Source organism: Carex rostrata, chromosome 4, assembly GCF_964058835.1.
Source record: "Carex rostrata chromosome 4, lpCarRost1.2, whole genome shotgun sequence".
Lineage (NCBI taxonomy): Eukaryota > Viridiplantae > Streptophyta > Magnoliopsida > Poales > Cyperaceae > Carex > Carex rostrata.
The window spans coordinates 4,614,549-4,673,281 of record NC_135921.1 but is presented as its reverse complement, the minus strand read 5'-3'; the positions used below and the strand labels follow the sequence as shown (position 1 = coordinate 4,673,281).

General features: G+C 31.8%; 1 protein-coding gene and 4 long non-coding RNA genes across 5 annotated transcripts; 4 read left to right on the top strand and 1 right to left on the bottom strand.

The window, feature by feature from the left end:
- The first annotated feature begins 18,502 nt into the window (after positions 1-18,502).
- Positions 18,503-21,483, top strand: LOC144552788 (putative protein phosphatase 2C 64). The gene is made up of 5 exons (XM_078300781.1): positions 18,503-19,018; positions 19,119-19,406; positions 19,501-19,621; positions 19,732-19,955; positions 20,848-21,483. Exons 1-5 carry the CDS (start codon positions 18,764-18,766, stop codon positions 21,286-21,288), a joined length of 1,329 nt encoding a protein of 442 aa, XP_078156907.1. The 5' UTR covers positions 18,503-18,763; the 3' UTR covers positions 21,289-21,483.
- Positions 21,484-26,150: 4,667 nt separating this feature from the next.
- LOC144552789 (uncharacterized) lies at positions 26,151-37,733 on the bottom strand. Its single transcript, XR_013511239.1, has 2 exons — positions 37,663-37,733; positions 26,151-26,654 (listed from the first exon to the last, which is right to left on the bottom strand). It is a non-coding gene; the product is annotated as an uncharacterized LOC144552789 (long non-coding RNA).
- On the top strand, positions 26,559-37,656 carry LOC144552790 (uncharacterized). Its single transcript, XR_013511240.1, has 2 exons — positions 26,559-26,598; positions 37,607-37,656. It is a non-coding gene; the product is annotated as an uncharacterized LOC144552790 (long non-coding RNA).
- Positions 33,893-36,452, top strand: LOC144553630 (uncharacterized). The gene is made up of 3 exons (XR_013511400.1): positions 33,893-34,071; positions 35,521-35,618; positions 35,917-36,452. It is a non-coding gene; the product is annotated as an uncharacterized LOC144553630 (long non-coding RNA).
- A 3,048-nt stretch (positions 37,734-40,781) lies between the features above and the next one.
- On the top strand, positions 40,782-43,029 carry LOC144552414 (uncharacterized). The gene is made up of 3 exons (XR_013511125.1): positions 40,782-40,871; positions 42,034-42,139; positions 42,521-43,029. It is a non-coding gene; the product is annotated as an uncharacterized LOC144552414 (long non-coding RNA).
- The last annotated feature ends 15,704 nt before the right edge of the window (positions 43,030-58,733 follow it).

The window sequence follows — 58,733 nt, the reverse complement described above, 5'->3', positions numbered from 1 at the left end:
TAAAAAGTTAATTATAGTTACACAATAGCTCCATTATAGCTTTTTCGGACTTTAAAAGCTATAAGGTTATCAGTCGTTTTTCTTTTATAAGTGTTCTAAATAGTTAATTGTAATTTTTTCGGACTTTAAAAGAGATGACGCGATAATCATTATTTAGAACCATGAAATAAATCATGTTTATAAATTATTGTATTTATTTTATATTTTATTTTGTTTACGATAATTTGTCTATTTCTTAAAGTAGTAGTGTTTGTTTTTTTTTGTTTTTTTTTTTTTTATAGTTGACGGTAATTGCCGACAACAAATATATTGATAAGAAGAATAATTACAAAAGTTTTTGAGTAACAAAAACTTCTCCCTCGCTAGTGAATATGTCTATACATGGAGTAACTTATTGTTATACCTAATTCCTTACTAATTGTAGTGTTCGCAATCTAGCTGTTGTCTAACCACCTCTCAATCTCCAGCGATGTGTCATTGATAAGATGACCCACTGTCTTTTGCTTATTGGAGAAGAATCTCCTGTTCCTCTCCCTCCTTAAAGTAGTAGTGTTGTATAATATAATTTTATTGTATGAATGTTAATTTAAAATATATTGTATCTTCATTGTATGAATATTATAACTTCTATTATATATGAACTTCATTTATGTAATAATTGTCCGCTTCAAAATAATACAAGTTTAACGGGTGACAAAACCCGACCAACCCGACCCGTATATATACATCCTATAGATTCATAATTTCCTTCTTTCTTTTTTTTTATTCTAGCATATATCAAATTTTATGTGCATCCAACTGATGTCTTCAAAAATATTGCTCAAATTAGAAAAAATAAAATGATAGATGTGTTCTTCATTTTTTTTTAAATATTGCTCAAACTTCTTTAAGTTTGGACAGTATTTTTTTTTTAAATATCAAGTAGATACATCATAAAAAGTTGGTTGTATGTTGGATCATTTAATTTAGCTAATGGCCTACAAGATTGTTTATAATGCGCGTTGTAAGACCATCTATGTGTGTTGACGTCAATAATTAATGCAATTAAAAAATATGGTCATTAATTAGTGCTATATATTTTGTTGAGTTTTGTGATTTTTCTACCTATCTAGAAAATAATATAAGGCTTGGGTGCTATAAATAGCATAAGGTCATCCATACTACGGTCTCAAAAATTTATTGTATAAATTTCAAACCTCGATTTAAGTAGCTCAGTAAATTAGTTATATAAAAAACTTGTATAATATCAATTTTTTATTTACTATTTTTTTATGATTTATGAAAGATTGTAAAAAATGAAAAATAATGTTTTAGGTCAGTTTTTGTCATCTTTCATAAATCATAAAAAATAGATAAAAAATTTCAAAAATAGTAAAAATTGATATCTACAAGTTCATTATATAACTAATTTACTTAGCTACTTAAATTGAAGTTTGAAATTTATTCAATAGATTTTTTAGACCATAGCACGGATGACCTTATTTATTCATAGCACCAGTATATATATAGTACATTGGTCTCAAAGGCACCTAGAAGGGAGCGAATAGGTCATTTTTTATTTTTTAAAATAAGTTATTTTTAACTAACATGTGTATGTGTTATTCTTGGCGGAAATAAGAATAACTATAAACTAATTAAACAAGTGTGTATAAAATAAATAGAAGAGTTAAGAGACAATTGACACGAGAGTTGTTTATGGAGTTCGGCACTAATGCCTACATCTCCGGGACTCGCGACCTTCGAGATGGCGTGCCTTTCTTTACCCAATGAGAAAGGAAGTACAAGGTGAAACCGGCGAGCCCTTACAAAGCTTATGAGAAATCACACGGCCCGAGCACGGAAATGGCTCACGAGCACTAAATGCTCAAAGTAGAACAAGGCGATCAACAAAGGCTTTAGTGTTTGTAGTAAATAAATATCTCTCACAAATCACTCGAATTCTTGCAATAAATTGAGTATGGTAGAGAAGATTTTCAGTTGTTGAATGAGTATTGAAGTTTCAAGATCAAGCAACCATGGTGGCTCTCTTTTTGAATTAAGAAGAAGAAGTTTGACGACCGGAGCACACACAAGAAATCTAATATTTGCTACTATATATATGGAGAGAAGCAAATCTAGATTTATAGACGTTACCATATCTGACATCTGCTTTCCACTGTCCATAGAGACTCATCCATTCATATTTTTAATAAAGTTAACAAATGAAAGTTGTATATCTTGATCTCCTTAAAATTTCAAGGTTTTATTCACTCAAATCAGAGTTTGGATGACCAAAGAGTGGCCAAAATACGGACAGTGTGCAAACTGCTAGATTTAATCCGTTATAACGGTAGGAACCGTTGTGCAACAGAAAAATTCATTTCCGAGTTCATATTTCTGTCAAAACTCCAAAGGCCAACCATTGTGGCACCTATCGCAACGGTTATGACCCATTACAACGGTTATCAGGCATTGTGGAACTTCAGCAATCTTCAAACTGGCGTATCTCGGAAAGCTTCTAAAGAGTAGATTTTGATTTTGAAGTATTAGCCTTCATTGGAATAATGGTGCAGTTAATTTTCTCAAAGACAAAGGAAAGAGTCTCAACAGTCTTGTTGCAATTCTAACTCTTATGAACCTAAACATATCTCAACTCAAGAAAATTGTTAAATTCAATATATATATGTTTTGCAAATATAGTCAAACAGACAAGTAGATTATGGTACAATCCAATAATATAAAATTTGATTTGTTAGAATATTTTCGTATAAAAATTATGTTGAACATGTTGGTCCCAAAGGCACCTAGAGGGGGGTGAATAGGTTTTTTCATATTTTTTGGTCTAAGTAATAGTATTCTAGCGTGTCTATAAGTTATTCTTGGCGGAAACTAGAATAACTTTATCCTAAACTAAATGTAAAGTAAATAGTAGAGTTTAGAGACACTTAACACGAGAATTGTTTACGGAGTTCGGCACTAACGCCTACGCCTCAGTGGCTCGCAACCTTCTAGATGGCACACCTTTCTTTATCCAATGAGAAAGAGTACAAGGTGGAATCGGTGAGCCATTACAATTCTTCTAGGAAGTCACACGGCCCTAACAAAACAATCTGATTCGCAAGGACTCAAGAATTGCTAGATGAGCACAAGGCACGAAGTAGTAAATGATTCGATGACGCGGGATCACTCTAGGAGTTGGTTGATTGATTGAATAAGCTTGAGATTGATTGTGTATATTGAAGTTGGAGTGCACAAGTAACAACGGCTTCCTCTAGATCTGTGAATACGAAATATTGAAGTTGGAGGCGGCTAGAGTGATACTCCAAACCTTGGTATAGCTTTTATTTATAAAGAGCTGATAAAAAGAAAGTAAGTGGTGCTAATTATTGCAACGGTACAAAGAACCGTTACAACAGTAGGTCAATCGGAGTGGTTTGGAGTATAACGGTGGTCACTGTTGATAACGGTAGATGACCGTGACAACGGTACCCATCACGGAAATCCTCTGAAAGGATTAGCGTTCGGTGACGCTAAAACCTATTTTATGTGTCATGGGATTTGTACAGGATTTATTTATTCTGTTATCACGGTCACTGGACCGTGACAACAGTAGGCCTCACTTAGGTCAATCTCAAACTTATTTTACTAATCTTACATATATGTTATCCTTAATCTTGAGTTAATGCTTTTGCTATCCAGTGTCTTGTGCTTCATGATTACATCCATGATGTTGTATTGCGGTGTATTAATTTCATCCTTGATGTGTAATTAATAATCCTTCACTTGTCATGAACCTGCACAGATACTCAAAAAAAAAAACTTTAAAATGCAATTATGTATGTTTTGCAAATCTAGTCAAACAAATAAGTTGAGAGCTCCCAAAAGCCAATAGAACGGTTTTAATTAATTTTTTAAACATTATAAATATAAATATAAGTTCATTGCACGGACTAATGTATAACATGCATTCGGTAATAGCTTCTTAAGTTATTTAATGAAAAAGTTTTAACAATTTAATGAGCCACTCCCACATATATAAAGGACAAGCACCGGAACACTATTTGTGAACTCTCGGTGCACCATGGGCCGGGCCTAATTAACTTTCTTTTAGAAATTACCTATCAAACAAAAGAGAAGAGAGGTCCATAGATAATATAAATAAAGGTAAATTAAATGGGGTACTAAATAATTAACTGGTGGGGTGTGAAAGTGGCGGTCAAATCAAGGTGGTGATATCAAGAAATGTATATGTGAAAGGGATAATTTGTTATGAGTCGCTACTCTATTCGTTGTTCATAGAAATCTTTTATTTTTAAAATAAAATTTTAATTAATTTTAATTTTGCCATGTGAGCCGTTTGCATCACCTGACAATAACGTTTAACCATTGACATGACATATACTGTGTTTTCATGAATGCACAAGTACTTATCTTAATGAAGTAGTAGCTCAGCTTTAATGTGGTTCATAGATTTATTATCTAATTAAAATAATAATAATAATAATAATAATAATAATAATAATAATAATATGAAATATCTTGTTTACATTAAATTAACCTCCACCTGAAACTCCTTTGTAAGAATTTTATAGAATTGTAATTTTGGTACAGATAATAATGAAATTTCGTCTCTATGGAGGAGAAACGTAAGTTTAATTTCTACAAAATCATTTAAAAAAGTTGGCACTTAGGCAACTTTGTCTCGCTACATGTATTAATTTGTAGTAAGATAACTATTTCAAAGCGTGTTCATTTTTATTGGACACAGGGACGAATTCAGGATTTTCATTTGATTGGAGGGTTAAAAAAATTATCGAATCGAGTTTAAATAGCTTATTGAATTTAAACTCATTAACTAATTTCTAATGCTTTAACTTATAATTATAATTACAAATCATAATTCAAGAAATTTATTTTGATTTTAACACTAAATTTAACCCAAATTACAAATCAAATATCCAGAAAGGAGGCAAAAAAAAATTTCAGAAAGAATCAAAATCAATTGTTGCCGATATATCACCACTAAAATTCAAAATCCAAGAAAGACGGCCGCCCCCTTGATTCTATACTGAATCCGCCCCTGAATGAACATCATATCAAATTTTATCTGATATCAAATCAGAACCGTTTTATATATATATATTGAGATTTGTACGTACGTAATGCGTATTGAACAGTTCTGATCAAATTTGATTTGATCCAATGCCCATCGCGCCGCCCTCTACTTCGTTCAGCTTTGGTGTAACTTTTCATAAATATATTTGGGGACCAAATTGGGCCTACAAATAAGCCCATAAGTAATGTGATATAAAAAGAGTATTACCCATTTATCAATCCATTGGGCCTCAGAAAATTATAACAAAAAGGGGGCCGTTGGCTCCTAGCATTCAAAATTAAAGGTTCAACAACCAGCTTTTTTATAAGCAGTGGACAACAATGAATGATGTTTTTGAATTTGCCTCTTTCCCTCTGTCACACACAGAGACAAGGCCTTTTTTACTGTTTGTAGTGCTACATGTTCGACTTTATGGAAACATAGAAAAATGAGATTATTTTCCAACAAGTCCAAATTAAAAGTGCCAAATCTCTGATATATCAATTATTTCTCTGGTTTTGTATTGGACAGGCAATTAAAAGACTAAGAAGAACATCAGAGACAACACCCAACATGGGTTACCAAGGAAGGAAACCATGGAGGCTATCCCTCTACGTGTCATCTGGCCGGGCGAAGAAGATAGTGAGACATACCAAGTTATCAACCAGATGATACAATACAACTACCCAGGAGAGCTCTTGATTACTCAGTCTAACCAACAGTAGAGTTTACTTAGTGTTGACATCAAAGTGTGGATAATGATTTGTGGCATTTGAGTAGTTCATGCCAAAAGTGGACATTTTTGTGCTGTTAGAGCTCCTAATGTTATAAGTAGTTGATCTATTTTGTGTTCATTGTAGACAGTTATCTAGGTCGTCTGTAATGATAGTGGAGTTATGTTTCTAGGAATATATATTGGATGGATGTGCAGTAGAGTGTGCAAAATATAGGCTCAGCTAGTCCTCTAGTTGGAACTAAACTCGTTTCGTTTTTCTTAAATGAAACTGGGTTTCGGCCTTTTTAACCAAAAATTCAAAATTAAATCTGGACAACAACGAAATCTTTTTTTTTTCTATTAAATTTTTTGAAGGTTTTGCCTTCTAAATTTGAATGCCAATAAGTGACTTTTATTCGGTTTCAAATCCGCGACTTCCTACACAAAATTAAGGCGTTACTCTTTGTTACTAGATCAAAAGTTAATTCTAGATAATTATAGAAGTTGTATTAGATTAATAGGCATTACATATTGAGTGATAAAAGTTCATGTCAGCGATTTTAAGATTTTGCTTCTAGATAATATATATTGATGCTTGAATGGTAAATGTGGAATGATAATAAGGGTCAAATTAAAAAAATTGAGATTGGAAGGTTGAATAAGTTATTACACTAGTGGAAAAATTAGAATTATGATTGATTATTTATGCACATTAGGATTAGAATTTAATCGATCCTGATCCGGACGATACTAATACAAAACTAATCTGGATCGGTTAAACAACCGATCCTAATTAGCACTATTAGGATCGGTTATTTGAAACAATCAGTCCTAATTCCCTTTTCTTTTCTTTTCTTTTTTTTGCAAAACGAACATTTTTTTTGGCAGAATTAGGATCGGTTGTTTTAAACAACCGATCCTAATTCCATTTTTTTTTTACGGAACCAACATTTTACATGTTATAACAAGAAATTTAAATCCAAAAAATTTAATATTACTCGAGTATCCAATAGCTTGTCTGTCAAAATATAACTCGAGTACAAAATTCATAAAAATGCTCAAAGAATAAAAGCAAAGAGAAACTGACCCGGGGGGAGGGATTGCTTGAGCTTGTCAGCATTCTCTGAGTCAAATACACAGAGAGTGTAGAGATACTTGGCACACCTCACCTTGAACTTCACATCCTTGCTTCTCTTGATCTTGACAGATCTGGCATCCTTCCTCCTCACTGTCAGAAGGAAATCCTTGATCTCATGGATCTGCTTCGGCTGTTCCAAAATCACAAACAATAATAATGTTAATTTCAAAAAAACCAATATGGAAATGAGAATCTGGATAAGACTCCGTGGATTTTTTATAGGTACTGTTAAATTTCTATTTATAGGTACTGTTGAACCATCGTAATCAATACATTGGTCTATAGAGTATTATTAGTAAGGTGGATTCGAGTATAAATTATAAGGTTGTGTAATAGAATGCTCTAATTGATTCCATTTCGTAGTATCTACTATATTTATATGTGAGTAAATTTATATGTGAGTAAGGTAAGTATTTTTTGGCTGTTGCTGATGACGAGTAAGGTATGTGTTTTTTGGTTGTTACTGATGACGAGTTGTCTCCATCTTTCTCTTTTTCTTTTTTTTTCTCCTCTCTGAGTTGTGACTGTTTTGGTCCGATTAATTCAGTTCTCAGTTCCGAATTGATTCAGTGCCATCTCGACTGAGTTATAATTGTTCTGGTTTGGTTTGATTCAATGCCCTCTTCTTCATCATCTCTGAGTGGTGATTGTCCTGATTCGATTTGATTCAGTGCCTCTCGACTGTGAATTCCTCTGGGCGTCTTCGAATTCGGAAAGAAGACGTTTCGTCCTCAAAGAAGAGCTCAACGCGGCATAGTCCACGAACTATGCACTCGATTAGGGGTGCAAATTGATCGGATATGGATCATCAAGTGCTAAAACTATATCTGTATCCGTATTTTTTTCTGGATACGGATACGGATCGGATACTGATACGAATCGAATATTTTTTGGATACAAATACAAATACAGATATAATTCGGATTCCTAATTCAAAATATATATGTTATGTCATTACAAAATATATACCTATAATTAACATTCACCGACTATATTTAATTAAATTCACTAATATAACTATAATTTTAATTGAAAAATACTAACACAAAAAAATGCTCTCTAAAAGTATAATGTCTTTGAAATTGTGTCATTGTCAAGTAGCACTTAACTATCATAACATTATAAAGTTTCAGAAATATTTTTAATATTTAGTCTAAAACCTCACTAAAAGACAAGATCACAAGACTGCAAATCAAAAAAATCTAACAAAAATAGTAGAAATTTAGTGAATCAAAAGCTAGAATCCAACAACAACAGTCCAAAATTCAATGGGACAAGAGTAGTAATCCAAAAATAATAATCAAAATCAAACTACCATATGTCTGTACCTTAGGTCTTTAGCAAGAGAAACTTGAGAAACATGAGAGAATAAGTACTGTTAAGAGAGGAAGTTGCCAAATTCAGTTAATCGAAGCAACAACTAAAGAATAATTCGTAGAAGTTTTAAGTTTTGCTCCACCACAATGAGAGAAGAAGTCGAACTATTGCAGAGAAATAGAATTTACAGAAGTCGAAAGATTTGATTTCGGAAAGGATTTTACCAGGTTAGTATACATCTGTTAAAATAAAAGTTACGGATACGATCCACTTCTGAAACTTAAAACCGTATTCGTATCTGTATTTGCGTAGGTAATATCCATATCCGAATATCTGTATATGCAAAAAATTGGATACGGATCCGGACAGATAATATCCGATTTGCTTGCACCCCTAATTAAACTCGATGAATTTACTGTTGTGTTTACATTCTTAGAGAAGAAAATCGAAAAGCCCACCACCTACTTGCTATTCGGGCACGAATAGACCAATTCACATTCTTTGCCTTCACGTATCTTTTATTTTCTGACATAGCAAATTAGATGATTGAACAGGTAGCTCAATGTATAGATTTTAATTCTTCTTAATTTAAACAAAAAAAATTATATAATAGCCACTTTGTAAAGAGAGAGACTTTGAATACTGTAACATTACTCAAAATATGAATATAAAATTAATAATTGGAAGTGCTATACAAAATGCCTCGAATAATTTTTACATAAAACATAGAGAATAGTTAGAGAAAAATAATAATAATAATTTACTGAATATATTGATAAGTTAGTTAAAATCAATTTACGGATAATGAGATAAAACTCATGATCAAATCAATATGAAATTTAAAATAAAATATTGAAAAATTTCCAAACCCTGATTATAAAAAATATATATACTGTAGGCACACTCATTTACAGAAATTAACTAATCTGAAATTTATTTAGCATGAATGATTCATTAGACCTAAGTAATAAAAAAAAAAATTTAACATGAATTATTAAAAGATAACACCAGTATCAATAAGAATGATGTTCATAAATGAGCTGCCTATGACAGGTGGGACCCAGGTGTTAGTACCTATTTTCAACTTTTATTTCTTTCTCTCTCTTTACGTGACAAAAAAAAAACAGTGTATTTCAATCACTTATTAAATCTTAAAATTGCTAAGTAAGATATTTATATAAAAAGAGAGGACAAAATTGTATTGGGTATTGAATCCGTTGCAACTGATTTTGAATTTTTTTTATAAACCATAAATAATTAAATCAAGTTGTGACTGTTCTGGTTCGATTAATTCAGTTCTCAGTTCCGAATTGATTCAGTGCCATCTCGACTGAGTTATAACTGTTCTGGTTCAGTTTAATTCAGTGCCCTCTTATTCGTCATCTCTGAGTTGTGACTGTTTTGATTCGGTTTGATTCAGTGTCTCTCGACTATGAATTCCTCTGGGCGGCTTCGAATTCGGAAAGAAGAAGACGTTTCGTCCTCAAGGAAGGACTCGATGTGGTGTAGTCCGCGAACTATGCAACTAGATTAGGGGTGCAAATTGATCGAGTACGGATCATCAAGTGCTAAAACTATATCTGTATCCGTATTTTTTTCTAGATACGGATACAAATCAGATATTAAACGGATACTAATACGAATTGAATATTTTTTGGATACGAATACAGATATAATTCGGATTCCTAATTCAAAATATATATGCTATGTCATTACAAAATATATAGCTATAATTAAAATTCACCGACCATATTTAATTAACTAAAATTCACTAATATAACTATAATTTTAATTGAAAAATACCAACACAAAAAATATGCTCTCTAAAAGTGTAATGTCTTTGAAATTGTATCATTGTCAAGTAACACTTAACTATCATAACATTATAAAGTTTCAGAAATATTTTTAATATTTAGTCTAAAACCTCACTAAAAGACAAGATCACAAGACCGCAAATCAAAAAAATCTAACAAAAATAGTAGAAATTTAGTGAATCAAAAGCTAGAATCCAACAACAACATTCCAAAATTCAATGGGACAAGAGTAGTAATCCAAAAATAATAATCAAAATCAAACTACCATATGTCTGTACCTTAGGTCTTTAGTGAGAGAAACATGAGAGAATAAGTATTTTTTTTTTTTTTTGAAAACTTGGTATTAGCTACAAGGTTTGTGAGGAGGAATCGAATTCTCTATCTTTAGGTATAACAACTCTAGGACATTTTTCTAGCCAATTGTACTATCTCCCCTTTCTCGAGAATAAGTACTGTTGAGAGAGGAAATCACCAAATTCAGTTAATCAAAGCAGCAACTCAAGAATAATTTGTAGAAGTTTTAAGTTTTGCTCCACCACAATGAGAGAAGAAGTCGAACTATTGCAGAGAAATAGAATTTACAGAGGTTGAAAGATCTGATTTCGGAAAGGATTTTACCAGGTTTTTTTTTTTTTTAGTATACATCCATTAAAATAAAAGTTACGAAATCCGTATCCACTTCTAAAAATTAAAACCGTATCCGTATCTGTATTTGCGTAGATAATATCCATATCCGAATATCCATATATGCAAAAAAAATTGGATATGGATCCGGACAGATAATATTCGATCTATTTGCACCCCTAATTAAACTCGATGCATTTACTGTTGTGTCTACATTCTCATAGAAGAAAATCGAAAGGCCCACCTACTTGCTATTCGGGCGAGAATAGACCAATTCGCCTTCTCTGACTTCATGTATCTTTTATTTTCTGACATAGCAAATTAGATGATTCTACAGGTAGCTCAATGTATAGATTTTAATGCTTCTTAATTTAAACAAAAGAAATCTATATAATAGTTACTTTGTAAATCATTGAATCAATACAATCGCCTTACTTTCAATAATAGAATGCTCGAAGCTTCTTTTAAAGAGAGAGACTTTGAATACTGTAACATTACTCAAAATAAGAATATAAAATTAATAATTGGAAGTGCTATATAAAATGCCTTGAATATTTTTTTCATAAAACATAGGGAATAGTTAGAGAAAAAATAATAATAATAATTTCCTGAATATATTGATAAGTTAGTTAAAATCAATTTACGGATAATGAGATAAAACTCGTGATCATATCAATATGAAATTTAAAATAAAATATTGAAAATTTTCCAAACCATGATTATAAAAAATATATATACTGTAGACACACTCATTTACAGAAATTAACTAATCTGAAATTTATTTAGCATGAATGATTCATTAGACCTAAGTAATCAAAAAAATAATTTTAAACATGAATTATTAAAAGATAACACCAGTATCAATAAGAATGATGTTCATAAATGAGCTGCCTATGACAGGTGGGACCCAGGTGTTAGTACCTATTTTCAACTTTTATTTCTTTCTCTCTCTTTACCTGACAAAAAAAACAGTGTATTTCAATCACTTATTTAAGTCTTAAAATTGCTTATTTGCAAAATCATGTCCTTTCATTAATGAAATGAGAAGCTACAAAAAAAAAAATTAAGGATTAAGGAACGTGTTATTATTTGTACCGATTCTGTAACAATTAATTAATTCATAATCATTTTTTTCTATCTGATAAAAATAAAACAATTAATTTCGATTTTTCCACTGAAATCAAGCTGAGTTTGGGTGAACTGCACGCCTGGAAAGTTAGACATATTCTACAAACATTGAATAATTTATTTGACTTTTCCAAAAAGCCTTTGAATTAAAAAAAATAATTATTATTGCTAACAATAAAAAGTATTAATAAATAAGGAGGGCATGCATGTCTCAATTCTGCCTCCAAAGCCAGCACAGCGTACATCAAAAATCAATTAATTATTACAGCCTCTATTTCGTCTTGTAGCCTTTCTCTCTCTCTGTCTCTCTAAAAATCAATTAATATTAATATAGCCTGTATTCTCGCTAGGTGCAAGGCCTAATGCTATCTTTGACTGAAATTTCAACGAGGTTTTTTCAATTAATTTTGGTGAAATTAAATATAACAAAATACAGATTTATTCAACTAATCCAAGAAAACAATTTAATACTCTATAGAGTGTAGAGTCAGAGGGACAACAGATTTGTGGGGTCCGGATCCCCTAAAGTAACTCAATTTTTGAGTTTTGGATCGGGACCGTCCAATTCAGATCCGTCGCTCGAGATTACTTAGCGATTCAAATTTATCTTCTGAAATGTGTACACTCTACTTTGAATAGATTATCGTGGATTCAATACTCTATAAAGTAGAGTCCGAATCCCCTGAAGTAACTCAATTTTTGGGTTTTGAATCGGGACCGTTCGATTCAAATTTGTCGCTCAAGATTACTCCGTAATTCGAATTCATTTCTCGGAATGTGTGCACTCCACTTCGGATAGATTATCTCATATTATCTCAGATTCAAATTGGACGGTTCCAAATTTTTTTTTTGACGGTTCCAATTTAAAACTAAAAGATTAAATTAATTCAAATTTGTGACGGATTGTACATGACACTTGAATTAAACAAAAGGCGAATTATTTGACAAACATGTCCGTACAAACCAACAAAAGGTCAATACAATACAAATTAAGGTGAAGGGGTCAATAACATATTTTATGACATATATAGCCAACCTCCAACTTAGAATATTTTTACAGATACGTATTTGTCGGTGTAAGAAACATATAATACTTAAAAATATCTTATCAAAATAAACGTTGAATACTTAAAATATTGACGCCAAACTCGGTCTCAAATTTCAGCTCCGCTAGTTACAGATTTTGAAATAATTTAGTGGGATTAGAAATAATTTTATAAAAAGAGAGATATAGAAACAATTTAGTGGTCTCAAACAATTTTACTTGACGACAGCACATCCCAAACTCTATTCCGTGTGTACAGGTTTTGTTTAGTTTAATGAGATATTGAACAATTTAGGAAGAGAATTAAGACAACAAGAAAGAAGATAAAAAAGATTCATATATTATCAAAAGCATCAAAAAGAAGATGGTAGGTCATCTCTTTTTATAACACATCTATCACATAATAAATAATATAAAAAAAAAACAACTAAAAGTCCAACTTAAAAAATAACAATACATAATGACTATCTCTTGGAAACTCTAACATAATTAAAATGATATTGAAAATATATATAGTCAAACCTCTAAAATAGTAATATAATTAAGTTTCATAGAAAACACAATATAATTTAATTATGCAATTAATCAACATAGAAAATGATGCATTAGTGGGACTTGTGCACAGCTATTCAAGAAGATTAAAGAACAATCAATCTGTTTTGAGTCCGAGTCCGAGTTCAAGTTTGAATCCAAGCTGGAATTCTGATTTTCGTCAAATATCTTATCGAAACATCAGATCAAATTTAATTTTGATGTTTGATCTTTGATCCATATTAAAATTTGTGTATTCAAATTGTATATATAAGACAATTTTTAATATAAATTGTCCGTACAAATATTAATTCAGATCAAACAGTTTAAATTGAACATCATATCGAAATTTATCTCATGCCCATTAAACACTCAATCCCTAAATTTTAGAATAAACATTAAAATGCACCTCACATAATTATAATTAGGTGGTTCAAACATTAACACACACCATAGCCATATTATTTAAATCGGGTACAAAGAGTTCATTTTCTCCATAAATCTCCAAAATATATATTATTTAAATACATAAGAATATTCAAACCGTCTGATCAAAAGCAAAGTATTTTTTTTAGATCACATTTATTTTTATATTGGCATTCAATGGTCAAATACTATCAAATTATGACTAAAAATTGCCTGTACAATTGTACCTTAAAATCATGCTTAAAAATTCTGAATGAAAAATTTGTAGGCTGTACAAACAATCCAAATAATATGAATTATATTTTTATTTAATTAGCATAAAAAATAGTGATGTATGCCAGAAAATGATTTTAATTATCTAACTTGATGCTTTTAGTATCAATATATCTGTTGCCGGCAATTCGCTGCTGACCATCAAAAAAACTCGATGCGCGTATATTATTGTGACTAAGATTCTCCATTAATAAGGGTGAGGCTATGGTATTATGTATAGTGCATATTAATCTGTACTACACATTAATTTTTAGTTTTTAAAATTCAAGCAGTTGATCTGAACTGTTCAATATGATTTTCATATGAAAATATGTGTGCATGTTAAATTTTCTTACTATTTTTTTTTTATATAATTACCTATTCATATAAATCTCTAGGAATAATGACTTGGTGAATTTATGAGCTATCCTTTAATCCTTAATATTTGAATGTTCGCATGAGGCAAGAGGCAAGATAGTAAGATAAATTTAGGAAATATTTTATACCGGAAGAAAAAAAAAATTTGACTAGAGAGGGCATGAAGTTAATTGCTTTGTACTTCTTTGACCAAAGGAAAATGATGTAGAGAACATGTGGGGTATCATCATCACAAATTAAAGGTGGAGACTAAGTACACTTTATATTTAATTAATTAGGCAAAAAGAAATTAAGAGTTCTAAATATATCTGGCTCTTTGTACACATCAATCGGTCTATATCATGGTTGGTGCACCGCTTTAGCAATTATGGTCTTTCAATTGAATTAGAGACCCCTATTTGTCAAACTTTTTTTTTTTTTTTTTTGCTAGTAATAGGATTCAGAAATTAAAAATTTTAGAATTAAGAGGATAGCACAATAAAAAGGAATTGTTAGCATTATATTTTGGTTAAAAAAAATTAGAATTGAGAAGATGGCACAATAAAACCATTTTGTTTTAGCATTATATTTTGGTTAAAAAGGGGGTAAAAATTACATTCATTACTAGCATTCTAGATGTATTAATATATTTTTTTCAAGATTTTTTATACTTTATGTTTATTTATTCCCTATGTTGCTAATAACAAAAATTCCAAAACTTATATTTGTACTTATTTGTAAAATATTTTTGCTTAAACAACTATTTTTATTATTTTTGAAGTAAAAGATGTGAATATTTTGCATACTCTGTATAATATTGGTAAATTCATATATAAACAACTTGCAAATTAAATATAAATATTACTATAAGCAAATAAAAGATAAGCAACATGAGATGGTAGATAATATCTTTAAAATAATCTCAAGCAATATTTATTTAGTATATTTCTGATTTAGGCCTTGCATTTCATATTCCTAAAAAAAAATTGAGTAAAAATCAGAGATCAAGTTATCAAATTATTTAATATTTACAGGAAAAATATTTGTCTGAATGTTAAATTTGCTAACTTTTAACACAGAGAACATTGTATTTAATTACCACTGTATGAAAGCTGATTATCTCCTATAAAAGTTATTAGCCAATAAAAATCTCCAATTCTTCTCGTTGAACATGATCCTTGCCGTATGAAGAAAATGTTAATGATTCGTTCACAACTTTAGAATCTAATCTAGTCTCATATTTCCTCGCAGAAAGATATGTATGATTACTCTTTTCCAAGCCCTTTTCTATTTCCAAGGGTTACCCGTGATCTCCTGCACCGCCAAATTTATAGTAATCCGTGTACACATCTTACAATGAAGAATGTTTGATTCATTGATTGATGGTATTATGTAGGATAAAGATTATATTAGACATATATAAATACATAGATCAATATATATATATATATATATATATATATGAACTCTTATATATGACAATATACGGAAATAAGTATGGAAATATGTCAATTTAATTATTCTACAAAAACTAATGTAGGAATTCAGCTGTCATATATTTTTCAAAATTTACAAATGTAAAATATTTTATTAATAAAAAGGTATTTGGTTTTATTTTTTTTATATAGCTCTTATGATGAATTGTTTCATCTATTTAATTGATTGAATTGAATATATAAATTAATTGATCATTATTTTTTCAGACATATGTCATAAAAATTGAACAATATTTTTTGTAAGAGATGCCATAGCGATGACTATCTATATTAGATTAATAATTATTAATTGATTAATTCAAATTACAATGATGTAATTTTAAATTGTGACTCTTTTATGTTGATTCCTAGTGTTTCAAACTCGCTACATATTTCGCTGTATTGCTAGAGCCATAGAGCCTTGATCATGATATAAAGGAGCATGCCAAAGTTTCTCGTTTACAAAGTATACATCATTTGTTTATATTTCTTTTTCCCTTTATAAGCGAATTACTATTTTTCTACTTAAAAAAGAAAAATGAAAGTGAACCTCTTTTGAAATTATATTATATAATTATATCAACTTTGAATTGCTTTTCTGATAACGACCCATTTTACAATTCCACCCCAAAAGATTAATCTAATTTTATCCATGAGGTCATGTTATTTTTGTGGGGTTTGATTGGGGAATTTATATCACCTGAGATAACATAAATATAAATATTTTTGTTTAGATCTGAACCGTCAGATCAGCATCTGCACAAATATTAATTCGAATGTTTAAAATTTTCACATGTAGACACATCACTCGTAAGGTAGGCGGATTTCAACGGTTCGAATTCATCATTTGAAACCGATTTAATGAATTTTGAAGTTAAGTTCACCAAACACTTTGGTGAGCTTAAAAATACCCTAGTTCTACTCTAAAGTATGATATGAAATACATAAACCTTATCCTACAACGCATTCAACCATCACTCTCACATGAGATGAATATATTATATATCTTCTTACCAATTTTATGAAATCCAAAGTAATGTTTGGAGGTAATTTTTATCTATAATTAATATGCGAATTCAAATGAGACATAAATTTAAAGCCACCAACCTTTAAAAAAAAAGAAATGAGACCATATCTCTTTTTATCAATCCGAGAATGTTTTTAAATATTATAAAGCCCATGTATGTAGAACTTTGTTTCATATCTTTCTTGTGTATCTGATTGCTAATTTATAAATAAATAAAAAATAAATAAAGCAAGGTCTTCCCACGATCCTCATATGACAACACAAGATGCATTCTTGTCACCGCATTTATTTAACCTCCTATTATCTCCATTTCCATACAAGCCAATTTTAATTGGAGGAGGGATCCAATTACACTCCTTTTTTTAGAATTACATCCTATATTTTTAAAGTTCAAACAGTCAATTCAAACTGTTTAACATGATGGATATATTAAAATGTGCTTGCAGATCAAATTTTATATATATTTTTTTAATTTATTTTACTATTTATTAAGATGGATACAAAAATTCAATGGTCTGAATATAGATATTTTGTTAAATACTTAATAAATAGTAAAAAAAATTGAAAAAAATATATAATTTGATTTGCAAGCACATTTTAATATATCCATCATGTTGAACTGTTTGGATCGACTATTTGAATTTTGAAAACTTTGTAAGTAGAGAGTGTAATTCAGTGTCACCAAAAACGATGTAATTGGATCTCTCCTCTTATAATTGTTCTTCATTTATTTAAGATCCTTGACAAAACAAGTTTCATAAGCACATCCCTCAACTAAACATTTTATTTTTTAATATTTAAGTTGTACTCCATCCGTTTCAACAGAAAGTAAAATAATAATATAAGTTACAATTAAAAAATTTAAAACCATGGAACGTAAATTAAAAAAAAAAATGTTGTCTTTGGTGGAAAAATGTGTAACTAACTTGAATGCTCTACAAAGAATTTTGCTAAATATATATATTGTCTATTTCTATACATTTTCAAACCAGAAGAGCTGGCTTGAGAAATTAATTTTTCTGAACAATATTTTTTTTAACTAAATTTGAATAATTACACTAACGAACTATATTTTAACAATATTTAATCTTTTTAGCGTGGAATGGATAATTGAAAACAAACTGTTCTATGGATAAAAATATTAACAACACTATTTTGACTTTACATAGTGTATAAGTTATATATGTTTTTGTTTTAATTTTATTATTCGTGTGTTGTATAAAACCAAAACAGCGGGAATTCGTATCCTCTGCATTAACTCAAAAAGGAATCTTTTGAGTTAATACAAATGGACCGTCGGATCAGATTTAAGATTCGTGCGAATTAAATCCGCACTAATATTGAAGATCTCCTATGTTTTAGGCGGAGGCCGGATGGGCTCCGTTTACAATTTGACGGCTGATATCTATTAACTCAAAAAAAGATGCTCTTTTGAGTTTAATGCAGCCGATGCGGACTCAAACAGCGGAGGCAATAACATATTTTGACTTTACAAAGAACTGGACGTCTCTTGAGTGAAAATAACTGGAGAGGAATAAGGAATGCATTAAATAAACGAAGAGCAAAACTGATGAACTGTGCACACAAATAGTTGGGTTGTCGGATTTGTGCTGCGTCTGTTACGCTATCGTCTTCTTCTTTCTATATCCTCTCTCTCCTTTTCTTTCTCTTTCTCTCTCTTTCCTTTTCTCAACTCGTCTCTTTCCTCTCTGTCTTTCAAGCTACTTGGATCTCCACTTCATAATAAAAAGCTTGCAGACCTCCACGAAGCCACCGATTTCAACTTGGGAGTTGCAACTTGAGGGATTTTCTTGTGGCAGATGCGACATTGCGCGCGTAAATGGGAAACTGCCTCACCTCCTCTTCCGCTTGTGGTTGCATTAATAAACCATTTGACCGAGAGAGGAAAGCGGATGTTGTAACAAAAGGGAACGCGTTGGATACTCTTCTTCCTTCGAAGCGGATCCCGAAAGAGGACAATCTACATCTCTTCCCGGGTCGGATCTTCTCAAATGATGGTCGCAACCGCTTTGCCTCGATCTTCACCCAACAAGGTCGAAAAGGCATCAACCAAGACGCTATGCTTCTTTGGGATGTAATGTTTGCTTCTTCTTCTTTTTTATTGTTGTTACATTTAGTGGTGTTTTGTTTTATTTAGCTTGATTCGGTTTGATTTGAAATATTTGAAATTGTAGGAATTTGGGGTAGAAGAGGAGAGAGGGGTGCTGTGTGGAGTGTTCGATGGACATGGTCCATACGGCCATCTGGTGGCACGGAGAGTGAGGGATGTGTTACCACTGAAGCTTTTAGAAGCTCTTCCAAAGGGAAAAGGTAATAAGGGGGACAAATGTGTTGACATGGCAGTGGCTGATTGGAGGAGGGCGTTTATGAAAGCATACCGAGGGATGGATAAAGATCTCCGGTCCCATCCTTCCGTCGACTGCTTCTGTAGTGGCAGCACTGCTGTTACTCTTCTTAAAATTGTAATTGAAATCATTCCCTGCTTCAATTTGTTTTCCATTTCAGCCTAATTAATTGATAATTTAGTAATTAATTGTAAAATAAATCCAATTGTAGGGATCAAGCCTCCTCGTGGGAAATATAGGAGATTCCCGAGCTGTATTAGGAACCAAAGATGAGAACACCGGAGAAGTCATGGCTATTCAAATCACTGTCGATCTCAAACCTGATCTACCAAGTATGTTTATACATATATACTATATGTGCATGCACTTTCTTTTGTTTTTTAATTATGTTTCTAACACAAAATCAAAGTGTAATAATTAGAGTATTAATGTTTATTAACAGATGAGGCTGAGAGGATAAAGAGTTGCAAAGGGAGGGTGTTTGCACTGCAGGACGAGCCCGAGGTGCCACGTGTGTGGCTTCCATTTGACGATGCACCAGGTCTAGCTATGGCACGGGCTTTTGGTGATTTTTGTCTCAAGGAATATGGTGTAATCTCTGTGCCCGATTTCTTCCATTGGCCACTCTCGAGCCGTGATCAGTTTGTCGTTCTCGCATCTGACGGGGTTTTGTTTCTTTCTCTATTTCTTCTTTTCTTTCTTGCTTCCATCATTTTCCTTTTCACTTTGTCAACAAGGGTTTCTTTCCATGTTTGACCATTTGAGTGGATTATAAGTTAATTTGAATGAACTATCATAGGTCCCTAATTTCTTAGGTTCATTGGGCATGTGGTATTGGTGTGTGGTAGGTAATTTCTGGTGACTAATATTGTTAGTATATAGTAAATATTTGACTGTAGACTATTCACTTATTCAATATTCCTAAAGGAAAAAAGAAACAAAAAAAAAATATACACAGGAAAAGAAAAAACTTTTATGTGTTTCTTATGTTCAGTTGCTTAGTTCCTGCATGGCATTTTACACAAGCTCATATTTCATTCATATGATATTTTTACGCAAGTTAATTATGTATTGCTACTTATCTTTAATAGTGTCAACCCAATTTAAAACTTTCCCCAACATATGTATTATTCAACTCAATTGGGTAAGTGGCCTGAATGTGCATTATTTTTAAGGAGGTGGAGACAGTGTGATGGATTTAATTTCATACAGTGACACATTATGTCCTTTTCCATACTTTTGTATTTGCATGACTTTCTGGAAGTGTATTCTAAAACCCATTATTCAATTTTTATGATGGTCAATCAACTTAAAGTACGTTTGAAGCGGAGCTTTGCATATAATGAAACACACTATATTCATTTACTTTGGTACTGTCTAGGAAATAGGAATATACCATTTCTGCATGAGGCTAAATACACTGTTTGCGGCTTTTCTTTTTCTTTTCTTGTTTCCATTTTGTTTTTTACACCATAACAATAGAAGCATTTCATTTCACCAACAAAAGAAAAAAATTGCGGACACTTTCTCTGAGCTAGTCTAAAACCAATTACCGCAGGTTTGGGATGTACTGAGCAACAAAGAAGTAGTCGACATAGTCTCCTCATGTGAGAGCCGTTACACTGCCGCACGGTCCCTTATTGAAGCAGCCGAGCGTGAATGGAAGTCGAAATACCCCACTTCAAAAATGGACGACTGTGCTGTCGTCTGTCTCTATCTTGATGGAAAAGCAGATACCATAAGCGATTTCTCGGAGACAAATTCGTCGTCTCCTGCTGACAATAGTCAGAGTGTGGATAGTTCCACTGACACCACTGAAGTGCAAAATGCCGAGCCGGCCTTGACGCGTAATTTCACAGTTCGATCCTACGTGGCTCCTGTGACAGATAGTGGAGGTGATACCGATCCAAACAAGGACTGGACGGGACTGGATGGGGTGACGCGTGTCAATTCGCTAGTCCAGCTCCCTAGATTTTCTGGGGACAGAGCAATTGCTTAAACCTGTTGCATTTTTTTCAAAATTTTTATCTGTATGTTTGTGTTTTATTTTCATCTTTTCTTGTTATGTTAGTTTTAACTAATAACTAGGTACTGGAAAATCAGGTGACCTGTAAATGTATTTACACCTATAATTATCTGTTGAACTTGTGTTCATCCTCTATTCTTGGAATTCCATGACTGTGATTTGAAATTACTGTTGGTTTTTTATTAGAGGCCTGTGCTAATCAAATTTAAACCTAAATATGAACCTCAAATGTCGATAGCGAAACAATGAACCAAATATATTTGTCGTTAATTGGTTGTGAATGATACAGCATCATTCTAGTACAGTATATTTGCATTGGTTTTTGGTGTCAGTTCTTGCATGTTATCAATTTTTTAAATACTTAAAAAAAAGTTTGTGTAGATGGCCATTGTAATTATCAATATTTTTGTGTACAGCACAATATTTTTGTTTTCCTTCCAAAATTAGCTTTTACTTGTGTTATGTTATTTAATTAAGCTTCCTGAAGCAGACAAAACAGTAGCAATTAGGTTGCTTTTAAATAAACATAGAATTGTATCAAACATTCATACTAAAGAAAATTGCTTTTACAATACTTTCAAATGTCAAATGTCGATAGACAGAAACAATGAACAAAAGATATTTGTTGTTAATTGCTTGTGAATGAAAATGTATATAGCTTCTATCATTCTAGTACCAGTATATTTGCATTGGTTTTTGTTGTGTATTGACTGTATTCTACCATGCATGTTATCAATTTTATAAATACTTGAAAGTTTGTGTGGATGGTCATTTTAATTTGATATTAACTCCAAATACCTTATTAAGTACCGCGCAATATTTTTGTTTTCCTTCCAGAATAAGCTTTTACTGGTAATCTGTTATTTAATTAAGCTTCCCAAAGCAGAAACAGTAGCAATTAGCTTTTAAATTAAAATAGAATTGCACTATACTAAAGAAAATGCTTGGAATACAAATAGAACTGCAATTTTGTAGAGAAAATAAGATGGTATAAAAATCAGGCCAATTTAAACCTAACTCAGTTTCATCTCAAAAGAAATGTTTCAACGATTTAAACCAAATTAAGATGCTATTGACCGAATGTTATTTAAGCTTTTAAGCTTAAAAACAAACGACTTGGCTAGTTGGCACTTTCCATCTCACAACAGTGTCAACAATTATAGAACTAACAACGATTCCAGTGTTGCTTTCACAAATAGCTTTAAATCAGAATACATACACGGTAATTTATTAACGCTCCTATGGAAACAAAGTTAATCATAGGTTGGCTTGAACAGAACTAACCGAAATTTTGCAGTTCGATACGTCGTGATTTTAAGCACATGTCAGAACAAAATACTATAAATAAATAAGAAAAATTATTCAAATCCAGCAAGAAATTTTGCTTTCCACTGTGTCCCTTGACCTCAAATTAGAAAAAAAATTATTGTCATGAAATGATCATAATTTAGAAAATTTCTCTGGTCCCAGAGAATTTTTCCAAAAGCAAAAATTTAATAGAGTTGTACAAGTTCTTTCTTCATTCAACGATCAATACATCAGGTTAGTATGATTGATTGTATTATCAAATGCTGATAAAGTGAAAAGGACTTCTCATTTTTTTTGGTTAATTGACTTATCAATATCTTTAATCTACAATGTAAAGATTAAGAGGTATGTGTGATAAGCTCCAACTTGACAAAGATATTTAATAGTATTTTTCTTTCTTTCATTTTCTTTTGGCAATTACATTACTTGCGTATTGAGAAAGACATATGCATGCATCTATTTTTATTTTTTTGTAATTAAATGGGAATGAATATTGAGAGTTAGATTGCGTCATGAAAGAGAAGCATTTTTCCACATAACATTGTTTTTCTGTTTTTTTTTTTCCTTTTCTGATAATTTGACCTTTTTCTTTATATTTCTGGTAATTTAAAAAAATTAGGCAATAGGTTTTGACATGTTGGCTTTTACAATATATTTATAAATCCAGGATTTTGCAAATGTTATTTAAATTTTAAATGATTTATAATATTAAATACTTCTTTCTCTTGACTGGATACAACAAATGAATGGAAGAACTGACAGTCAAAACGGTTGATTGCAGCTTGAAAAATCAAGTTGAGGTGAACAGAAAAGTAGAAAAAAAAAAAAAGACACAAAATATGAAGAACAAATTGAAATGTTGCAAAGGAGGAGGAGCTGTTGAGACCAAGGGAAAACAATACAAATCTCCGGCACGGACACACAATTCCGCATCGCGCCCACCACTCCTTCGTACCGATAGTTTGAAAGCCAAAACACCGCATCTGCCATCCTCGCCATCTTCAAAACGGAACATCAGATACACTGCAAATAGAGAACTACTGAAAAGAGCACTGCACCCTCCGGGACGAAGGCGGGGAGCACCGAGCATACGGCATTGGAATTTCAAACCAATGCCGAGCCGGTTGTGCAATATGTCGCTCGGATTAGGAGCGAGTTGATCAGTCGACATTTCATTACTGGTACAATTTTGTGCTTCTTCTTCTTTTCTTTTCTTTTTTTTTAAAAGGAATTCTTAAAATGCATGTATGATTGTATTTGCATGTTAAGAACCGGGACATTATTCTTTCTGTTCTAAAAGTGAGGAATTAACTTGTACTCCTCTACCTATGAATGGAATTGGAAAATATTCTAAAATTTTAGTTTGTTCATTTTTCATGCTTTCTTTTTGTCTTCCTTTCTTATTTAATAGATTCAGAATGAAACTAAAAATAATTAAAAGGGTTGAAACGTAAAAAATATATAATATATAGTCACTCAAATTTTAATCACTAAACTACAAGCACAAATTTAACATTTTATAGAGTTCTGAAGTGTATAAAATTAAAAAAAGAATTCAATTCAATTTAAATATACATTATTTAAAATTTTAAAATAACACAGTGGCTAAGCAACCTACGACTTCACTGTAAATATGTCCACAAATGATCACAGGAAGAACGGAAAACGAAAAATATGTTGGAATTTGTTCAGAGAAGCAAATATTACTAAAATGTAGAACAAAGAAACATGCATGCAAAGAGAACATGACATTGGAAAGTGAGTTGAAAATAACGGTTCAAGTATGAAAGGAGGTTTTGTTGTTCCTCCAGTGATGTTGGGTCTGCCATAAATAAATTTAAATTGGGGTTTATTTTGAAATTAATCCTCTTTAAGGATGTTTAAGCAAAAGTGATGCAGCTGGGCTTATTTTGCAAAACTACATGCCCAAAGCTATACATCAATACATGGGGTAAAGATATTGACAGAACAGTTTTTGCTTCATACAATTACAGCGCACAGATAATAGAACCAAAACACCACTGCACATGACATGTGCGTTGCATGAAGCAATAACTGCTATGTTAATATTTAAATTTCAAACAGGCAAACATGCTAAACTACAACCCAAAATATCATGATTTGGTTTTTTCTCGGCGAGGTGATGTTTGCTTTGGTCAAAGATCAAAATTATGGGCCATGTATCATGGATTCATGGGCCCACAATTGAATGCGAGGGTCTCATCTGTGAATTCGTATTCTCTGAGATAACTCAAACTTTACGGGACATTATGGAGAATCCCAACCGTTTAAATACGTTCTACACGAATCCCAAAGCACACATAATACTGACCCCTACATCACCCCCGAATAGGCACCGGACACGTCGGTCACGCAAAAGTTGAGATATCTCAGAGGATATGCACTCCTGATCTGTGGGGCCTAGACAGAAGAAAATTTCCATGATTGTGCATGCGTGTGCTGTAGGGTTCAGATCCTCTGTGGCATTCATGGTTTCGTTTCTGCTGCTGTGGCATTCAGGGCTTCACGGATTTTGTCACAGGAGATCTGAAAAGGTGATTGTGTCATCTGTCATGACTCGAAAACATCCTGGAAAATATAAATAAAATAAAAAACCGAGAGAAATCTTGAAAAATTGTAAAATAAAATGTTATATGATTGTTTCTGGAACCAACTAGTGCCAAGTATACACAAGTTGGAGTGTTGGACAACAATTTTAGAAGTCATTATTTTGGTCCAAAAATTTCAAAAAAAAAAAAAACTCATATAAAAATGCCTTGCTACTAATATTCATTCTAGAATATTATATTTTTTTGTTCCAGTAATATTTATGGTTGCTACTAGAGAAATTATTAAAATCCAGGGTGGGTTCAGCTGCCGTGACTAGTAAAAGTAGAAATGAAGTGCACGGAATGCAATGAATACAATAAGCTAATTTATTTATTTATTTTTAATTTTCGCCAAATTATTTCCGAGTAAGGGACAGCTGGCAGTCGGCGACTCGGCGTGGTCTAAACGGTCACAAATCACATTTTAAATTTCAACTTTCAAACCTCTTTCCTTTCCTTTCCAACTGCTGACTCATACAACGCCACCGCGGACAATCTTACAGTTTCCTCTCCATTTCAACTTAATGGATACTTATAAGTCTCAGTGTTTTGGACGCCTCCTTTTTCATGTAAATGGAGAGGATAACGCACCTGCTTCACTCGGTAATTGCTAGTGTTTGGCGGAGATAAATCTGCTGTGATTCTGTAGGAATAGCAGCAACCTGCGGTTCCAAATTTGTCCGTTCAATTGTCTTTGAGATTTGTGCATGAAAAATCACCTGCTTTGAGATTCAAATATAAAAAAATTTAAAGGTTAGATTTGGAATCGCAAGTTCCTGCTATTCCCACTGAATCACAGCAAATTTATTTCCGTGTTTGGCAGAGAAACCTTACCCCAAATCAAAAGGCACTAGAAATAGTCAACAATTCAAACCATCCTCTTCTAAGAAATTCAGATTTCGAAAATTAGACTCCACCTCACCTCCAAATCGCACTTCATTCTCTTCTCTCCTCTTTCCTCTCTCGCAAGAAATTAGCTATCAAGCGAAGCCATGTCGCTTGTAATGAGCGCTGATCAGCTCCAGTTCGAGGCGATCTCGCGACAGGAACCGTGTAACAAGGTGAAAGGGGTGCCGCCGATCCCACCATCAGCGAGACAGAGAGATATGGCCAGGAGGAGGGTTCCCTACAATAAGGAGTTGTTGCGGAGAGCACTGTGTCCTCCAGTTCGCCGGAGAGGTCCGCCAGGACTCAGGCGATGGACCTTCAGACCAATGCCGAGCCGCCTCCGTAACATGTCTCTTGATTAGTTCAGAATTCCTTCTAGTTTGATTTTTTCTGTTAAGGTACTCGGTGAGTTGTGTATATTTTTAGGATTTAGGAAGCATATTATAGCGATATCAGTAGAGAAATCGATTGATTTTGGGTTAAGAGTTTGTATTGAATCAATCCTTAATCACAGTCTGAGTTGATTAATCAGGCCTTTTACATTCATTGTGTCAATTTACTGGTAACAAGCTCTGACTGGTTTCCAAGAAAATTTATGATCTTCAATTTCTATATATCATTTTAAAATTTAATGAAGGTTCTACAAAATAATTTTGAATTTCTTGCGTAACAATATTCAAGAAATTAGTACGAAAATTACAAAATTCCTTCCATGCTTAAAATCGCCCCCAATTGGCCGCTCAAATTGCTCGTAAATTCGTTGGAAAATGAATTGATAACCACTTTATTGGAAGGGCAACTTTTTTCACTCGGCATATAAAGGTCCACGTGTTCAATTAATTTGACTAAATAAACATCAAATTTTATCGAAAATTGATGTTAATTTCATCTAATGCTCTTTATGCCCAACATTTCGAATTTTTTATTTGTAACACTTTAAAATAATTAAATTCTTGAAATAGTTTGTATTTTGAAAAAAATAAATCAAAACTTAGCATAAACGCAGACTAGATGGGTGAAATGTAGACTTGGTAAAACGCTAACTATGTTTGAATTTAATCTTTGCGTAGACCTAATCTTCGTTTAGAGTAGTATAAAGTCATTTGTTTTATTGTTTTAAAAACTGAATAAACTTCAAATTTTGATTTAAGTAGTTCATTAAATTGGTTATATAATGAACTTGTAGAATATTAATTTTTATGATTTATGAAAGATGACAAAAAATGACTTAAAAATGAAAGAAAATTATCAATATTTTATGTCATTTTTTGTCGTCCTTTATAAGTCATAAAAAATAGTAGAAAAAAGTTTTAAGAATAGCAAAAAATGGTATTCTACAAATTATATAACCAATTTACTAAACTACTCAAGTCAAAGTTTAAAATTTATATAATAGATTTTTTAGACTGTAACACGAATAACCTTATTTTATCCATAGCATCCAAGCCTTACTCCCGCGTTTATATTATATTTTGAGTTTTCAGTTACTTCTAAAATTAATTATTTTTAAAATACTACAAATAAAAAACTCGGTCCAACAGCTGGCGCTAAGACATTTTGCAATATATAAGTTTTCCATGTTATTTAGACTCATATTATGAGTTGAGTTAGTATAAACTTTCAGTTCATTTAAAAAAAATCGTATATATAACTTAAAAAATTATGGAAAACCTTTTAAAAGTGAGTAAAGTTGATATGAAGTTATCACTTATGAACACGAATTATGTGAGATTAATTTCAAAAACTTCCCTAAAAGCTCTAACTAATTTAGAGAGTTGGCCTTAATTTGACAAGTCAAATATTTATGTTCATTGTTTTGTACAAATGAAAAGTAGCATGCCTAGCTGTTTGCAAGTTTTGATAGTATTTGTTCATACAAGGTGTCTCAATATGATATTTTTTTTAAAATTTTTTTTGATCTAGACTATAAGTTATTCTCACAAAAAGGTTTGAAAAAAAAGATTTTAAAATTTACTAACAATAAAAATCTCAAAAATATTTTTACGATAAATTATAACAACATTTATTGCTTTATGCTCAATAATACATACTTCTATTCTACCTGTTCGGTAGGGAGCGTTCCCATGAATTTATTTTAGAAAAACGAGTTTTATATTTTTAGGGCATGTTCGGCTGCCAGACGGGAACGAAAATGGACTTGGATTTGAGTTCAATTTGAATGGCCGAAACACTGTTTGCGTGGGGAAAAAAAAATTCACTCTGAGTGAATTTTTTTTTCTTTTACGAACACAGTAGCAGCTGAACATGCCCTTCTAGTATTTCTACCCATGAACTATTTGGATCCCAATTTTTATTACCATTTTCATGTTGAATTATATTCCCATTCTCTAACAAACAGCTCGTGAGGGAAAAAAAAAGAAACAACAACAACAATTTTGTGAAGACCCAAAATTTTAGCTGCAATCAATTTTTTTTCTCGGTGTGCGGTGTCTCAAAGAAACAGCTTAAGATCAAACTGGAAATTAAGTTTGGAAGAGCTTCTCTTTAGCACGTAAAAAAATAAAATATATATTTTATCATTTGACATGCTGTGATTAAACTAATTTAAGATAATTAAAACAATAATTGAAACACAAGACTAAACATAACTTTAAATAAAATTTTAACAAAACAATAATTGATCAAAATACAAAAATAAAATTAACTAAACAAAATATAATATATTATATTAGTATGAATCACTGCTCAGTATTAACATATTTGACATAGATTGATTTTAGTATTATATCTTCCACAAAATAATTAATTGTAAAAAGCAAAAAAAAACCAACTTTCTAACAAGTTTTCTGTACTTGTGCCACACACCGATATTCTAATTTTTTCAAGAATTTAAAAACTAGAAAATTCACAAATTGATATTCTATAAATGAAAAATTCACATATCAATTTTAAAAATCTTATTCAAATCTTATTCAAAACTCATATTCAAACCTTAGAAACCAACTAAGGTTTGAATATGAGTTTTTGCCTATTCCTTCAAATAGAATTTCAAAATAATTGTCGTAATCTTGACTAGGCATAACACTATATTTAACAAGAAGCTAATATCATAAACTCGTGGTTTGGTATAGGCGGTGGTTGCCGAAATTTTTAAATATACCATTTTATAAAAAATGTTAAACCAAAACACCAGTTCTGGCTGTTTTTTACAAAAATCGCATGGCCGCTTGCCCTGGAAGCGGCCACATGGAGCTTGGCCGCTTTGGAGGGAAGCGGGCACCTATTATGGGCCGCTTTGGGGGCCAGCGGCCACTGTTCATTTTTTTTTTTTTTTTTTTTAACAGAATTTTATTTTTATTGTTTGTATTAAAATATTAGAAATGTTGAACATATTTCTTTGAAAATAGATGAAATACAATATAATTTGATTTATTAGAAAGACTGCAACAAATAACCGGATCAATATTTTTCAGGCCGGATTTTTCGCGGCTGTAAGAAAAATTAATATATTTCTTTATGTGTTATTGGAAAATAATAAAAATACTTAGATTTTGAGTTATTGATCCCGGTTCAAAAGTCACTTCTAGGTAATCCAGAAAATATTGTGATCTTTCTAATACATTTAATTTATAAAAAGTTATATCTATTTTTAAAAATATTATGATCCTTCTAGTGCATTATGATCCTTAATAGAAAAACCGAAACTAGTTCATTTCGAACTAGAAGGATCATAATATTAATCGAACCAATTAATAGAAAAACCGAAATAGATTAAAAATTGAACCAAACTAGTTCATTTCAAAAAAAAAAAAAAAAAAAAAAAAAAAACTGAAACAATTAGTTCAAAGTTTTCTAATTCGGTTAAAAGATGAATAGACTAGAAACCAATTAAGCAACCACCAGTGAGTGCAAATTGGCACGCTCGTATAAAGTTGATGCAAACCTGTCTATTTCTGTTTTTGTCATCAAAGGTTCCGAACTTCCAAGTGTTACACATTAAGAGGAAAGTAAATACACTTTAGATGGCTCAATTGCATGGGCGTGCAAACCTTTTTTTGCATATGTTATGATGCGTCACAATTTAGATGGTCCAATTTATCATAATTATGATGTGTCACAACCTGATTTGTCCATACTAAATTACTTTCATATTAAAAATAATTCTAAAAATAGATACAACTTTTTAAAAATTAAATGTACTAGAAGGATCATAATATTTTCTGGATTACCTAGAAGTGAATTTTGAACCGGGATCAATAACTCAGAATCTAAGTATTTTTATTATTTTCCAATAACACATAAAGAAATATATTAATTTTTCTTACAACCGCGAAAAATCCGGCCTGAAAAATATTGATCCGCGTTATTTGTTGCAGTCTTTCTAATAAATCAAATTATATTGTATTTCATCTATTTTCAAAGAAATATGTTCAACATTTCTAATATTTTAATACAAACAATAAAAATAAAATTCTGTTAAAACAAAAAAAAAAAAAAAAAAAAAAAAATGAACAGTGGCCGCTGGCCCCCAAAGCGGCCCATAATAGGTGCCCGCTTCCCTCCAAAGCGGCCAAGCTCCATGTGGCCGCTTCCAGGGCAAGCGGCTATGCGATTTTTGTAAAAAACAGCCAGAACTGGTGTTTTGGTTTAACATTTTTTATAAAATGGTAATTTTAAAAATTTCGGCGGTGGTTGATCACAAAAATATTTTGCAATTTGCATTTACTTTTAGTTCGATTAAAAAAAAAACTCATTATTTTAATAGAGGATTCAAATGTCTTTATTTTTTGTGTCTCTGTCATATTTTTATTTTTAAGAACTTTAATAAATTGAATTGTAAAACTTAAAAGTCAAAATAAAACCGTTAGATATGATCTATATCATTTTATCTATGCACATGTAAAAAATTGAGACATTTCAACTTTGTTGTGATTGTCATCAAGGCTTGTAAAAACGTACCAATGTGGATAATTTCTAGACGTTGATTTTTTAAATAATTGATTCACATAAAAATAAAATATAAATGTGATATTTTTTTATGAGCACATAGAAAAAATAACATAAATCACATTTAAAGTTTTATTTTGACGTTTATGATTTTAATTTTAATTTCTTAATGTTTTTAAAAATAAAAATATAGTGGACATAAAAAAATAAAAGCATTTGAAACCTCCTCATTTTAATATAATATATTCAAGTTGTTAACATTATGGACTGATAAAATTGCACTTCAGACCACAACTGAAATAAAATTGAAAGGATTTGCATTACATTAAACCTATACCATATTTTCAAAGTCTTATAAATCATACAGCAATTTATTCTTATTGTGCATATACAATAATACAATACCAAAATTGAAGATATTAATCATTCAAATGTTTTGACGAAAAGAAATACCAAAAATGCTCTGACAATCTAAGCCCAAAATTTTAGATGAAATTTCTCAAAATAAAACCGTTAGATATAATCTATATCATTTTATTTATGCACATGTAAAAAATTGTGACATTTCAATTTTATTGTGATTATCATCAAGGCTTGTAAAAACGTACTAATGTGAATAATTTATATACGTTGATTTTTTAAATAATTGATTCACATAAAAATAAAATATAAATGTGATATTTTTTTATGAGCACATAGAAAAAATAACATAAATCACATTTAAAGTTTTATTTTGACGTTTATGATTTTAATTTTAATTTATTAATGTTTTTAAAAATAAAAATATAGTGGACACAAAAAAATAAAAGCATTTGAAACCTCCTCATTTTAATATAATATATTCAAGTTGTTAACATTATGGACTGATAAAATTGCACTTCAGACCACAACTGAAATAAAATTGAAAGGATTTGCATTACATTAAACCTATACCATATTTTCAAAGTCTTATAGATCATACAGCAATTTATTCTTATTGTGCATATACAATAATACAAGAGTGAGTCTATGGTACTATGCATATCACGGGTTGTTATCGTGCTACGGCTCTATATTTGAGTTTTTAAATCCTAACGGTCGATCCGAACCGTTCATCTTGTTCTCCATATTAATATGTGTTTGGCGACCAAATTTTACATTTTTTGAAATTTTTTTACTATTTTTTTAGATATTTAGAAAATCACTTGATCTGAAAATTCTGAACCATCCAAAAACAGTGATTTTTAATAAATCTAAAAAAATAGTATTTTTTTTTCAAAAAATGTAAAATTTGGTCTCCAAACACATATTAATATGGAGAACAAGATGAACAGTTCGGATCGACCATTAGGATTTGAAAACTCAAATATAGAACCGTAGTACAGTGCCAAATCGGTACCATAGACTCACTCATAATACAATAATTTTGAAGATATTAATCATTCAAATGTTTTGACGAAAAGAAATACCAAAAATGCTCTGACAATCTAAGCCCAAAATTTTAGATGAAATTTCTCAAAATCGCGTCTGCGGGCTACAATTAACATTTCTTTTAGGAAATTTGGGCCGAATAAGTTATCCTTATAATATTTTTGTTATTCGGAATAGCTAAAACAACTGCTATTCTCTATTCCTTGTAAATGTAACTACTATTCAGAAAGTGTGAAGAGAGAAAAAAAAATGCTTTCTTTTCATATTACCGCCAATACAATCCCAAAATGATAAAATTGACATCTTATGTTGTTATACCCAAAGGTCGAGAGTTCGATTCTCCCTCACGAACCTTGATAGCTACTACCAAGTTTTCAAAAAAAGACATCTTATGTTATCTCCACGTAGTGACAATTCGTTTGAGACCCCATTTGCCTATCTTTTTTTCTTAATTAGCACATTATTAATACTATTCTTTATCGGTCACAACTATTCACTATTACAAATGTATAATCCAAACAACATTTTTACTAATCAGAATACCATCAATTTCACACTAATCTAAAAATCACTATTTTTTCTTTATTCTCATTCACTATTATCAAATTTCACTATTCTAACTATTCTAGCTCTCATCCAAACCTACCCACAGAGAATAGTAAGAGGAAAGATAGACAATGTCTCAAAAAAAAAAAAAAAATCAATCTATAATGGAAATATCATAATCTCATTTGATTGAGTTTAGACCATTAAATATAAAATATTTAGACTAATTTAGAATGAAAAATTTAATGTTAAGTTGGTCTAAATTAAATTATTTCCACTTTTTTATATAATTTAACTTACTTCGTTTGTAAAATTCATTGCCAATAATTTTCTTATTATTATTTTCTCTCTTCTGCAAAAATTTAATTATCTTAATTTTAAAATTGACATCAAATAAAACAATTTACATCCGCCTAACTTATATCTATGTAACTTAAAACTCCACCTAACATCTCACAAAACACCAAAAAAAAAAGAATAGGAGTAGGTCTCATAGGCATTGAACCTACTTTTAGATCCAATTAACTATAACACCGTACGATTAACATAAAAATCTGTGTGCATGAAAATTGATATAGACATGCACGGATTTTAATACGGAACACACGAATCTTGATACAATTGAATGGTCACTACACCCATCGAGCCAAAGTAGGTCCGATGGACATCAGACCTACTCCAAACACAGAGACAGATATCCGAGTGGGTCCAGATCCCCTCAACTTTTCAGTTTTGGATCAGAACCGTTCGATTCGAATCCGTCGTTCGAGATTGTCTCGGGATTCGGATTCGCTGCTCGGAATGTGTGCGTCCCACTTCAGATCTCGAGCGATGGATTCGAATCGAACGGTCTCGATCCAAAACCCAAAAATTGGGTTACTTCACTGGATCCGGACGCCCTGTAAAAGGGGGCTACAGAAACTTCATTTGAAGAGATCGAGAGAGAAATAATCGACGAGATCGAGAGAAACAGGAAAACATTGAGTGCGTGTAGGAGAGAAGAAGAGGCAGGGGAGGATCGAAGGTTGTGCACGGACAAACGAGGCGGAGACCCAGCGAAGTGCTTATCTGATCTACCGTCTCTGAGGTAATTCGATTGCTCTTCCCGGTTTTTGAATTTGAGTATCTCGAGTGATAATTGATAAGTCATATTAAAATCGATGCGTTTATCACTTGTAATGTTTTGAATACTGGATCAATCACTTGTTGTGCTTTTCAAAATTAATTGACGCGGAGCAAGGTTATTATTGATGCAATAATTATGTTTGAGTCGGTTATTAGGCATGAAAATTTGTTGATCCTCGATGAATCCAAATGGAATCGTGTTATGTTGATCTATATCTTTATTCAATTGAGCAAGAAACCCGTTAAGTTTATCTAAACTTGAGATGATTTTAAGAAACAATCCTGAGGTGCCTTGTAGAAATAAGTAAATAGGATACAAGCAAGGGCGACTGTAAGCTGTTTGTAGGGACTAGCGTAATTGTCATAATAGCAACAGCAAAAAAGGGAAAATGAAAATAAAATAAAATATAAGCTTTAATTATTTGTTGGGTTGTTAAAATTTTATATGAAGTTGTGGTAACCTCGGCAATTGACCTCTCAAGTGTCACATAGAACTTCTACTATAAATGGCCTTCAGAGTAAAAATGTGAAAACTTATATAAAAGATTCGAAACAATTACTAGAATGGACTATATAAATCATTAATTAAACTAGGATATGGAACCGGTAACAGTTTTGATACCTTGCTAAGGAAGTTATGTTCTATTGGATATCTCGCAAATATATTATGCGAAAACTTAGACATCTTATTGAATATTTTTTTTAGCATTTAGATAAGCATACAAGGTTTAGTCCTTATTTATGGCCCTCAAACAAAATATCGCATCTGTTGTTTGCGAGAGTTCGTATTACTAGAGTGAACATTTCTTAGGATGTTGGTTCGGTCATTTTGAATTCATAGAGTGTTTTAATTGACAGTCGTAGACCACAGACAAACATGAATTTTTGGAATGATAACTTTTAAAAGAATCATGTTTCTATACAAGGAAAAACATACTCCTTTTGGTGCTATATATTGTTTCTTGATCTAAACAGTAAACATACTCAAGAATGTTGATGAATGTATGCTGTTACACATATAGAATATAGATGAAAATAAACTTTTATTATCTAACATTTCTAGTGCAGTTCTTGTATTATTTTTTTGTATAAATTTCCTGCATAAGGTCAACCTGTTTTTTATGCTTAGAAGGTGTAAAGCCGTTGCTTTTATTGGCTGAATCCATGTTGTGACTTGTGACCGACCCCATAGTTTTCTATATACCAGCTTTGAAAATCCTTGATTGGATCCAAATAATATGACCAAAATTATAGTTTGATGATATTAGTCTCCAAAATTAGCTTATCCATTAACGTCTAGTTGGCAATTTTTTTTTTTTTTTGGCATATAAATTTTATTGTTTCAGTCCTTGTCAAAATTGTTCTTAATATGTTTATAATTTTTTTTGTTTTTTTAACTTTTGTAATGTAGATACTCATGAGTCTGTGTCATTATTCATGAAGAATACAAGTGGGTTCAAATTCGGCATGAGTGGTTTAGGAAAGGAGGCCTTCTGGTATCGAGAGCCGGTATGTGATTAATTTAATTGTTATTTCAATCATTAAATATACTTTTAGACAAAACATACTTTAATTGCTGAATGCTATTTGTTAGAACATGATTATCATACTTTTCTGTTTTATCACTTCAATTTTCTTTCAATATTTGTGAGTGGGGACTAAAATCTAGGGGGTGTTATATTCTGTAAAAAAATTAATAATATAGGATTAACTGATGCCTAAATTCTAAATTAAATATCTCCGCCTTATGCCTCTACCTAATTATATGGTACTATATTATAACATCCATATCACATGTTCTCTGCAGGAATAAAAAGGTCAGAGAGCCAAATGTTGCTGAAACTGAGCCTAATCGAGGTGTAGAAGTGGCGGCAGACCAGACCAAAATCGAGTCTGATTCATCTGTTCAAGTGACTGAATCTTTCAAGGAAGATGGCCCTACTAAGAGGCGGGGAAAGGTGACCGTGTTTAGAAGCACCGCAAAGCAACAACAATGCCATGCCGCACTTGATTAATGGGTCTGAAACGGGTGCTAACCCAATCCAGCATGACTCAGGTCTCTCTAAAAAGCCAAAGAAGGTCATTCGGAGGAAACCAAAACCCTCTGTCAAGGAAGCAAAGAAAGAAATTGAACTCCCATTTGTTTCAACTACCACAAGTGAAGTGAAGTTAGGCAACAAGAGAAAAGAAATAGATACTAAGCCTCAGCTTGTCAAATAATAACTACTTTGTTGTAATAATTCTTTTGTAATTATGAATAAACAGTGCTAGGTTGATAAGATTAGAGTTGTTGTCATAGGGAATGAATAAATTATATTAATGTTATTATTCTAAGCTAGATTATTGTTTTCCTTTTCTATATATGATAATTTAGTTCAATGATTTAAAATGATAAACTATGTTACTTAACATAGTTTCATGAAGAAAGATACTATATTTAAAACAACATTCCTAATTTGTCAAGGCCATTACAAAAAAAAAAAAAAAAATGGATAACTGAAACAAATCAGCAAGTAATTAAAGTAAAAGTTCAACCTTATTGACCATCTAATGTGTCAGAAATAATCATATCCACACTACAATATTCATAATGAACAAATCCAAGTCAGGTAGCAATTTATTATATCAATTATTATTCACTAAAAAGAGTGTATATTATCATACATGTATTTGATGAGATGCATGGAGCAATTGATAATTTGCTTGGTTTCTGTTTTAATTGTTAGATTCCTCGCTCGCTAGTCTCTTATTTTGCTTCAATTCTTTAGCTCTAATCTTAGTTTTCTTTAGCTTTGGTTTTAATTAGTTTGACAGAAATTAATATGCATCTCATATTTCACTTAATTTGATTTATGTGGGTGTTCGTTTTGCTGACATGGCTATTTCTAGAATATTTGTTGAGTTAACACTTGAGAGTTTACAGTTATTAGCTATATATTCCCTTAAATTAGATGGCACTAGAAATAGTCATCAATTCAAACCCTCCTCTTATCTCCTCTTCTAAACTCAACAAGTATTAGACTCCACCTCACCTCCAAATTGCACTCCATTCTCTTCTCTTCTCTTCACTTCTGAACTCTTTCTTCTCTCTCAAGAAGCAAGCAAATTAGCAATCAAGCGAAGCCATGTCGCTTTAATGAGCACCGATCAGCTCCAGTGCGAGGCGATCTCGCAACAGGAACCATGTAACAAGGTGAAAGGGGTGCCGCCGATCCCACCATCAGCGAGACAGAGAGATATGGCCAGGAGGAGGATCCCCTCCTATAACGAGTTGTTGCGGAGAGCACTGTGCCCTCCAGTTCGCCGGAAGGGACCACTGGGACTCAGGCGATGGACCTTCAGACCAATGCCGAGCCGCCTCCGTAACATGTCTCTTGATTAGTTCAGAATTCCTTTTAGTTTGATTTTTGCTTTTGGGGTACTTGCTGAGTTGTGTATACTGTTAGGATTTAGGAAGCAGTTATCATAATCATATGATATTATAACGATATCACTAGGAGAAAAGTTTGTATTGAATCAATCCTTAATCAAAATCTGAGCTGATTAATCAGGCCTTATGCATTCATTTATTCATTACTTTCAACAATTGAATCTCTCCTTTTCAATTTCTATATGTCATTTTAATTAGGGGTGTCAATGACACCTGTGTACCTGTTTACCTTACCGTATCGTATTCGATAAGATGAATATGGATAAGATTTTTTCTTCATTAACTTATTGGATATCGGTATGGGTAATGATTTTTTTCGTTAGATAAATGGATATGAGTACGGGTAAATGTTATTTCGTATCCGTTAAATAACGGGAAATTATATAAAATAAATTATATCATAAGAAGAATATTATGCTAAATATTTTTTTTATTTGAATGTTTTATTATTTAGTTAATGAATTGAATTTGTTAGAATAAATATCTGTGAATTTGTTTTTTTTTTGCTTAATAAAAAACGATTACTTAGAATTAATTGCATATTTATATTTTAATTTTATATTAGTAATGTGACTGCATATGTTTGACATGGTAAGTTTTGATGTTTTATTTGTAAAAATAATAAAACTATTATATATATTTGTATTATTCGTTATTCGTCCACTACCGTTTTGTTACCCGCTAATCTTAACGGGTATGAATAGAGTAGAGCAAGACAAATTTTTAACGGATATGTGTAAAATCAATTCTTAGTAAGTTGAAAATGATTCCAACCTACCTGTATCATACCTATTGACATCCCTAATTTTAATAATTCATGAAGGTACTACAAATTAAATAACTTTCGAATTTCTCATGTATCAATATTCAAGGAATTAACATCATCTAATGCACAACACAGCTGTCTCTAAATAAATTCATATACAAAAATAAATGACATATGTTGTAGCACTTGACCTTAAAAAATGACGTTTAATTAGCAATGTATTAATTATTAATTTAATTTTCCCATGTGTATTGAGACTCGTATTATATATGACTTAATTATGAGTTAGTAACTAAAACTTCAGTTCTTTAGAATTTAGTAGATTTAACTTAAAATTATCGAAAAAGGTTTAAAAGTGAGTTAAGTCGATATGAACTTGTGATTATCAAATTTGTGAGTCTAATTTCAAAAACTTCCATAAAAGCTCAGATCATGAATTGAGAGAGTTGGTCTTAATTAATTTGACAAGTCAAATTTTTTTGTTCATTGTTTTGTACAAATCAAAAGTGGCATGCCTAACTGTCTACAAGTTTTGATAGTAGTTGTTAAAGGTTTAAATATCGTTTATCATGTTATAGCGGAACGTTTAAAAAAATGATTCTATGTCTTTATTGCGCTGCTATAGAGCACTATAGCGTCATAACTTTTATGGTCCGAAAACGCTATAATAGTGCTACAACGTACTATTTAGAACCATGATATTTGTTAATAAAGGGTGTCTCAATTTGAATTTTTTTTTTAAAAATGATCTATTCTCACAAAAAGGTTTGAAAAAAGATTTCAAAAAATGATATCTCTTAGAATTTACAGTACTGCAAAAATAAAATTCTTCTCAAAAATTATTTTACGGTACCATAAATTTATAGCATCATTTCTTGCTCGATGATCAATAATACTTCTTTTCGAAAAAAATAAAATAAAAAAAACACTTACTGCGTAATTTAGTTGATGCAATGCTTTTTCAAACGATAAACGATGCATTTTGCATAATTAGTGCACAAATTATTGTACATGATATTGACCAGTTTTGATTATTTTATGTCATGAAACAATCGTGCGAATTGATAAAACATATAAAAAAAATATACATTCAGCGTGCTTTTCATGAATTTATCACTTGTAACAAAAATAAACTGAACTTCTTTTATAAACAATATTTGAACAATACATGTCAGTTTAGGTGATTTAACGACTCGAAATAATATTCGGTGAACATAAATAATATTTGAACTTCTTTTTAATTGATGTTTGTTGCAGAATTAGTGAACATAATAATATTCGGTGAATATTGGTCTGTTTTAATGATTTTATGATATGAAATGAGACATGACTCTATTTAAAACATCAAATGCATTCCACGTACTAAGATTAAATTCTAGCACTTTATGTATACACAAAAATTGATATATCATTTGAATTAGCAAGAATTGAGTTCACCTGATATTATTAGACAATATTTCCATAGCATTTATTATTTTTGGTGGTTTTACCTCAATTTTTGCATTTATCATTTGAATTAAAATTCGGCATGGGTGGTTTAGGAAAGGAGGCCTTCTGGTATTGATCGATTTAATTGTTATTTCAATGCATTAAATATACTTTTTATAATTTAGACAAAACATATTTTAACTGCTGAATGTTATTTGTTAGAACATTGATTCTCATACTTTCCTGTTTTAACATGTCAATCATCTTCTAAGTAACAAGGGCGGAACTAGAAAATTGAGATAGAAGGGGCTAGATGCATATTCATTATATTATTTTTCTTTATGAGGGTAGCTACTAGTATTAATTTTTATAAAATTTTAAAATTTTAGAGGACCATAAATGAAAATTTTCAATTGATAGGTATGGCTTAGTCCCCATTCAATTACACTATGTTCCGCCACAGCTAAGTAACCGTGATGAAGTTGCAAGAGGCTTGATGATCAATTCAGTACCAGAGCCGTCTGAAATGCATTAAGATTAGGGTGAAAAATTTAAGATTTGTTATGATCAATCGTGCACAAATTTTGATGTAGATCAGACAGCTCCTATCGGACATGGACCAGATTTCGTTTGTTGCCCATCGAACTGCGCTCCATTCTGATGCTTGTGGAACTCCCGATGCAACTGCACAGAGAATATTACTTTTGTCACTAGATCAAATGTTGGTTCTTATATTTCAAAAAGTTAACAAGTGTTTTAATCAATTACATGGCTGCCAATACAAAAATAATTTGTTGCAAGTTTTGCAATGACCCTTCAATTTTCAGCACCAAATTGAACAGGAGCTGGACCGTTTTCCATGCGATTTTATAAATTAACGTGGCAATACGAGAAGTGAAAGATCAGAATTTGGGCTCAAATTCGCTGGCCCAATAAATAGCAGCCCAACAAATGAAGTCCATAATCTAAAGGATTAAAAAGAAGAAAGATGAAACCCTAAAAAAAAGGATAAATACCAAAGGAGGCGTCCTTTAAATCTGAACCCACCGATCAGATAGAGATAGCGAGAGAGAAAGAGAGGGGAAGCGACAGAGGGCGTATAGGAGAAGTAGAAGAAGGGGCAGAGGGAGAATCTGAGGTAATTGGAATTCTTTTCTTGTTTCTCTACGGATCTGATCGATGATCTTTGGAATTTCTGTATAAATGATTGTGTGTGGGTTTGTTGTGAGAATCTGTGTAATAAAGTGAAGACTGGTGACAATTTTAAGTAGGTGAGAATCTGAGTGGTATATGAATTGATTTGGTACTAGATATCAGATAGTTCTGGCATCTATGCTGGGTTAATTCCTTTGCTTTGGTACAAAGTACCAGTTGGTGCTTGATGCTTGTGTTTTAACTCTTTTTATTACCCCCAGTTGGACAAAGAGAACCCTTGTTTTTTAATACCAGGGTTTTTAGATTTTTGAGTGTAGTTATAAATTAAAAAGTTGGAGGCTAGTTGTTTAAAAAAAAAGATAAATATTAATGATTCTAATTTTAGTAGATTTGTTAATGATGCAATATTATGTATTTCTAGATGGAGCTATTTTTAATTGTTATATCTTGCAAATATTTTCTATGAATGTTTCAACATCTTAGGCAGTGTATTAATTATGGCGAGAAAATAATTAAAAGTTTTAGTCTGGATGATTGCATACTCAAATATAACACCACTTTATTGTTTGTGAGAGTTTGCAGGATTAGCGCACACTGTTCTTAGAATAAATTGATTTGGTCATTTGTTTCCCATGGAGTTTGTTAATGATGATCATGATTACCTCACCCAAACATAAATTTAATACTGACAACTAAAAAAAAATTTATATACAAGAAAAGAGAATGACTCACTTTTTTGGTGCCATATTTTCATTCATATTTTATAAAATACTTGGGACAATTTATGAACATAAACATGTTGTGATTCTTTTGTAGCAATTGCTGAGCACATAATGTTACCAATTTTTGTAGTAGTTTTTACTCTATGATGCACAGTTTGGTTGAAGTATTGCCAACAAAGTTATTTTCTCTCGTTACATCTCACAAATATACATTACAAAAATTTCAACTTTCATCATTTCAGATATTTTATTTAGTATTAAATTAAGCATAAAATGTTTGGTCTTGATTAATTGTCCTCAAACATAATGTCACTTCTGTTGTTTGTAAGAGTAATCGAATTGGACTCCATTATTGTGTCCTCCTATTATGCTCAGGCTTTCCAATTTCTGTATGTTCTAACTAAGAATCTGTACTGGGAATAGCTGATGCGGTAAGGTGTTATGTTTGGCGTTTTGAAGACACATAATTGCAAGCAATGAGACTCCGGCATCCGATCAATACGTTTTCTGAATGATAGAAATACAGCAGGTACTTGAAATTATATCTGTTCTTTCATAAATTATTCATAGAGCAGATGAATTGTATTATATGGGTTTAGTAAGAATATGTTTAGATACTGTTGCATGTCATGTAACGTAATGATTAACTTTTTAGTTATATATAATTATTGTTTTGCACTGTTGTCAATTTAAATGTTGTACGATTGTGAGTGTTATCATGAAAAGTTTATATGATCGAGCCCCAATGTGTGTTTGTCCCCATACCAATTGATTTTGATTTCAACATGATGATAGATAAACTAACAATATACTAGTTTTGGAAACACTATCTAGATGTATAAAGTCTTCCTCTATTTGGCATAATTTTAATGACATTGACATTAAGATGTTCCAATTTGATTATTTGCAGGTCAAGAAGATGGCAGATAGAATTGGTGCCTTGTTAGTTGAATGCAATGTACTAGTGAATTCTTTTGCTGGTATGAGCCCTTCAGCTATCCACAACCAAAATAATCTTTGAGCATCGATTTCATGGTTTTCAGGAAAAACTGCAAAGTACATGAAACATGACTTGAGAGCAAGAGGCGATTCATTGTAGCTGGTGACAACGATCACAATACATTCTCTCCTAACAGTAATAGAATCTGTCATTTACTCCAAAGAATGTACTGAGATTATTGCCACCAGCTACAATGACTTGTTATTTGCTCTCATGTCATGTTCATGTATTTGGCAGTTTTTCTTGATAACCATGAAATTGATTCTCAAAGATTATTTTGGTTGGGTTATTGGGGGCTCGTACCATAACTACTTTGATGTAATAATACTTTTGAATGAGAAAAACCGATGCTAGGTTGATGAGATTAGAAAGGCTATCTGAGGGAATGAATAAAATATATATACTAATTTTATTATTTAAAGCTAGATTATTGTTTTCCTTTTCTATATGATAATTTAGTTCGATATCGAGGACAAATTGATAAACTATGTTACTAATATAGTTTTATCAAGAAAATTAATATATTTAAAAGATCAAATGGAATTTACCAAAGTCCCAAGAACAAATTGATAAACTATGTCACTAACATGGAATTTTATCATACATGGTAAATATTTATTGTCTCTAATGCACACACAAGATAATTAAAGCACAAGTGTGGAACGCAAAATATATGAACTGTGTTAAGAATCATACCTTCTATTTTATTGTTTTAAACTCAGGATATTTTCACTGAACCAATACAGAACCATTCAACTACCCCAATTATTTAGACAGGTCATGGATGGTTAAACCCCACCCCTAAAAGAGAGGAAGAGAGAGACAAAGAAAATAGTTAAAAGAAGAGGGGTTAGCAAATTTATTAATTTCTTGAAAACATCCCTAAAAATATTTATTAATTTAAAATATTAATTTCTTGAGGTTGTTTTAAAATTATTTATTCGTAATTACTTATTTTGTTTTAAATAGTTTTAATTAGTTTTCAAATTTTAGTTACCTATAAATTTGTTTTTAATTAATTATTTTTAGAAATCTGGCTTATCACACAAATATTAATTGCTTTTCAGTGTTTTCAAATGCCGTAGTATAACCTTTTTTTTCGATTGTCCTGAAAAAAATGAAACTAAATCTGCCATGGTTTAAATTGCTTGGACTATTTGCATATGAAAATGGTTTAAGTTGTATGTTTGCCAGCGAAATATGTATTTTCCAAAAAAACAAAAAAATTCTATCGTCGTGGTACATGTATACGCTTTATTTTTAAATTATACATAGTCGCCTTATATATGCATAATGAAATATGTATTTGCTAAATAGATAAATTAGAAAATTGTACTTTTACAATTACTGGTGTTCACATTCTTGAAAACAAACAAAAAGAAAAATGAAAATATTGTTACATAAAATCACACTTTCCTTTTTCAGATACTAGTTCAGTTAAGAAAATATATTACTGCAACATTTCAAAATAGAAAATACCCTGGTAAATTGGAATAATTGATAAACAAATTTTATAAAAATTAGCATGCTTGAACATAGTAAGAAGAAACCTATATATAATTAAATATTAGACATAGCCACTAGCTGCAAAATTACAAAAGAGAATTTATAAAGCCCATTAATTTATTACATCGCTGGTAGGGCTGTAAACGAATCAAACCGAATCGAACTGGTTTGATTTGTTTCGAATTGAATTAATTACGAACTACGAACTTTTCAAATCAAAGTCAATCGAATAACAAACTATAATTTTTTTTGGCAGCCTTAGTTATACCGATAGTTTATGCATTAGTTTTCTTATTGCGGAATAAAATTTACACGATTTTCTTTTACCTTTCACAAATTCACACTAATAGATTATGAGCTAGTTCGATATTTTTTTACCTTTTATGCTACTGGATTGATTAAAATCACAACATAGACCTAGTCAAATGAAACATATTTTATTATTATTTGTTACGCTGTTGAGACATTTTCATGTTATAAGTTATCATTATATTAAGAATTTTTAGAACTAAAATAAAAGAAAAATCGAGCATAAGTTCATTCCCATTGTGCATATACAATAACTGAATTAAAGAAATTAACTAAATATATACCTTGGTCCACCGAAACGCGAAAAATTCCTGTCGTAACCTATACCCCAATTTTCAGTCGCTCACGCGGCCGTGAATGAAAATATTCCAATTTGGGCTCAAATTAGCGGGCCCATTCGAAAAGGGCCCTAATTTAATCCACAGCGGGAAGAAAACGAAAGAAAAAACCTTCAAATCCGAGATGGAATTAAATAGAAATAATTCTGCTATTAAAATCCGAGCTGACGTTGAGATCGAGAAAGAGAGAGAACAGAGAGCAGGCGCGTGAAGGAGGACGACGACGAGGTAGAGATCCGTTGCTTTGTACGGACAAAGGAGGCAGAGATCCATCGGCGTGCATACTTACTCTACCGTCGCTGAGGTAATTGAAATTTTCTATTCCTTTCTCTTCTCGCTTCGTTATCCGTGCATGCCTTTTCAATATCCCTGCGGATCAAGCGCACGGCCATGTAGCGAATCAAACGCCGGAATTTTTAAATATAACATACTCCAAAAAAAAAATAAGTTTTCCGAAAAATTTGAATTTTGAAACCCGTATCTGAGACCGCATCTTTAGGGGATGCGGACCATGGACCATTAATAGGGGCTGCATCCCCCGTTTTTTTCCGTTTCCTTCTCCTGCTGCGGCAGTTCAATTCAAACCAAAAAGCGAAAAAAAAGGGGCCGCATTTAGAGTATGTGGACTCCATTTATGATCTGCATCTCCTAGATTCAGTTCCCAGATTCAGTTCCCAGAAAAAGAGGTCTGCATATAGGGTTTTCGAAATTTCGGAATTTTGTGGTTGTTTGGTTTATTTTTTTTTTATTATGGTATTTTTAAAAATTTCGGCCGATTTTGAGTGCTCTTAATATTTTGCCTAAACCCCTGGTCATTTTGTACTAGACTACTAGGTACCTTATAGCGCTGGCATGTGTACTGAGTTAATTCCTCTGATTTAGTACAACGTACCAGTTGGCTGTTGCTTATGTTTAACTATTTTCATTTACCCCAGCTGACACAGGGAGCCCCTACTTTGCTTAACATGGGTTTTTAGAATTTTGAGGGTAGTTGTTAAAGATTAAACAGTTGTGATTCTTGGTTTTGTTAATGAAAGCAGGTAGCTGGAGGCTACTAGTTTTACAGACGTAAAACTCAGAGTGATGTTAACAATTCCTTCAGTAGATTTAATTCGTGATGCAATATTTAGTTGATGTAATGTTAGGAAAGTTAATTTCAATTGTTACATCTCGCACATATTTTCTACGAAAATTTCAACATCTTACTTAGGTATTGTATTAAGAGGAGGGTTCAAATGCCTCCATGTTTTTGTGCCTCCATCATGCCTCCATCTCTCTCTATTATTTTCAAAGTTCAAACAGTCGATCCGAATCGCTCAACTTAACCTCCATACTAAAATATGTTTGGAGACCAAATTTTATATTTTTAGAAATTTTTTTACTATTTTTTTAGATAGGTACAAAAATACTGTTTTTAGATGGTTCAGATTTACTGATTTTGTACCTATCTAAAGAAATAGTAAAAAAATTCATAAAAATATAAAATTTGGTCTCCAAACATATTTTAGTATGGAGGTTAGGTTGAGCGGTTCGGATCGACTGTTTGAACTTTGAAAATGATGGAGAGAGATGGAGGCATGATGGAGGCACAAAAACATGGAGGCATTTGAACCCTCCTCTTGTATTAAATATGCTGAGAAAAGAATTAAAAGTTTTAGTCCCTCTGATTGGTTAAAGAAAACCACTTTTATTGTTTGCGAGAGTGTATATTATTAGCATCTTGGGAAAACCATTTTTATTGTGTTTCTTATTCTAGAAAATACGTCATACAATTGATGAACATAAACTTGTTGTGATCCTTTTGTAGCAATTGCTGAGCACATAATGTTAACAAATTTGGTAGTAGCTTTTACTCTAATAAGACAGTTTAGTTGAACTATTGCCAATAAAATTATTTTCTCTGTTACATCTCGCAAATATACATTACGAAAATTTCAACTTTCAACTTTCAACATTTCAGATATTTTATTTAGTATTAAATTAAGCATAAAAGGTTTAGTCTTTTGATTAATTGTCCTCAAATATAATGTCACTTCTACTGTTTCTAAGAGCTAGTATTGGTAGAGCAAACACTTCTTAGGATATTGCTTTGATCATTTGGTTCCCGTGGAGTATGTAACTTTGTTAATGACAATCAATCCACCAGGCAAACATAATTTTTTCAGAAGATTACTTATCTTTTTTTTTTTCCCCAAAGTAGGAGGCTCTGCTTCAGATTTCAGAATAGAACTTACAAAGAATCATGTTTCTATATAAGGAAAAAAAAAGACTCTCCTTTTGGTGCTTTATTTTGATTGTTGACCTGACAAATTCAAAGAAGATTGATGAACTAGAGAAATGAATTGTAAAAGACTTTTTTCATCTAACATCTCCAGTGGAAACCTTAATTCCCAAAATCATGCTTTTAAGGAGCAAGTCTATGTTCTTATTGGCAGAATGCATGCCATGATTGACTCCATAGTCTTCTTTATACTAACACTATTGAAAATCCTTGATTGAATCCAAATATTATGACAGAAATTGTAGTCTGATGGTATGTCTCCAAAATTAACTTATCAATTAATGTCTAGCTGGCGTATGATAATTTTAGTCCTTATCACAATTATTTTTATTATGTTACAAGCCTTTTTTATATTCTTGTAATGTAGATACCCATGAGGCAGCATCATTCATCATGAAGAATCACATTTTGCCTGAATTTGGCATGAGTGGTTTAGGAAAGGCGCCTTGCCGTTATGTGATTGCTTTAGTTGTTGTTTCAATGCATTAATTATACTTGTATTTTAGACAAAAAGCAAGTCCAATGCTGAAAGTCATGTCATTTTCTGATTACTTGTACTTCCACTAACTTTGGAAAAGGTTACGCTTCATATAAATATTAGATTTATTATGTCATTTTATGATTGATATGCTTTATGAAGTAGATTTTAATTTTTCTTACGCAAGTCTTACCTTCTAATAAGGTCTCCTAGAAAGAGCTCCCAATTGAACAAAAAAATAAATTGTTATAATTACTTGACTCGAACCCTCCATTATTGTGTCCTATTATGTTGATGCTTTCCAAATTCCTTATGTGCTAACTAATTAAGAATCTGTAGTTCTGTACAGGGTACAGCTGATGCGGTAAGGCAATACCTTTGGCTTTTTGAAGGGTACAGCTGATGTGGTAGGGCAATACCTTTTGGCCTATTAGTACATTTCTAACACTGACAACTCTTCAACTTTGAGGTTGGCTCATGGACTAGGTCTATGGGTCCTCATGAAAGTGGTCCACAATCATGCTAGCAATAATGTAACTGACGGCCTGAATGGGTTTGATGTTCGCCAAAGTGCACAAGAATCGTAGTTTCACACTGGTAGAAGGGGTTATCATAAACTCTGGGATAGCCATTTATTCAACTATGGGAGGTGTTTATTATCCAATTTAAGGTACTGGTTGAAGGAATTTCGATTTGATGGATTTCGATTTGACAGTATAACATCTATGTTGTACCACCACCATGGTATCGATGTGGGGGTTTAGTGGGAATTATGCAGAGTATTTTAGCTTTGATACAGATGTAGATGCAGTTCTGTATTTAATGCCCACAAATGATTTGGTGCATCGGATGGTACCTGACGTGACCGTGGTGGCAGAGGATGTGTCAGGCATGCTTGCGCTTGGCCGGCCTGTTTGGGAAGGTGGGGTCGGTTTGTTGGCAATGGCCATACCTGATAGGTGGATCGATCTTTTGAAAAACAGAAGTGGCTTGGATTGGCTAGAAGACAACTAAAATGGTCATAGGGAATTAATAGGGAATCTGTCATAAGTTGATAAGATTAGAGAAGCTGTCATAGGGAATGAATTAATTATATTAATGCTATTATTCTAAGCTAGATTATTGTTTTCCTTAATTTTCTATATGATAATTTATTTCGATGTGGAACAATGATGAACTATGTTACTAACATATGTAGTTTCATTAAGAAAGCCAGTGATATTTAAAACAACAAATGGAACTAGCCGAATGCCATTGCAGCAAAAAAATGTCTAGCTGAAGCAAATCAGCAAGCAATTTAATAAATAGTTTCACCTAATTAACCATCTAATATTTAAGAAATTGTCATATTCACACTACGTACAGCTAGCATTCAATGTATAAAGTATAAACAAATTCAACAGGTCATAACATTTATACTGTTAATAATTGAAACACAAGTGTGGAACAGATGTCTGTGAACTGTCAAGTATCATATCTTCTATTTCTAAGAACTTAAGGTAATTTTGAGTGAGGCCATGCCACAACTCTAATCTGGAGGTGCAACAATTCTATTGCGTCTATTGACCATTCAATATACGTAACACAAGGCTTGTATCTTTTGTATGCATTTCCAATAACATCCATTATATTTTTGTCACATCCCAAATAATTAACAAGAATTACTTGACATTTATAGTGAATGATGGTAGAAAAATATTCTCTGCATCCTGTCAGATAAAATAAACTCAAATTTTATATCTTTAGATAACTCTGCTGTCAATTATAACCCGAAGACATTTCTCTGACTTCACATAATGAACCTGTAACCCATAAGGGGAAACGAATAAGAAATAATAAATTATTTCTCAGTGCGAATTGCCACTTAGATTATTGGATTTGAAGAAAATTCATATTCAAAATGATATCACTGCATGAGAAACATATAGTTCATTTCATAATGACGAATGCAAATGCTCAATAATAGAATCCAATTAAACAACAAAAATTACATAAATAAATCATAACTCTAAAAATCTTATCAGAATAAAGATTTGGGTCAAAATCTTTAAACCATAAAGTTTGGTAACGTTTGGGACCTAATCTTTACAGCTGTTAAATCTGACGACGTTTGGTTTCTTAACTTTAAAATTTCTAGTTTGATAACACTGACAGATACCATAACATGTATCTGTTGTGTCAAGGCTTATTGTCACACCCCCGATTCGGAGGTGCGACGATTACTGCCACATCTATTTACCATTCAATTAACATAACATAAGGCATGGATCTTTTTATGCATTGCCAATAGCATCCATTATTTTTGCAATATCCCAATTTTTTTATAATAATTATCTGACATTTTATAGTGGATGATGCTAAAGATATACTCTTTGCACCCTGTCAGATATAATAAACTCAAATCACATACCTTTAGGTGACCCTGCTGTCAAATATTACCCGGAAGCGCTCTTTATCTTCATATAATAAACCTGTAACCCACAAGGGAAAACGAGTGAGAAATAATAAATTATTTCTCAGTGCTGATTGCCACTCAGATTATTGGATTCGAAAAAAATCCATATTCAGAATGAAATCACCGCACGAGAAACAACAAGTTTATTTCATAATGACGAATGCAAATGCTCAATAACAATATCCAATTGAATAACAAAAATTAGATAAATAAATAAGAACTCCAAGAATCTTATCAGAATAAATGGTTTGGATCAAAATCTTTTAAACCATAAAGTCAGGTAATGTTTGGAACCTAATCTTTAGAACCGTTAAGTCTGGTAACGTATGGTTTCTTAACTTTACAATATCTAGTCTGGTAGCACTGAAAGATATCATACATGTATCTGTCGTGTTAGGGCTTATACCATTCTAAATATCCTGACACCTGATTAACGGAAATAATACAAAATCAATATCACAATACTGTCATTATCGGAAAGAAAATCAATGATAAGACAGTTACCACAGTTCATTAGTCTTACAATCACAATTCACATTTATTCAATATCCCCTATTCAACCGGTACTGAATTCAGTTGGGGCCATTCACCATATGCGCATAAGGGTCATGGAGTAAAGTCTAGTAGCTAGCTAGACTTTACGTATAATAATCTTTTTTCTCCACTATATGGAGGTTTAAGGATTCCAGTATTCAATATTCATTCAATTCAATCACTGTGGTTTCAATCAATCATTTACAATAAAAATCAACCAATCGATAAACAATATCAACATGACAGTCAACAGACTTACCTGTAATTCAGTTTCAATTGTATTGGGCTATGGATATGATGCAACAGTTCAATCAATGCAGTCAATCAAATATTCAAAATGCACAGCGAGTTACGATTTAATTCCTAGTTATGAATCTCAGACTAATTCAATAATCTCGCACCTGATATTGTAGGGCAATAGGCGAGATCTTTAGCAATCTATTCTTCTTGAATATTCATCTTATCAGTTTCATCCGTAAATATGCCTATATCAGAATTATATATATTCTGATTAATACTTATAATATAACACAATAATTTATATGGTCCAATATTTAATTCCCAAGTTCATATTTATTTAATTTTTATCTGTCCTTTATCCTTCCTAATTCAACAAAATTTCAATCGAAATCCAGCAGTTCAGTCCATATATTCAATCAATTAGGATCCAAATTAATTTATTATCAACCATAACATAATTGAACTAAGTCTTTTTATATATTTTTCAGTTTCATATTTTCTTGACCAAGCCACATATTTTCAATCAGAATACAGTTCCGAAAGCCAAAATCATTCCACACTTATTTTCCATTTTCTTTTTCAATTAAACCCTTCTGGCAAATTATTATCACTTAAGTATCATTTAGCAAATTTAACCTTTTTTTTTATGTTCTTACAAATCAGCCCTTATAATCAGAATAGGGATAAAATGTGATACTACACTTGGGTTCAAACCTGACAAGAAAACAAGAGAAGACAAAGAGGTTCAATAATCCTTCAAGCATTAGCAGCCTCCTAAACAACCATTCTTTAATTTTCTTTATTTATTTCAACACCGAGAGCAAGCTTTAACTTGCTAATTTTTCATATTTCACTAAAAATCTAAACTAAATTATGGAAGAACGATATAGAGAAAGAAATGAAATACCTATATAGTGCCAACTTTGAATTTTCAAAGAAAAACAAAGAATAAACACCAATCTAATTATATAGTTTCTTTTCAAGAAATATTCATGTCTGTTGCCCAACGGAAAGAGGAAAGAAAAATATAAATGAAAATGAAAAGTCTAAAAGAGAGAGATGGCTTCCTTTAGAAGATATTAAGGATGAGCATCCACTATTGACCACGTGGCAATAATGCCACTTTGGTCAATCTTTCTATTTTTTTCTATTTTTTTATTTATTTTTAGTATTGCACTTTTTACATCTAAACCCTTTAAGTTTCCAAGTTTTACAATTTAGTGCAAAAATAATTTCAAGTAAATAAAATATGAAATTTATCGGGTGTTATACTTATACTGTTCTAACTATCCTGACAATTTACTAACAGAACCAATACGAAAACAATATTTCAATACTGTCATTATCGGAAAGAAAATCAATGATAAAACAGTTACCACAGTTCATTAGTCTCACAGTTTCAATTCACATTTACTCAGTATCTCCTACCCAACCGGTACTGGGTTCAGTTGGGTCATTCACCATATGCGCATAAGGATTCTGGAGTAAAGTCTAGTAACTAGCTAGACTTTACGATATAATAATCCTTTTTCTCCACTATATGGAGGTTCAAGGATTTCAGTATCCAATATTCATTCAATTCAATCACTGTGGTCTCAATCAATAATTTGTAATAAGAATTAACCAATCGATAAACAATATTAATATGACAATCAACATAATTACTTGTAATTCAGTTTCAATTGTATTGGGTTATGCATATGATGCAACAATTCAATCAATGTAATAAATCAAATATTCAAAATGCACAACGAGTTACGATTTAATTCCTAGTCATGAATCTCAGACTAATCTAATAACAAGTGAGGTCGCTAACAATATGTTCTTCCTTATCATTCTGTTTCATTAGTCTTTCTCATAATAGCCTATATCAGAATGATATATATTTTCTGATCAATACTTATAACAATTAAGTACAATATGACAATGTAAGTATTCTAATATTTAAACCTCAATTATGTTTTAAAGCAAGTCAATAAGTGCAATCCAATTCGTTTTCAGTCCAAGTCTATTAGTCCAAGTTCAATTCATTTTACTAATCAGCCAACCCAAAAGTCCATTCAATTCCTTTACTTAACAGCCAACCCAAAAGTCTATTAAATTCCTTTACTTTAAATTTGACGGTCAGCCTGCTGTTGATATTTTAACTTTAGTCACTTTAGTCCCTTTAACATGATCAAATTATAAATTTAAGAAATTTTACAATTTTATCCTTTATATAATATTTTTCTTGCAAATAAGTCTCTAGGATAATAATAATAATAAAATAATAATAATATAAGCACAACGAGCCTTAGCGGGTCAGAGATAATACCAACTCGGTATAATACCAATCATGATTAACAGGTTCAAACCCTATATAGGAAAATGAAGAAGAATTTCCAATCAAATATCTCGTTTATCTCAATTCACAATACAGTAGGACTTGCTTATTCATTTATCAAGATTTACCGGCCCTTAATTGAATCAGGAGATTAAACCAAAAAAAGAAAAAGAAAAAAAAAAGATAGATAACTATAGGTATACAAGTATACAACACAGACTGAGAAAGAAAGAGAGCACACGGAACCATCGATTCAATCGCATCAGTTAGAGAACTCGAAGGAGAAACTCCTCTGTTTTTCTTTCTTTTTTGTTTGTTTGTTTGTTTGTTTGTTTTTTCTTTTATTTTCTTTTATTTTCTTTTCTTTTACGGGAGAGGAAGGCCACCCATGTTGGGCCGCGTGGCACTAATTGGTACGTTGGTCACTCATTTTTTTTGTTAAGTTTGTAATTTCAACCTTTAAATTTTCATATTTTGCAAATCAGTTAAAAATTTTAAAAAGAAGATTACAAATATTTTCAAGCGCTAGTTTTCTATTATATTTATCTCGTATCAATTTTAAATTTCAAACATTTATTTCTAAATATCTCATTATACATACTTTATCTCAGTCAAATAGATTCGGATCTCATTTTCTAGTCAAGTAGAAAATTTCAAATATTTGTTCAACACTAACTCTCGTTTATTTCTCAAAAATGACTTTTGAACCGGGATCAATAACTCAGAATGATAATATTTTATGTATTTACTTAGAAGTGACTTTTGAAATATGACAATATTTTATATATTTACTTAGAAAATAAATGTACTAGAAGGAATGACAATATTTTATGTATTTACTTAGAAATGACTTTTGAACTGGAAACAATAACTTAGAATCCAAGTATTTTTATTTTTTTTCAATAACACATAAATAAATATATTAATTTTTCTTACGGCAGCAAAAAATGTTGATCCGGATTATTTGTAGCAGTCTTTCTAATAAATCAAATTATATAGTATTCACCTATTTTTAAAAAATAATAAAAACTATTTATAATATTTCAATACAAAAAATAAATAAATTATAAATATTTCTATTTAAATAAAATAAATATGAAAAATGCCAACAAATTAAAACTGCAAAATTTTTTTTTTTTTTTGAAACCGCAATTTTTTTTTGCGGTTTTAGACTGAATTATCACCAAATTTTTTTAAACCTAGATAGTTTCTTAAATTTCCTATTTTTTTAGGATATTAATAAAAATTTCTGGATATGGAGACTTGGATGAGACTGCTGTCTTTTAGAAAGTGGTCTAGCAATCTTTTCGAAGGTGGTCCCAGTCAAAAATAGTTAATTGGAAGATTTGACCAGCATTGAGTTTGGAGGATTGTTATTACGCTGTTATTTCAACAAATTGGTGAGGTGATATTTACTTTAATTGTTACATTGACAACAAATATATTTGATAAGAGGCGTGCTATTTTTATAGCACAATTTTGATTTGAAAGTTGAGAGAAATTCTTATTAATTTATACCCAATTTGTTCTTATTTTTAGTCTGATATCAGAGCTTTCCAATCTATATCAAGATTTACATGAAAATTTTAAAAGTTGTGTTGATCAAGCGTGTACGAATCTTGATGCTGATCAGACGATATTTATTAAACACATACTGAAATTCGTCCGATGCCCAGGTAAAACAAATCATACCTAAATAAAAAATTTCAAAAAAAATCATAAACCTTAAATTTAATTAGAACTGAAAATTTTCATTAATAATTAAAGAAATGAAATGGATCATGAGTCATGACAATAGAATCACTGTCCTTGAGCCTTTTAAGCTTTGAATTTTAAATTTGAATTTCACGCTAGCTGCCAAAGAGAGAGAGAAGAACTTTAGTTTAATTTTCTCTTTCGTCTCTATTCGACTGACTTGACTATTCATGGTATTTATAGACAAAGAATTGACAAAGAGGAGATTACAAGGTATTTATAGACAAAGAAATGAGCTAAACTAGATCTAAACTGTAGTACACTTGTAACTATATGCCTAAACTACTAATGTGGGTCGGACATCGACCCAATAAAATTTCGGATCAACGGTTCACTGGTCGAACCGGTGGGTCAACTAGTCCAACTGCTAATTTTGTAAATACATATATTTATGAGATATGAGTACAATTATCAAATTAATTATACTTTTTATATTAGTGAGAATTCCCACATATATATTAAATAAGTACTATAAAATAAATGTATAAATAATTAAAAATGCAACAAATATATGTTTTTAAAGCTCAAAATATATATAACTCAATCTTGAAATTATTAAAGTAAACACGTACGTACGACAATCTTTTATACCAATGAGGTTTTAATTTTACATTTTGTTTTAAAATTAAATAATCAACCCATAGGAATTCTTCATTTTTTTTGTGATGAACAAGATTCCAATGATCTATATTAAAGAAAATAGTATATTGGAATTTTGTTTTAAAAAATAATGTTGGGAAGATTTTTTTTTATCATGCTCAAACGTAATTGCTTAAAAAAATACAAATAATTGTAATGAATTGTTCACATATAATCACCCTCAGCTACAATCTTTTCTCAGACACTCTGAATCCTTTGCCCCCCTGGGTGCAGGAATTTCCCGCTCCTACAGTCACTGCGTGTGGAGCCGGTCACTATTAAAGGAGACCGACCACTTTTAATTTTTGAACTGGGGGTCCACGTCGAACCCACACACAATGACTCTTGGGGTAGTAAATTCCTGCCCCCCTGGAGGCAAATGATTCGGTTCCTTTTTTAGAACCTTTTTCTCCTCAAAAGAATAAATGAGCCATGGTTCATGAGTCCGTGACAATTAACTAAATAAAAAGGAACCGGGTTTTGAATGGATCATCAATCTTCTGCATAAACCGACCAGTTTTTTTAATATTTTTTCGGGTCACATGTTTGTTTGGTATTTTATCTGAACCGAACTGGATTAGAGTTCGGGTCCGGGTTTTTTCGGTCCAACTATCCTAATTTGTTCACAAAGCCTCTCCTTATTGCAAAATTCAAGCTTTGTTTAAGCTTGGCATTGGTTTGTTTCTAGCTAGTTTGAATTTGTTTTGTGAATGTGTTTGTATCGTGCAAGGATTAGTATAAAAATAGTGATTTTTGTGTTAGATATAATTCGCTAACTTGTGGGTGCATGCGTTTGATCTAACCCAAGTTTCTAATTCTTGTTTGGATTGATAGAGTCGAGTGTCATAGAACAAACTATTGTTTGTATTTCTTATTCATATGAATGATTGACGATAGTCAATTTGTTGCCTAAAGTTGCATTGCTTATGGTTTATCTAAGTGCTTAAATTGTATAACAACCAAATAATAAAAGTAATGAACTTTAAAGTATATCTGGCCAAAGTAATCAGCAAGGAACACTGATTGCATGTGAGGTTAGTGTGACGATTGAATGTTGTGATCTAAGCTTACAGATCAACTCGGACTAGCTGCTGGTTCAATGTCACAGATGCATATAAGTGTTTATATGTCGTCGGATTTGACCCCACGTGAACATCACTATGGATTCTGTATTTTGTCATTGATGGTTCACAGTGTTGTTGTCTTATGTCTGAGAATATGCTATGCTTGCTTAAAGAATATGCATTAGTAGTTGGTGTCCAATGCTCTGTGTAAAAAGGGGCCATTCAAACATCATATCTGTGTACATTACTTACGTTGGGTAATACGCATATGTCAACAGGACTAATATCCCATACTAGCATCCTGGTGCATGCATAGTAAGCTATGATATCCCTAGGCCCCTTGATAGAGATTGTATTATATGTGCACAATATGATTGACTAGCTGCAATCATGTATTATAATATAATGCTCATGTGTCAAGAAACATAATCAATGATACAACGGGAATGACAAACATCCTGTCTCGTGTTCATCAATGAATAATCATGAGATATTGGAAACAACACAGGCAATGTTATGCATTGTCTATATTGGATCTACGATACTGTTCGGATACATATCATCTGTATAATTGGATAGTCAAGGCGCGTTGCTAGATGCTAACCTTGATCAATTGGAGACTATCTGTTCCAAACATAATATAGATCCAAGCCGGTCACACATATAAGGTCACTTGGTTGAGATGTCATATTGGTTGATGACACAGTGTAAATATGTTGGAGACAACATGCACAGTGAATTATATACTAAATGTTATTATACTATTTAACACTATGAGAGATATGATGACATAATCAAAGCAGTTTGTAATTTGCTGTGCAAATGATGTTTTGATCATGTGATATGATTTAATCCTTCTATTTTAGTTGATGTGATGATACCATGAGATAGAGGATAATTATACGAGTGCGTGGATATGTGGCATGCTCGATTTGGACTTACGGTTTAAAAGATATGATCATTTAAGTGAAGAGGTAAGAATGTTGACCAAGTCAAACACGGGTCAAACCTTGGTCAAACACGTTTTTGACCAAAGGTGAGGTGGCATGTGGTTGACTGGTCAACCACATGTGAGGGATGAGGTTGATTAGAGATTAAACAATGGATGTATATATTCTTAAATAGAATGGTCCATTGAACCTTTAAATAATGAAATTACCAAATGTGCATTCTTGATTTAATAAGGGCATTTGTGTAATTCACGAATTCTATTTAAGAAGGATATCCCTCCATTCTACATACACAATTCATTTGACAAGATCCAAGTTCTAGAAACTTCCTCTCCCTTATTCTCTTCTCTTTCATTGATCGAGCTAAGGAGTACGAAAGGCTCAACTACAAGCTGAGCCGTCGCCTCTTCTCCTACCCACACCACCACTAGGATCGCCGGCCACCTCCACCCGCCACTGATCGACTGAGAGCTCCCATCACTGTGCGAATCTGCCACTCGAGGCCGAGCCTCCCGCCACCACTCGTCGCACCATCTGATTGGGTTAGACCCAATCTAGATCGGGTTAAACCCGATCTAGATCGGATTCGCCACTCGAGGCCGAGCCTCCCGCCACCACTCGTCGCACCATCTGATTGGGTTAGACCCAATCTAGATCGGGTTAGACCCGATCTAGATCGGATTCGCCACTCGAGGCCGAGCCGTGTAGAGCTCGGGCAGTCGCCTCTTTCCGTCGCTGGTTAGGCACACCCGCCGCCTCACCTCTCTCTCTCATCTCCTTGTGTAGAGGTTGATCGAGATCCCTCTCTCTCTTTCTTGTTCGAGATTGATCTAGATCTTGATCTCTCCCTACCTCCTCGATTCGAGTTGAGATTTGGATCATCGAGAAGCATGCGAGATTGTGTTGATGCGCTACACGAGATCTATTCAAAGTGCTTTGAAGTAGTGCATTTGAATTTGCAAAGGCACGAGGATCCGATCGACTAGCATTGATCTCCTCCTGTTTTGGACAACACCTTGGTGTGTGAAGCTTGAGATTTCCGTTTTGGAAACTTCATCAAGGGAGACTAAGGCGCAGGCAATCGTTTCACGCTCCACTTGATTGGAGAGGTATGACTTGTAACATTCTGCTAGATCATGTGTGTAGCATGATCCATAAACTGCGTGTGATTGATTGCTTGTGTATAGTAAGATCTGGTCTAGATCGCTATGTAAATTTTTGAAATATACCTGCTAGCCTAGACTGTAACTC

Coding starts and splice junctions, on each gene's coding strand:
- LOC144552788 (XM_078300781.1), top strand. CDS start 18,764: ATGGGAAACTGCCTCACCTCCTCTTCCGCTTGTGGTTGCATTAATAAA. Junction 19,019..19,118: donor ACGCTATGCTTCTTTGGGAT/GTAATGTTTGCT, acceptor TTGAAATTGTAG/GAATTTGGGGTAGAAGAGGA. Junction 19,407..19,500: donor CTGTTACTCTTCTTAAAATT/GTAATTGAAATC, acceptor ATCCAATTGTAG/GGATCAAGCCTCCTCGTGGG.